The following is a 71,094-nucleotide window of genomic DNA, read 5'->3' on the forward strand; positions in this document are numbered from 1 at the left end:
GGGACAAGGCCCTGCTGTCGAATGTGGAGAAGCTCGAGACAATGCGATCCCTTTGGATGTCCACATGCTCGGTGAGCTTTGGGGCATGCAGGCTCCTGGGCCGGAAGATGCAGAGGCTTAACGTCGAGGTCATCGATGAGAGTGGGGACCGGCCCGAAACCAGGCCCGACAACTGCCTTGTTGAAAAGCTCTATGTCTATAGGTCCGTCGCTGGCCCTAGGCTTGACAAGCCCAACTATGTCTGGTCTATGGAGGAGGAAAGTCCCGAACTGATTCGATCCTAATATAAAGCAGGTACCATCATCATAGCTCTTTGTTCTCTCATCATAGCTCAGGTTATAGTATTGCTCTCAGATGGGAGCTGTGTCCATCACCTTAAGTGCAGGACGAGATTTGGGGTAACAATGTACTATCATCGATGGCATAATAAAAGATAGGGCGAAGTAATGTAGAAGACCGTGTTTCGGTTTTGTATGCTATATTTGAGTCATTTGATTTAGCCTCATGACTACTTCGAATTGTATACTATCTGCGGATCTCATAAGGTGGGTGGTTTTAATCTTAGAACCTCTGTTATTCTTTCGTATTAGCCATCTCGGATTATGTTATGTTTCTCAAATTCTCTTTTTGTGGATTCAATCAATGGCTTCCGCTGATCCAGTCTCGAGTTAAAACGGGCCGGATCAAGGATTACACATTATCCCAAAATCTATATTTCTTATCCTGTACTACTTAGACCGGATCAATTAACGGAAATGATCAATACGGGCTAGCTTATATCTCGGTACGGATTATACAGACCGTGTGGAGGTGTGATTTTTGTTCGGAGCGTAAGCATATATACGAGGGGTGTAATGATTAAGGGGAGCCTCTCAACCATCCTCGAGCACATCAAGCCCCATCGAATTCATTCCAAGGAAACTACATGATAATGATGACTGACCAATTACTTGCCATTTAAGCTCTCTAAAGAAAGAACACACAATGACTGCTAATTACGTTCACTTTGGGAATAAACAAATCAAGAACTTATTATATTACTAGCAAAAAAAAAAAAAAAAGGAACCACAGGTCCTCTGCTCTGCTCTGTTCCTATGGTAACTTTTGCTTTTCATCTGCTTTCCACAGTTTGCATGCAGAAGAGGGAGAGAGAGAGAGTAAGTCTTGAGTGATGTGCCCATAGAGAGAGAGAGATTGGATTGGATTTGGATTTGGATTTGGATTGGGATTGGCTTGTAGTCCACAACTTTTGCTATGGACTGTGTCTGCGTCTCTTTCTTTTTACTTAACCCCACCTGATGACCGGAGGAAGTCAGTCAGTCTCAGTCAGTCCATTCTTTTATACTTTACGCTCACTTTACTCTCTGCATACAAACCACAATATAAATACAGAATATTATATGTACATACAATTAAAAAATTAAATTAGTTTCGCGATTTTAAATCATAATGTTAACTCTCAACTCCTATCATTACGTGACAACTTGTGCGTCAAGTATATTTCTCGTTGCCATCAACAACTGACCGCGAGAGAGGAAAGCTCTATCACTCTCGGATTTGGGAGGACTGGCATGGGTGTAATCTTTGCGGCTCCCTCGCAAGCTACTCTAAGCCTGGTGTGGGAGCTCAAATGGTCTCCCAAAATGTGCTATACCATAACAAAAAAAATTTGCTGTTGGACTTTAGACAGATCGAGCCCATGGTCCAATCCAAAATTTTAAGCTTGGAGCTCGGTGGTTTAACCCGATTATATGCCGATAATTTTCTCATTAGTTTGGCGTGGGATCCTAATATAATTTTTTGGCTTCTCTTGAAGCCCAAACCTTATAATAGCTCAAACATGGCTCGTATATTACCTTACACGAATTCCATTTCCAAGAGTTTCTTCATATTTTCGTGCCAGATAAATCTGTCAGGAATTCCATATCTAACATGGAAAATATAAAGAAATCAATGAGTTTAGCATCTTATCAATTTGTGTTTTTAAAATGCATATGGGCCTAATCTCATGTAGGCTTATTAAATATTTGAACTGATACCATAACTAGGCCCAAAACCTCACGTCAACATGACATTTCGTTTCTACGCGCTCACATTATGCATCTCTCTACGCGTTCCTGCACTTCATAAAAGAGTTGGGTTCCTTATTCTATCAATTTGAAATTTTAGGTAAGTATGGACCCAACCTTTGTAGGACCATTGGGTATTTTAACAAAATCAATATCGCCATCCCTTTAAAGCTCTGATCTTCTTGTTGCTCAGTCACAGCTTTGAGCCACACCGGCCCTCCGAGGTGGGCCACGCCGCTGATAATCATCCAACCGTCTCGTCCATAATTAGTTTTTTGCTCCATCTATCGAACATCATGTTTTTCTAAGAAACAATCTGCCATATAATACCAATTTTGTTTATACATCATGTTCCTCTTTATTCTTATATATGTGTCTTGTTAATAAGATCTATCCTTAATATTATGGTTGCCTATACTACTGGACTAGACGTTGCGCATCCACAGCAGTTTTTACCTTTCCTCTTTTTGATTTGGCTTATGTTATGTTTGATGATAATCAATTATTTAGGACCCGAGTGGTTTGGAAATTGTTAGATTATAGGGACCGCAAAAATTACAAGGAAAATTTAACTAAGAAATCATTTTACATGGATTAAAAGTAAAAAGGATAAGATGTCGTGTATGTTAAATATATTGGATTATAAAGAATATGAGTGATAATATAATATATAATTTATTTTGACAGAGATAAGACGTGATCATGATTGAGATCGGAGAATATCAAGTGTATTGGCCGTAAACACTTTTTCAATTGCGGCTGTAAAATCTTAACCTAAAAAATAATTACAGAAATTTATTTTATGTCCAAACGACCTAAAACATATTGCAATCTTGGGATTTTTCAAGGAAAATCCGAAATTACATAGAATTACATAACCGCTTAGGGACCTGTTGATTTTTATATTCCTTGGAAAGTTAAGATTATGGGCAAAATTTAACTATGCAATCAATTTACTAGGTTATAGTTTTAAATTTGAGATTGTTATATTTGGTAAATATGTGTTGAGAACGTAAGTAGTAATATAATTTATTTTTTACTTTTACAGAGATGAGGACTGATATGGGATATATATAATTTTTTTCATAACTCGAGAATGGTCCAAACGCACTTAAAGCTCACGAATTTATCTTTTTGTATAGAAGTGACGTTCTTGACAGTTGACATTAAAAACTAGAGATATGGACGGCCCATGTAGATGGACATCACGTGCAACGCACGTGATCTTTTCAGTTAGTCTATAAAAAAGTATAGCTTATTAGCGCACATCTTCACTTGTCAATCACAAACTAGCGGGTTTTATTCTCATCGTGAGACTGTCCCTTCTCGTTTGATTTCCCAATTCAATTTTAATATTTTAACTATACTCACAACACAATAAAAGTCAACAACATAATTATTACTTTTTCATTTTTCTCTAATTTTTTTAATTATTTAATTTAATTTTTAATAATAAATTCTCTTAACTATTCATTATTTTTTTCACAATTCAACAATACAATCATTATTTTTTTAACTATTTATTATTTTTTCGCACTTTTTCTCACAATTCAACATCACAATCATTACAAACCAATTAAATTCAAAACTCAACTCAACTCAACTTTAAAACCAAACACACTAGCATGTCCTGTAATTAGCTATTAGAATTTATCGGTGCGTTTGGTTTCAGAGTTAAAGTAACTTTGATTTTGATTGTGGAAAAGGACAAATGAGATGATATTATAAATTTGACTTGAGAAACGTGTGTTTTTATTGTGTAGTGTGTTGAGTTAAAGTTAAAGTTAAAATTTTTTACTTGGAAAATATGTATTTTTATTGTATAGTGTGTTGAGTTAAAGTTAAAGTTAAAATTTTTGTGATTTTAACTCTGAAGCCAAACAGAGTATAATGTTTCATAGTAATATAGGCCCACGAGTCTCCCCGTCGGAAAAATCAATCACGAAATTGCAGGTTTGATTTTCACCGTAAGACTATCCATACCCTTTTAATTAACTATTAAAATTTATATTTCATTATAATATAGGTCTATGAGTCTCTCTTGTGGGGAAGGAAAAAAAAACCTTTTTTTCACGATAAATTTTCAAACACCAGCGAGTGAATTACGTTCCCTGAATTCACTTTCCTGTTGATTGGTTTTCCTCCCAAAAATCATTTACGCCAGCCAAAGACACAGAGCCTTACTCCTAGAATTTTCGATTGTACGTATATTAATGAATGAAGAAGTTGGTTTGCTCTTGCTTTTTTTTTTCTTGAGGATTAATATTTATTCTTTTTTGTTGAATCACGAGATATTTTTAGCATATAAATTTTTTAAAAAACTAGTCCGTTCTTATTTGAGTATCAAATAAAATATTTTAGGTAAAGTCTATTTACTTAAAGTACAGTTTGATGATTGTATTATAGATTCTAGTTGTTAGTGTGCTATTTTCAATCAAGAGTTTTGTTAGATCCTTGTAACAATTCTTCTAATTACCCTTCTAACTATTCACAATATGGTACATCAACTTCCAATGACAGTAATTAAATTAATTGTGAGTATCAGGAGAATAATTAGATATATATATTTTAGGACGATTTAGCATTTTCTTCAATCGGAGGTGTTTCACCTAGGGTGAATGAGGCAAGTAGGTATTTTGACCGATTATCCATACCAAGTCAAAAGACATTATTTTAAATAAACTAACAATTGACAAATATCTTTTTTTTTTCATCTGGAAATGAATCTATATATTTAATTTTTATTTATTTATTGAAAAAATCTAGAACTGGTCTGGTCCTAGGCCCATTGAGATCGAGAGTAAAATAGGTTTTCATGAGCGCATATTGCTTTTAATTCTATATTATACAACCGTTAGTTTAAATAATTACTGGAAAGAAGAAATGATAATTTATATCTATTATTTGTGTGAGCTTCATTTCTTTATTTCTTTGGTCCTATGTTCGAGTCTCTGCACGTTCAATCTTTTGATCTCAGCTCGCTCCTGGTGTGGGGATGTGGAGCCTTCCCGCCGGCCACCCCCCAAGCGTGGTCCGATCTATGAGGTTTCGACTGACGGATGCCTCATTGAATACGCTAATTGTGGCCATCCCATCCTTCCACTCCATTTTCTTATATGATGTCACTCTTGTAAGTTGGAATGGACATTTCATTATATTAGCCTTTTTCTTCAACTTGTTAGAATAAGCATTCCACTCCATTTTCTTATATAGTGCTATATGAACAATTTCTTTAATAAAGATAATAGTTTTAAAAATTAATTAAAAAATATGAAATTCTCTTTTTCTTTTAAAAGGTCCAAAACTCTTAGCTGTCAGGTTAACAAATTATGAAATATCCAACAATATGATAGATATGAAAGCAAAATAAAGTTCGTGATTTCATGGTGAAAAAATAATTCGTGATAGAGGTGAGAGATGTTTCAAAATTATTGATTTTCTGAGATTTTACCCTAGATATTAACAAATTAAAACACAAATGGGGTTAGAATAGCACCAACCAAATTAATGATGAAAAATAATAGTAGAAGTTAAAGAAAGTTTCTCTTAGGATCAGAAAATGATATACATAAAAAGTAGTAACCGTGATCTAACAAATTAACCAAAATGAAATGAAAAACCTTTATGAAAACACAAAAAAAAAGGTCACACTTGCCTACATATTTTTTTTTATAAGCTGTGGTTAAATTTCATTGAGCAAAAAATATGCACAAGAGTCCAATCATCTAAGATACAAACTCAAAACAGAAAAATTGAAAATTAAATTTTGACTTACGTATTGTTTTTGCTGTTTGTCATTTTTTTTTATCAGAAGGTTTCATATATATTTTTTAAATTTAACTTCTCTAATAAGACAAAATAAGTGATTTTTTTTCAAAATTTCATTATAAATTGACTAAGGATATAATATAATAAATTAAATTAATAAAAAATCTAAAACACATGCAATACTCTTTTGGGAACTTTTCGATTGGGTTCTTTTGGTATAGCTTTAGTTTCTGAAAATGCTCGTACTTATGATAATTCAATTTATAAGAGCCATTTAGATTAAGGACATGATTGTAAATCCAGTGAAATAATTACCCACTTTTTCCTACATTTTTCGCCCGGTCCCACTTCTCTCTTTCTCCCTCCTACAAATCCAACTCACGTGCAAATAGCCATTTTTCCTAAAATATATTTTAGTATTGTAATATCCTAATTTATTAAAATGCCAGTTAATTTTTATTATGAAAGTCAATTAAATTTAGTCACCCGCAGAGAAAATGGAATAAAGAATTATGATAATAACCTTATTAACGAAGTTTAAAAAGATATGTGCTTAGCGGGGCATTCATCTAGTATAAACTAGCCCTCACGCAACGTTGCTTTCGGGCTTGGGAGCAAATTCAATTTTTGGGGTTTAACAGACTAAATGAGAGCAGTATTATCTTTAGCATTCAAGTCCTTATACCCACCTTAACATTAATGCCTCAAAAATTTGCTATGTCGTGGCCTGCACAACATAACCATTTTTTTATAGAGACAAGCAAAAAAAAAAAAAGAAAAAGAAAACCAAAGTGTAGGACGCGGTGCCTAGCAAATTTTAAGGAATTAATGTTGAGGTGTGTATATATAGGCATTTGGAGCAGGGATGTGAAGCCGGCGATCGCCCTCAAGCTGGTGAGGCTTTGGCCGATAATGGGAAGACACACGTAACAAAATCGCTAAGTTAAGATTTAGATCATTTACTTCTCATTTATGATTATTTATGTGCTGAGATGTTTCTCCTCATTTGTATGATTTACATCCCATACGCCATGGATTCTCAGTGTGGTTCATACATGCCAACTATGTGCTTAGATGTAATTTGTTCACAAACTTGTTTTGCATTTGTAATTTGTTCAGGATTTGTACTTCAATCACCCTGACATGCATGACGATGATAAGAATATATTGCAATTATCGCTGATTCTGCTTTCTCTTTATTTGTCCATTATTGTCTCCCCTATGATAGATGGTGAACTTATTTTTTTAATTTTTAAATGTAAATTTTAGCTTAATTATAACTAAACTATATATTTATATATACTCACGTTATCATTTATGATATCAATATATTTATTTCATGGATCTTGCATGCATTAAATGGGTCGACTCTTGAATATAAAGCCTATAGTTTTATTCTTAAAAAGAGAAGCATAATAAAATTTGAAATTTTCCTACCAAAAAAAAATCGAAATTTTGCGAATAATATAGGATGATTTTAGCCTATAATGGATAAAACTTTTTTTTGGGTAAATAGAGGAGATAATATTAATCCAAATATCAAAGAGGTCTATAATTAATTTACCGAAAAAAAAAGAGGTCTATAATTAGCAAATTAATTACTTCTTGAGCAAAAAATAAAAGGACAAACTGATTCAAATCCTATTAGGCAATTATAGTTTATATATATTCGATGGTCTTAGATTTCTCCCAAATTTACTTGTCTATATATAGATGTGTTCTATGCCAAGTGGAAAAAGATTTGATCCCTCTAGTCCGCGCGCTGCTACTAATAATTGAAGGGAATAGTCAAAAAATCAAGAAAGGCGGCTGCCCGCTCCCAAACGACGCGCTGCGATTTTCAGTCATCTTCATCATCATATCATATAATATGATATGGTATCTACCTCCAATTTTATCAAGTTTCTCCCCGTCTGTCTTAGTTCTTCCATCAACGGCAACTATGGCCATACTGCTCGTTGGGAGCATTGTGGACTCCGTCACCGGACATCTTATTTCCCTCATCTCCCAGGAGATTGGACTAGCATGTTTTGTAAGAGGTGAGCTTCAGAAACTCCGTCAATGGATCAATGGAAAGAAGTTCTTACTTGTTTTAGATGATGTGTGGAATGATAACCGGTCTAAATGGTTGGAACTATAAGGATTTCTCATGAGCGGTGCCAAATGAAGTAAGATATTGGTGACCGCTTGCTATATTCGGGTGGCGAAAACTATGACTCGAAGATTTCATAAATTGAGTGGCTTACCTGACGATGATTCGCTCTCGATGCTGATGCGAATGGCAATGAAGGAAGAGCATGAGTGGAAAAATCAAAATCTACAAAAGATTGCGAGAGAAATTGTGAAGAAGGGCGAGGGAGTTCCCCTTACAGTTAAGACGATTGGACGACTGTTATTGTATTCTGAATATACGGAAGGAGATCGGTTGAACCTTGGAGTCTTTGCCTCTCCCTAATCCGCAGCCTAATTGAAGGGAATAGTAAAGAAAAAAAAAAAAAGAAGTCGTGAAAGTCAGGCTGGCTACCCACTTGCATTTCTACCCGTTAAAAGAATAGAAAATAAGAACCGCAATGTACCCGTTAGTTTGATTCGAATTCCTATTATGGATATTAGAGAATTCTATCTTTTTTTTTTTTTGTGAAAAAAATCACGTGTTACACATGGAAAAGCCATCCAATTTATAGTCTATATATTCGATGATCGATGTCCCTTCTAATTCGCCGTCTAATTACAGAGGTCTGGGTAATGCTCGCCGTTGATTTTTGTCAGATTAATTTACTTATACCAACTGGACAAAGATTCTTTGCCACCCACTAATCCGCTGCCAAATTGGAGGGAGTAGTAAAAAAAAAAAAAAAAAGAGGGGTCGTAAAAGCCAGGCTGGCTGCCCACTTTGCATTTCCTTCCGTACATGAAAAAGCGATCCAATTATTGTGGATGTAAATTCGAAGAGTGATCCCACAATTTCTTTCAAAGATTATTAGTTAGTCAAAATGTTATGAAAAGTCGCTACCAGCTGCCAGTCACTTGCATTTTTCAGAGTTCACTCAGTACTGAACATTACCTACATTATTAGTCCGTTGAACATTTCCTGCATTATTACTTGCATTTCTATCTGTTTCAAGTTTCTCCCTGTCAAACTCAATTCTTCCATTGATTATCAATCCGTCGCCTGCAACTATGGCCGAAGCGGTTGTCGGGGGCGTTGTGGAGTCCATCACCGGACATCTTGTTTCCCTCATCGCCCAGGAGATTGGACTAGCGTGCGGTGTCAAAGCTGAGCTCGAGAAACTTCAGACCACTGTCTTTATCATAGGTGGTGTGCTTCGCGAGGCTGACAAGAGACGAGTTGAGGCTGAGGATTGGAAGGCATGGCTCAAGAAGCTGAAAGAGTTGTTTTACGATGCGGATGACCTGTTGGATGACTACTCTACTGAAGCTTTGCGCCGTCGGAGAGGGACGGGAGGAGGTAAGCGGATCCTCAATCAGGTGAGTATCTTCTTCTCCTCTTCCAACCAGATCCTTTATGCCATTAAGATGGCTCATCGAGTCAAGGAGATCAGGAAGAGGATCTATGAGATTTCGGATGTCAGGGTTCGTCTTCTGCTCGATGGACATAGTAATCCTATTGGGAGTTCGGTGGAGAACCCAGATAGGCCGGAAACTTATCCGTCAGAATCTGAACTGTATCTGATGGGACGAGATGAGGACAAGAAGGAAGTTATCGCGTTCTTACGCGATCCTGATTTTGAGGAGAATGTTTCCGTCCTCCCAATAGTGGGTGTGGGAGGCCTAGGGAAAACGACATTAGCAAGACTTGTGTTCAACGATGACGAGGTGAAGAAATATTTCGAGATGAAGCTATGGGTTTGTGTGTCTATCAATTTCAATGTGGAGGATATTCTGAGGAAGATAGTACGAGAATGCACCTCTAACAAGGAACTAATTGCAAATCTCGACGGGAATGAGTTGCGAAAAGAGCTGGGAAAAGGGCTCAATGGAAAGAAGTTCTTACTTGTTTTAGATGATGTGTGGAATGACAATCGAGCTGAATGGGTGAAACTTCAAGGATATCTCATGAACAGTGCCAAAGGAAGTAAGATATTGGTAACCACTCGCAATACTGGGGTGGCGGAAACTATGACTCGAGAATTTCATGAATTGAGTGGCTTACCTGAGGATGAGGCGCTCTCGTTGCTGATGCGAATGGCAATGAAGGAAGAGCATGAGTGGAGAAATAAAAATCTAGAAAAGATTGCTAGAGAAATTGTGAAGAAGTGTGGGGGAGTTCCCCTTGCAATTAGGACGATTGGGCGATTGTTAGTGAATTCTAAATGTACGGAAGGAGATTGGTCGAATTTCAAGGATAATGATTTATCTTCGATAAATCAAGATGATGGTGACATTATGCCAACGCTTAAGTTGAGTTACGATTTTTTGCCATTGCATTTGAAACCGTGCTTTGCTTATTGCAGCTTATTTCCGCAAGATTATGAGCTAGAACCACGTGATCTTGTCTATCTTTGGATGGCACATGGATTTATTAATAAACCTCAAGGCAATAAGAAAACTCTTGAAGAAGTAAGTTATGATTATTTCAAGGAGCTGCTTTCCAGATGCTTTTTCCAAGACATACGAGAAAATGTGTACGGCGACATTATAAGCTGCAGAATGCATGATTTGATGCATGACCTCGCACGGTTTGTAGCAGGAGGGAATTGCATCACCATTGATAGCTCACATGAAGGGAGGTTCCAAGAAGGAGCTCGCCATGTAACTACCAATGATCTGAAGGTGTTGAATGTATTTGAGAGAGACAGAAGAATAAGGTCCCTGTTTCTTACGGCTGAAGAGAGTACTGATATATTTGGAAATGGGATTCATATTGCTGTTCTGGATGTTTCGTGTTTTAGAAGTCTACGGGCACTACGTCTTTGCGATGTCAACATAAAGGAGATTTCACGTTCCATTGGTAAACTCAAGCATTTGAGGAGCCTTGATCTCTCAGGCACTAGAGAGTTAAGGTATCTTCCGGATTCCATAAGCAGGTTGTGCAATTTGGAGAGCCTTAATCTCATAGAATGTCGGGATCTAGAAGGATTACCAAGCGGCATTACGAAGTTGGTCAATTTGAGGCAGCTCAGTGTGAGGGGATGTTATAAGTTGACAGGGTTGCCGAGGGGGATTGGAACGTTGACTAATTTGCAAATGTTAGATGAATTCACGGTAGGGAAGGAATCGGACCAAAATGCTGCAAAGCTGAATGAGCTGAGCGGGCTTACCGGGTTGAAGAAAGGACTGGCTATTTGGAGATTGGAAAGAGTGGGGAGTAGTAGTATTTCGAGCGAGGTGGATGCTTCCCTTCTCGATGGAGAAGTTAGCTGATCTTCAATGTTTGAAGCTATATTGGTTCACCCAAGACAAGGATACGAGCAATGACGAAGAAGTTTTTCCAAAACTTCAACCCCATCGACATCTAAAGAGATTGAGGTTAGATGGATGCGGTGGTGTCAGACTTCCATCGTGGGTCTCTCAACTGCATGGACTAGTTCAGATTGAGATTGAAAGATGTGATGGATGTAGGCAGCTACCACCTATAGATCAGCTCCCTTCCCTCAAAAGAATCTACTTATGTTTTTTGAGGAATTTGGAGAATATAGAATTATCGGAGGGTGGGACGATGCCACAGTCTAATAATTTCTTTCCATCCTTGGAAGAAATATATATGAGGAAATTGCCTAAATTCAAGGGATGGGAGTGGGAGTGGGAGAGGAGGGGCAATAGAATTGAAGAGGAGGATGGCGATTCTTCTTCTTCTTCTTCTTTGTTAATGCTCCCTTGCTTCTCCGACAAGGTCGACGTCCGGATAGATGAGTGCCCAAGATTATCTTACATGCTGCATGGTCAACAGCTATTTCTTCACCAACACGATCTACTATTTCTTCCCGTTGGCCCTCAACGATCGATGGCAGTGCTGGTGCCGACTGATCCATATCCATCTCCATCTCCATCGACCATATCCGATTCTGTATCTCTCACCGCACTGACATCCCTCTCCATCAGCAAAATTGAGGATGCAGAGCAGTTGCCCGTGGAGTTGTTTCAGTCCCTCCCGTCTCTCCAGTCTCTTGAAATCAATCGTTGCCCTCGCCTTAAAGCACTCCCTCTGGGGGCGATTCAGTCCCTCCCGTCTCTCCAGAATCTACGTATCAGTGATTGCCCACGATTGGGTGCGGAATTGCAGCTACCACAGCTCCCTTCCCTCAAAAGAATCTCCTTAAGTAAATTGGAGAATCTGGAGCATATAGAATTATCGGAGGGTGGGACGATGCCACAGTCTAATTTATTTCCATCCTTGGAAGAAATATCGCTGTGGTATTTGCCTAAATTCAAGGGATGGGAGTGGGAGAGAAGGGGCAATAGAATTGAAGAGGAGGATGGCGATTCTTCTTCTTCTTCTTCTTCTTTGTTAATGCTCCCCTGCTTCTCCGACAAGGTCAAGGTTGAAATATATGGGTGCCCAAGATTCTCTTACATGCATGGTCAACAGCAACTAGGACTAGTGGGATGGAGGATGAGGAATGTAACTGCACTCCTACTCCACCAACGCGATCCACTACTTCTTCCCCTTGGCCCCCAACGACCGATGGCAGTGCTGCTGCCGACTGATCCATCTCCATCGACTGATTCTCTATCTCTCACCGCACTGACATCCCTCTCCATCAGCGAAATTGAGGATGCAGAGCACTTGCCCGTGGAGTTGTTTCAGTCCCTCCCGTCTCTCCAGTCTCTTATAATCAAGGATTGCCCTCGCCTTAAAGCACTCCCTCTGGGGGCGATTCAGTCCCTCCCGTCTCTCCAGAATCTATGTATCAGTGATTGCCCACGATTTGGTGCGGAATTGCAGCTACCACAGCTCCCTTCCCTCAAAAGAATCATCTTGGAGCATTTGGAGAATTTGGAGCATATAGAATTATGGGAGGATGGCACGATGCCACAGTCTAATTTCTTTCCATCCTTGGAAGAAATAACGCTATGGGGATTGCCTAAATTCAAGGGATGGGAGTGGGAGAGGAGGGGCAATAGAATTGAAGAGGAGGATGGCGATTCTTCTTCTTCTTCTTCTTTGTTAATCGTCCTCTGCTTCTCCGACAAGGTCAAGGTTAACATATTTATGTGCCCAAGATTCTCTTACATGCTGCATGGTCAACAGCTATTTCTTCACCAACACGATCTACTATTTCTTCACCAACACGATCTACTATTTCTTCCCCTTGGCCCTCAACGATCGATGGCAGTGCTGGTGCCGACTGATCCATATCCATCTCCATCTCCATCGACCATATCCGATTCTCTATCTCTCACCGCACTGACATCCCTCACCATCAGCGAAATTGAGGATGCAGAGCACTTGCCCGTGGAGTTGTTTCAGTCCCTCCCGTCTCTCCAGTCTCTTATAATCAGTAATTGCCCTCGCCTTAAAGCACTCCCTCTGGGGGCAATCTTCCGATACATATCCACCCTTGAGACGCTGAAAATTTATGATTGCCCAGAGCTTGATTTATCCACCGAGAACGGTGACGACGACGATGGTGGTGGTAATGCTGAAGGCATGACCAATCTTTTGCAGCTACAGGGCCATCATAAACTTTGCCATCTAAGTATCTGTGGAGTTCATAAGATGGAGTGTTTGCCTGGGTGGTTCATAAACTTCGCCATCTCCAATCTCCAAAGTTTAACCATTAGAAATTGCAAGGGCTTGAAGTCTCTTCTGCCTGGAAGACTGATTCTTCCGCTTCTCACCACCCTCGACTCATTGGAGCTACACCGCTGTCCAGAACTTGACTTATCAATAGGGGAGTCAGAAGACATGCCGATGGCGGCTTATTCTCAGTTCACTAAACTCCGCAATTTGGCATTCGACAAGATAGAAAAAATGGAGACTCTCCCGTGGTGGATTCAGCACCTCACTAACCTTGAAAGTTTAAGCATCCGATTCTGCAAGAATCTGAAGGCTTTGCCTGAGTGGTTTCCCAATCTCACCTCACTCAAACATCTTCTAATTCTTTATTGCGGGGAGGAGCTGACAAGAAGGTGCCAAGGGGAAAACGGAGGAGGAGAGGACTGGCCTAAGATTTCTCACATCCCGCATGTAGAAGTAAGAAGATGACTGAAGTGTGATGGATCCTCCCCCACTCACTGCCTCCAATAAAGGTCATATACATATCTCAACTCATTCTCATCTGTATTTCTTGCTTGCTTAAGCATTTGTATGATATGATGAGTCAAAAAGGAGTGGACCATGCCTCCCTCATTCTCCATCCTTTTACGTGTGTTGCCTCTTGCACTTGAGAATAGTCATATACATTTTTCACAATAACTAAAAATAAAAGAAAAAAGTGAACGGATCGATAAGACTCGTTAGCGTCATGGCCTTCTCTTTTACCATTTCGGTCTGATTGCATTTGCAGGAGTCATCGGTGTTAGATCGATTGAATGTGGTGTTGACTCTATACGAGCTATAGCACTAGTAATCTGTGGCAGCTTTTCCATTCTCCTAATGAAGAGTTTTCTGTGCTAAATCTAATTTGAACATTGTTGCAGCTCGTGGTTGTTCGCGCTGACTTGAATGGGCACCTCAAGTCTCTATGAGACTATTCCCTTCTCTAGCAAAGGGAGATGTCTTCCAGGTGGGAGATGCTTAAATCATTTGGTTTTTCATCAAATTCTTTCTTTTATTTGTTGTCTGCAGGAGACCTTTTTGTCCCAATATAGAAATTTCATAGTTTACTTGTTTCTTGTACGTAGCTGATGCTCTTTGCTCGATTCAGTCTTCAAATGCTTTTAGTATTAGCTGATTGATACTTTAATCATGCTCTGGTTTGCTGATTCGCTTGCCACCTTGCCTGTCAACTGCTGTAGCTGATTGCTCCCCTTTCAGCTTGTGGATTGTTGTAACATGAAGTCCAAAATTCTAGTTGTGCTGTTATTGCACTTCGTATGACTGATATTAATTGTTGCTTGCTTGTTTGCTTAAACATTTGTATGTCATGGTGACTGAAGTGGATCCCATATATTTCTTACAATAATTAAGACTAATAAAGAAATACACAAACGAGAGGATCCATAAGACTCAACACTAGTTTGCATTGCGTTCATTGCTCTGTTGCTGAATTAAGTTTGCTTTATATATATATATATATATGTATATGTATGTATGTATGTATGTATATGTACATTTGTTTTGCTAAAAATCTGGCAAACGTCAATCTGCAGATGATATGAAGGGCCTATATCCATCATAGTTTCTCATTGCAGGCTGTCATTTATATAGACTTCCTTTGGGAGCGTGGCAACAAATTTACTCAACTTGCTCCCATGGTTCTCGATTGACAACACCCCCCCCCCCTCGCGGCAGTTCAAACTGTCAACAATGAGCTTCAAGAATACAAAAAGGCCTGGTATTCAAAGCTGTCACGCTCAGAGGCCGCTTGCGCGATTCGGTGCTCCTCAGATCAGCTCCACTGAATAAATGGTCTAACAGCTGATTTTTTTAAGATTGTGAATCTAGTTTAAGAAGATATATCAAGAAAAGGCCAAAACCTATTTTGGCTTGATTTATGTTCTCCTGAAATTAAGGTTCAATTAAATTTTGCCTTCTCTGGAAATAAAAATCTCTCCTTATTCTGTTGTTTCTTATTTGTAATCCTAATCCTCTCGATTAATCATTTTCTCAAATATAATGAAGGCTCCTCTGGCATGGGCATCGAGTCATGTACCACCAACTTGCATTGTGGATGGTTTATGGGATTTCACAAGACCGGCATGGAGAGTTCTTCATTTGAAGGTGGGAATATTGTACCTTAATTACAAAGATAGCATCAATACCAATAGTTTAACTTTTGGTTCATTAGGCTTTGGATTTAAATGTTCGAGTATTTCTCCATAGCGACATGCTAATTGCAATTTGGTGAAGGGAATAGAGCTGTTGTAGGATCATCTATGGCTTCTTTGAGGTCTAAGGCTTGAAGTAATGACCCAAGACTTCTTCGAGGTCTTCTTTACTATAGCCTGCTATAGGATCATCTGCTTCCCTCTTTTAATCATCCAATTCTTCCAAAGCATGAGATTGCTTTTGTATTTTTATTTTTTGTTAATTGATGCTCAGGTGCAATATAGGGACTTCCTAATGCATGGCAGCTTGTTTACATCTTCTCATGCTATTTTGTAGGATATGCTGCCTCAGTAAATATATATATGCGCGTCGCAGAATCAGTTTTATTTGCTGGTAAAGCTGTCAGGGTTCCCAACCCCTTCCTTTCGGTTTCAAGATTCTATATCTCATATGCAAATGTCCAAAGGCTCTCAAAAAGTTTAAGGGTTCACACGCCAGTTTCTTTTCCAGAAGGAGCCATTAGTAGACTTAAAGCTGAGCAGACTCCGAAGAAGATTTACTTCCACAGTCTGAGGCTGATAAGATTGAAGCAATGCTTCGGGACTGAAAGGTTTTATTTGCAATACCTGATGTCAAAAAGATAATTCTTTGTGTCCGATGCAAGGATGATTTTCTCTTGAATTTAGTATATGGCCGTCGCTTTTACCAATTCAGTCCGATTACACTTGCAGGAGTCCTTGGAGTTTCATAAGAGATCGTTTGAATGTGCTGTTGACTCTATACGAGCTATAGAAGCCAGTCATCTTTGGCAGGTGATGAAAGTGTAATCTTTTCCATTCTCCTAATGAAGAGTTTACTGTGCTAAATTTGTCTATAAACTAATTTACGATACATATTATATTGCTCTTCAGGCAGGAAGAGAGGTGTAGAGCACGGATCATCGCAGACAGATATCTCTAAAAAATTGGCTCGCTTGTCAACTGATGATATATCTATGACAGATTGGAACCTGGGATTTCATATATATATGGTAAGCTTTCTATACGTTTCCTCTTTTATTTTTAATTTTATATTTCGTAGTTCATATTTTCATTCTTTTCATGGTCTGATAAGTTTACAAGAGTGTTGGAAGTTTGCATTTATATGACCATTGCATTTATGTTTCTGAATTGAATGGGATGCAGAGCAACAACAATGATTTTCTATAAGCTATCATACTTAAGTACATATTGCATAAGGCATTTAATTTTGAGCAACTTCATTCGTATATAGGTTTGTCGTTTTGTTTTTCCAGGGCTTGATACAACTCAGAAATCATTAGTTTTTCATGGCTAAGTAGTGTTGGCTTGGTGATATGTACAACTATGTTGGCTATTATTCTATTGCCCGTTCTTTAGTTTCAACATTTGTCATTTCGACATCTAATTGCAATTTGGTAAAAGGAATAGAGCTACAGTTTTGGCTTCGGCTCCACTCTTGTGGGTCTCTAATGCTTGGCAGGTTGTCTACTTCTCGTTATGCTATCTTGTAGGATATGCTGCTTGAATACATACAAATGCATGCCGCAAAATCAGTTTTTGCTGGTAAAGCTGTCAGGGTTCTTTGTGATCCCAGCCTGTCATTTCGGTTTGAAGATTCTATATCTCATCTACAAATGCCCCAAGGCTCTCAAAAAGTTCAGGGGTGCACGGGCTGGTTTCTTTTCCAGAAGGAACCATTAGTAGACTGAAAGCTGACCGGAGATGATTTACTTCCACAGTCCAAGGCTAGTAAGATTGAAGCAATGCTTTCAGGACTTAAAGGTTTACTATCGCAATTTTTGTTGACATCATGACCTTAAAAGATCGTTCTTCGTATCAGGATGCAATAATAATTTTCTCGTTTATTTAGTATCATGGCCTTCTCTTTTACCAATTCGGTCCAATTGCATCTGCAGGAGTCATCGGAATTTTAGAAGAGATCATTTGAATGTGTTGTTCACTCTATACAAGTTATTGCAGCATGTCATCTTTGGCAGGTGATGAAAGTGTAAGCTTTTCCATACTCCTAGTCAAGAGTTTACTGCACTAAATTTGAACAATTTTGCAGGTTGTGGTTGTTGGTGCTGACTTAAATGGGCAGCTTAAGGCTCCAAAAGACTGTTTCCTTCTAGCAAAGGGACATTTCTTCCAGGTGGGACATGGTTATATTATTTGGTTTTTCATTGAATTCTTTCTTTTATTTGTTGTCGCCAGAACACAACTTTGTCCCAATATAGAAATTTCATATTTCACCTGGTTCTTGTAGTTTCTGAAAGCGGATGCTCTCTACTTGATTCAGTATTAGAATGTTTTTAATACCAACTGATTAATACTTTAATCATGCTCTGCAATGCCAGTGCTTTCTCGAGGAAAGTCGGCCACTGATGTGCTTGGCACCTCGTCGGTCAACTCCTGAAGCTGAAATTATGGTCCTCTTTCAGCTGGTGGGTTGTTGTAACATGAATTCCAAAATTATAGAGATGCTGTTATTGCACTTCGTATGTTGATTTTATTTCAGAGCATAAGAAACCAAATTGCATCTATGCCCCCTGCAGGCAGCAATAAAGACCATAAATGAGGAAGACAAATATTCATGAAGAGTATCCCTGCGGTTAGTTCCACTTGTTGATAGTTTTATTGATTGTTGTATTATAGCAATTGAACTTATTCTCTTTCATTTAAGTGATTGATATTTGGTCACTCTTTCATTAGAAGTTTCACGGGCAAATCTATCCGTGGTAGGTGATTTTAATCTTCACTTTCAGTAAAGTGATGAATCTTCGATCAATTTATCCTTGTAAGTTATACTGCATGTCAGCAAATACTTCCTCAGCGGCATCCCTTGATGGATGGGATGTTATATATCTGGATTATTCTGTTGATCGGCCCCTACGACTGTTCTTTACTCAAGAAGTGCTCTCCAAGTGAGATTCTCGTCACCATTTGGAACTTACTAACATCCAAGTTCTGCAGAAATACTTGATATTATTGACCTTTGATGTGACACTCAGAACATTCCAGGTATCAAAAGGTTTTCCAATATCTGCTGCAGCTTAAACGGATACAAATGGAATTAGATAAATCATGGGCCTCTGTGATGCATCAAGACCACTGAGGATTTGCCAAGCATAAAAGTGATAATACAAACTCAATGCCTCAGCAGCATAGGCAGCCGTTCGAACCTATGTGGCTTTTTAGGGAGCACAAGGCATTTCTGATCAGATATCTTCAGTTTGATTGTCAAAACATTTTCTGTAGGTTGATGTCATAGAATCCCAATGGAATGTTCTGCAAGGACGCATTCACGACTCTTATGACTTCACGGAACTTTTACGGTTCCATCAAGAGTAAGCAAGATTTGCTTCTTCTGTTCTTCACAAAGCGTTCTATGGGAAATCTATTGGTTGCTTAAAGCTTTTATTAAAAGATACTGATCATTAACACGAATAGGACTGATCGGGTTATATTGCATGTTAAACCTGTAGAATTTCATCATCTGCAGGTACTTGTCGGCTTTAATTTCAGAGTCATTCTTAGATATTGGTTGTGTCGAGGATACTGGACAGCATAATTAAACTATGCCCCCAGTTCTATTGGAACATTGAGAACCAAGAAAGCTTCAAGAATTCATCTGAACTGGAGCACATTACAGAGGTAAGAAGAGTGCTATGTTTCTTATATGTTCTATCTGCCTTTGTATGAGAGCAAGTATCACCAAACTCGGACACTGGCTAAGGATTTTGGGTTCACTGTGCTCTTCCTTTTGCTTGATTCTTGCATCAGCAGCCACTAGTGACCTAATTGATATTATATACAACTTTGAGCTGGTTCACTCTCCAAAAGATGTTACAAAACCATTTCTAGTTTTCTAAAAGCCCTTTGCTATTGTCTGCTAATATTCATTCAGGAATTTAACAAGAAATTGAACTCCTTGTACACCATTCTCTGTAGTAGCTGACTAGCTGGGAGTGAAAGGGCCCCACTCCTGAGACGTTTCCTTTTGCTTTTGGTTTTAGTCTTAATAATAATGTTATGATGAGACAACTAATCCCTTTCTGTTGTCAGGCAACTGCAAGAGATCTCAATGTTGTTAGACCTCGGCCTGCACTCCCTGTCCTCAATCCACAACAGAACATAAATTAGAACTATGACATCTACAGTTATGTTATCGTGCCCGGGCTCTCATATTCTTCTGTTGAGTGTGTCTCAAATTTTCAATGTTTTGCGGACAATTGGAGTTGTGGAGACTTGTTAGAACGAGTGTGGATTTGAAGAAGATTGAGGGAGAGGACAATTGAACTGCAAGGAATGCATCTGAGAGGAGGAAGCTGTGGCTATGACGGATCTGCACAAGATGCAGATTTTATCTGAGAGGATGAGGCCCAGGTTGTCCGCACGGAAGCCTAGACCGTCCTTACACTTTCTACTGGTTTGGACCGACCTAAAGCATGCTTTTTGACCCTAATCACTCTGTTAAGTCATTGATCTATTGGGGAGTGGTGGTGAGTTTGAGAGCTTTTGGATACGGGTTAGGGTTAATTTCACACTCAGTCGATTTTCCTCCACTTTGTACTCTTGATCATTGCTCATAATGAAAAAAATCGAAGCCTCCTTTACCCGTGGATGTTTCCCTCTTGATCACATTGATTGAGAGGGTTTTACCACGTAATTTTTTGTGTGTTGATCTTATCTTCCCTTGCTCTACTTCCTTGCTTATTTGAGTTGATTCCTAACATCTTCAGTCATCGATATCCATTTCCTCTATACTGTCCGACTGATGAGAGCGTCAAAGCTCGGAAGCCTATGTTGCTAGTTGAATGTAACTGCGATGGATGATTTGGTCAACTAGAAGTAAACTAGAAGTAAACTAGATCTATGCTGACATTTCAACGGGGATCCCGTTCAGGTTTCTTTCACGTGCATTGCTCCAGTGAACTTGGATTCGACTAGTTTATCTGATTACGCGGGTTTGACCTCGGGTCCACCCTTAAATCTCAGTTGGCTAGGGTGCATCACTCTCCATACATCGGGTCTTGTAGCTACTGAAAGTAGGTGCTCTCTACTTGATTAATGCTTTAATCATGCTTATGTCAGCATTTTCTCGAGGAAAGTAGGCAACTGATGCGCTTGCCACCTCGTCAGTCTAACTGCTGAAGCTGATCCTATGGTCCCCTTCTGTTATTGCACTTTGTATACTGATCTTATATTAGAGGTATAAGAAGCCAAATTGCCTCTATGTCCCTTGCAGGCAGCAATAAAGACCATAAATGAGGAAGACAAATATTTTTCAAGAGTATCTCTGCGGTTAGTTCCACTTGTTGACAGTTTTAATGGTTGTTATTAAGGATTGTCGTACCATAGCTGTTGAAAATTTAAACTTAATTCTCTTTCATTTAAGTGATCAATCTTTGATCACTCTTTCATGAAAAGTTTCTGTAAAGTGATGAATCTTCAATCAATTTATCCTTGTGAGTTATACTGCATGTTATTAACGATACTCTTATTCTGATTTTCTAGAATGCCTTCTTTTGGACTCCCCGTAAAATTGTCCCAATTAGACATATCAAAAGGAAAACCAAATGCTGGCGGAAACTCTGGTACCATGTCAACAAATACTTCCTCGGAAGTGTCCCTTGATGGATGGGATGGTATATCTCTGGATTATTCCATTGATTGGCCCCTAGGATTGTTCTTTACTCAAGAAGTGCTCTCCAAGTAAGATTCTCATCGCCGGAATTCGGAACTTATTAACACCCTAGTTGTAGTTCTGCAGAAATACTCGAAAATTGTTTACTTTCTTTGTTGTGACACTGAGAACGTTGTAGGTATCAAAAGGTTTTCCAGTATCTGTTGCTGCTTAAACGGATAGAAATGGAATTAGATAAATCATGGGCCTCTGTGATGCATCAAGACAACAGAGGATTTGCCAAGTATAAAAGTGATAATACAAACTCAACACCTCAGCGGCATAGGCAGCACTTCAAACCTATGTGGCGGGTAAGGGAGCCCATGGCTGTCCTGATCAGAACTCTTCAGTTTTATATCAAGGTTGTTAATGCCAGAGAAAGTTATCTGATATATCATTTTCTCATTCTCTGTCATCATGTTATGCAATTGAATCTCTATTAACTGGAGATTACCTAATATAATATTTTCTCACACTGGGTGCTATGTTAAAAGTTGGAAAACAGCTGATTGTGAGGCATGGAATTTATTTTCCTTTTGTTTTCCTTAAATAAATTTTCCCGAAACGTCATTAATAAGTATACATGGTTTGATTGCCAAAACGTGTTCTGCAGGTTGATGTCATAGAATCCCAAATGGAATGTTCTGCAACGACGCATTCAAGACTCTCATGACTTCACGGAACTTGTAGGCTTCCATCAATGTTCCATCACGAAGCGTCATATGGGAAAATTTAAGAAAGCTTATATGAAAAGATATAGATCGCCAACACGAATAAGACTGATTGGGCTATGTTACGCGATTTTCTAGTGTAACCAATAGTTAAAAATTTTTTGTTCCAATGTTCAACCTGTAGAATTTCTTCATTTGCAGGTACTTATCGGCTTTAATTTCAGTCTTAGATATTGGTTCTGTGTCGACGATACTAGACAGCATAATGAAACAATGCCTCCAGTTCTGCTGGAACATTGAGAACCAAGGAAGTTTCGTGAATTCATCTGAACTGGAGCACATTACGGAGGTAAGAAGCTCTATCAAGTCAGATTTAGGGTCGTAATCTGAAAATATCAAGTGTGTGTTTCGGACGTAATCACTTTACCGACCGCACATTAATAAAATTGGTATAACTTTTATTTAAGATCTATAATATTTAATTTGAGAGCCATAGGTTTTATTATAAGTATTTAATTAGTCCAGATGAGATTTTCATTTTGTTTAGATAAAATTTTGAAAATTTTTGCTCAATACGTATCATGAATTGATTACAGATGACATTGGATATTAACCAAGCCAACTTCAATTTATACTCATTTTCCGCACTTTGTCGAATAGATGAGTCAAGAAGTGTCATGAATCGATGATGCCTACGAAGTCCATTAGATTCGCTAAGTTTAATAGGAGAGATAATCCACACCTGAAAGCCAATGCATTGTCAAGTCCATAAGCTCACGGCAAAATCCGATTCGGCCCGCGGATGGAATGGGAAAGACGGCAAAAGCCTAGGTGGTGGTCCCGACTTAGCAACGAACGCACATGGAATGAAGAAGAGGGTAGATCCATGTTTAGTCAATTTTTGGGTGGATTTCCAAGTTATGGCTAATTCTTAGCATGGAAGACACTTCATTACCAAGTTCGCTAAGGAGTACATATGGGAACAAAAGAAGAGATCATGGCAATTTCAATTCAGCTGAGAATATGGACAAATTTAGCCGAGATGGATGTGGACGCGATGAAGGACATGGCTCTTGCGACTTAGATGTGGGCTTCCGTATTTGCTTAGATTTCATTGCTTTACTTCCGTATAAGCGGAAGAATATTTTCCAAAATTGTAGGGATTCTTTAGTAGTTTAGTTTCTTATTTTCATTAGAAATTTCCCGGTTACGATATTTTGAGCAATACTCTAGAGTTAGGCTTGTATATATCGAATCGGTCTACTGTTCTAAAGGTCCCGACCATCAATCAAGCTCGTACCCTTTACCTACATTTTCCTTTATCGCAATTTACATTCCGGTACATTTACTTTTCCTGCACCCTTACTTTTCCTTACACTTTTACTTTCCTTCTTGCATCTATCCCGCTTTCCGGAGCGAAACTCGATTAACCTTTCGGGTTGTTCGGTGCTGATTCGTCAGCCTCTATTTATCTTGGCTCCCAAACCAAGATAGTCTTCCCGAGTCTAAGGTTCGGCCCGGTTTCCCTCTTTTCGGCCATTAAGGCTGAGAACCACTCCTTGCACGACCTTACTAGCCGTGACTCATTGCTCTTGGAATCGGCTCCTGGGCTGTTTCGCTCATTAATTCAATAGGTCACATATGCTCGTTTAGGAAGAATTTAAGCGACCAAATCCTCGGGCAGCATAATCGTCTTATCCTTCACCCATACTATACGCTTCATCTCGAAATCCAACTGCCGACTAGACTTATGGACTTTCAAAACCGTGGTGCTATGCTGTGGCTCGATGAGGTCGGTTGGTGGTTTCGCCATAATCTCCTTAGGATTGCACCTTGGCACATCTGGCACCTAATACATAAGCTTGCGTTTGGTTTTCAAGGTGAATAGTGATCCAACTCAACTTGATTTTGTGAAATAATTGCAAGTGTTATAAATATTAATGTGTGAGAATATATATATGTATGTATATATAGATGTGAAAGTAGATGAGACATTTATTATTAAAAAATTAATTATAAAAATTGTTAGGAAAAAGAATGAGTAAGAAATTGTTAGTAAATGGAAAAAAAAGACAAAATAGTAATGATTGTATTATTGAATTTGGAGAAAAATAGAGTTGAGTTGGATATAGTTAGATTATTATTTGAAAACCAAACCGAGAGTGATCTGCCATGTGGAAGTCAGATAGGAGATTTGCGAAATTTAGGTGAATCATTAAGAAGATTGTCAAACTTGGGAGAGCTCGTGGAATGAAAGTGGGAATCATGGTAAAGAGGAGTGTGAGGGGGTTGGTCCTTGCTCGAGGTGCTGTGAAGAAACGGTAACAACAGACCAACAACCACGATCACAACAAATTGAATCGCATTTTCACTCGATTCCATTTAAAATTATGATTTTGTAATGTTTCAGCTCGCCAGCATTCTCGTAAAATTGTAGGTCATGGGAAAAATAAATCGTAAAACCGTACAATTTTATGATTAGAATCGCAATTTTAACATTGCAAGTTTAACTATACATTTCGTTCTTTAGGTTTGAGTGATTTTCTATTTTAGTCGTTTTTCTATTTTTCGTTTACTTCCTATAATTTTAAATACTTTTTTGTTTTAGTCCTTTCCCCTTTTTTTTTTAATTTATTTTTATCCAATTCCTTTACTTGCTTTTCTGTTTCATCATTTTATCAAATTTTTTTATTGTAGAACATTTTCATTTTGGTCGTTAGCCTTTTGTAACTACATTTTCTTATCCTAATTCTTTTTTTTAGTTCATCTTTTTTTAATATTAAACGTTTTGTTTCTTATAATTCTACTATTCATTTTTTATAAAAATGTTCACACGACATTCTAGAACTAAAATAATTTTCAATTATAAAAGTAAAAAATAAATTAAAATAATAAAAGGAAAAACAATGAACCTATTCTAGTTAATGAGATGGGGCGAGCGTTTAGGTTGTTGGCAATTTTGATAGGGGCACTGGCAGCTTGCGTTGGGAGCATCAGTATCCAAATTTGCATGTAGAGAAATATAAAAAAAATAGAGGCAATTGTAATTCGATAGACACTAATTATGTTTGTGATGCAAGGAATGATATCGTAAAGTGCAATAATTGTTGTGATTGCGAAGAGAGACGTTGATAGATCTGTAGGCGCAGGCATAAGGTGACCTCTCCTATGGTGGTTTTGCTCGGCGCTGTCCCCTACCATCGCTTCTCTCCTTCTCAAGTTACCATCCCCCTTTTAACAGTTAACACTATCCAAGTTGAGGTTACTTATGCCTCAAGTTTTGCGTAGATTCATACGCTTCATGTTACTATTTTATTATTAATTTTCTTGTAACTTAAAAAAAGCAATTTTTTCGGTGGATTGAAAAGAATAAAAGAGTATTTCTTATTTCAAGATATGTCATGCCAGTAAGAATTTTAACATCGAGGCAAAATTTAAGCTAGAAATGAGGACAAAAGGAATAGCAAAAAAAAGGTTTGATGACCGAAATTAAAATTTTTTCTTATAATTATTTTGATTAAAGGATCTAAACAAAAAAAAAATAATAAAAGGTATTGGACGATAAAAAAAGAAAAAAAAGACTAAAACAACAAAAAATCAGATTTAGAGGATCAAATTTATAGTACAAGGTACCAACGCACCCACTTTCAAATGAATGGTATTAGTGAGGACTACTTGCCAAAGTCCTATCGTTCTTACTATGTGGCCCTGGTTGTGTTGTTGATATGAAACTATTCTTAAGTCTCACAGGTAATGAACTTTTCCACTTCTCTGTCCTTGGATTGAGGCATTTGGAGGGAAAGAGGAGAACAACTCAGAAACATTATAATAGGGGATTGGGTTTTCATCTATTAGTATCAGTCGAACACGGGAGACCGATTTCCTTTTCTTCCCCTTCCTCCTCCTCCGCATCTTTCCCTTCCTCCCCATTGCTAATAGCGCCTGCCCTCGGTCGACTCTAGTGTCATGTTTTGCTAGAGCAGATGGTCAAGACTTATGCCCCTTATCTTTGGGGCAACAACCTGTTTTTACTGAGAAATTTAATTTCTTGCGGTTGACAGGTAATTCAGATGAAACATATATGGGATATGAGCGGTGGTTGCCGAGTCCACCTAAGGTGGACAAACCTCGATCGGTGTACAATGCAGCATCACTGGCATATATTGGCGATTGCATCTATGAGGTACTTGATCTCTTCTAATTAGTTTCTTCTTGGATTGTTGTGGTCTACGTCTGAAGTTTAACTCACTCATGCTACAACCAGTTTGTGAAATCTCGGCGACTAAGATAAGCAAATTCGTAACGGGACAGTCTGCAGGAAAAAGCAATGGGAGCCAATACACATTACCCGTAAAACTTGGTGATTGCCGTGCAACATATATGATTTTCTTTCCTATGAAAAAGTTTGGCCAGTCTGATTCGTCTGAAGTCATTTTTGGTAATTTAAATTTTGTGGGGAGTTTAAAGCTTGTGGCTTACCTTACTTCTGATATGTCTTAAAAACTTGCAGTTGTATGCCCGCAGGCATTTCTTGTTTCCTCCGCTCAACATAGACAATTCATTACCAAGTTCGCAAAGGAGTACATATGGGAACAAAGGAAGAGATCATGGCAATTTTGATTCATCTGAGAATATGGACGAATTTAGCCGAGATGGATGTGGACACGACGAAGGACATGGTTCGTGGGTAATCGACTAAGATGTGGGCTTCCATATTTGCTTAGGTTTCATTGCTTTATTTCAGGTTATTAGAATTGCTAAATAAGTGGAAGAATATTTTCCACAATCGTAGGGATTCTCTAGTAAGTTTAGTTTCTTATTTTCATTAGATATTTCTGGTTACGGTATTTTGAGCAATACTCTAGAGTTAGGCCTGTATATATCGAATCGGTCTACTATTATAAAGGTCTCGACCATCAATCAAACTTGTACACTTTACCTATATTTTCCTTTATCACAATTTATATTCCGGTACATTTACTTTTCCCGCACCTTTACCTTTCCTTACACTTTGACCGCTTTCAAAAGTGAAACCTGATTAACCTTCCGGGGTTGTTTGGTGCTGATCCATCAGCCTCTACTTATCTTGGCTCCCAAATTGCGACGGTCTTCCCGAGTCTAAGGTTTGGCCTAGAGTCCCTCTTTTCGGCCATTTAAGGCCGAAAAACAACTCCTTGCATGGCCTTGCTAGTCGTGATTCATTGCTCTTGGAATAAGCTCCTGGGCCGTTTCGCTCATTAATTCAATAGGTCACATGCGCTCGTTTATGAAGATTTAAGCGACCAAATCCTCGGGCTGCATAATTGTCTTATCGTTCACCCATACGATACGCTTTATCTCGAAATCCAATTGCTGACTAGATTTGTGGACTTTCGATACTGTGGAGCTATGCTCTGGCTCGGTGAGGTCGGCTGGTGGTTTGGTCATAACTTCCTTGGGATTGCACCTTGGTACACTTGACACCGAATACATAAGCTTGTGTTTGGTTTTCGAGTTGGATAGTGATCCAACTTAATTTGATTTTGTGCAATGATTATAAATATTGATAAATATATTGATGTGTATGAATATATATATATATGTGTATATGTATATGTGAAAATAGATGATGCATTATTAAAAAATTGATTATAAAAATTGTTAGGAAAAAGTATGAGTGAAAAATTATTGTTAAATGAAAGAAAAAGACAAAATAGTAATGATTATATTATTGAATTTGAAGAAGAGTAGAGTTGAGTTGAATATTGTTAGATTATTATTTGAAAACCAAACGGAGAGTGATTTGCCATGTGGAAGTCAAACAAGAGATTCGCGAAATTTAGTTAAATCACTAAGAAGATTGTGAAACTTGGGAGAGCTTGTGGAATGTAAGTGGGAATCATGGTAAGAGAGGAGTGTGAGGGGGTTGGCCCTTGCTTGAGGTGCTGTGAAGAAACGATAAAAACAGACCAAAAATCGCGATCACAACAAATTGAATCGCATTTTCACTCAATTCCATTTAAACTTTCGATTTTGTAATGTTTCATCTGGCCAACATTCTCGTAAAATCGTAGGTTATTCGAAAAAAAAAATCGTAAAACCGTACAATTTTATGGTTAGAATTGCAATTTTAACATTTCAAGTTTAATTATACATTTCGTCCTTTAGACTTGGGTGGTTTTTTATTTTAGTCATTTTTTATTTTTTTATTTTAGTCATTTTCATTTTTCTTAGTTTGTTTTCATCCAATTCCTTTATTTTCTTTTTTGTTCTCATCCTTTTATCAATTTTTTCTATTGGAGAACATTTTCATTTTGCTCCTAGGCCTTTTGTAACTATGTTTTCTTATCCTATTTCTTTTTTTTAGTTAATCTTTTCTTAATATTAAACATTTTACTTCTCATAATTGTACTATTCATTTCTCTATAAAAATGTTCACACGACATTCCAGAAATAAAATATTTTTCAATTATAAAAGTAAAAGATAAATTAAAATAATAAAAGGAAAATAGTGAACCTATTTCAGTTAGTGAGGAGCGAACATTTAGGTTGTTGTCAATTTTGACAAAGGCAGTGGGAGCTTGCTTTGGGAGCATCAGTATCCAAATTTGCAAGTAGAAATATAGAAAAAAAATAGAGGTAATTGTAGCTCGATAGTCACTAATCATGTTTATGATGCAAGGAATGACGTCGTGAAGTGCCATAATTGTTGTAATTACGAAGAGAGACGTTGATAGATCTATAGGCGCAAGCCTAAGGTGACCTCTCCTACGACGGTTGTGCTCGGTGTTGTCCCCTACCATTGCCTCTCTCTCATTCTCAAGTTGCCATCAACCTTTTTATCAGTTAACTCCACCCAAGTTGAGGTTACCTATACCTCAAGTTTTGTGTAGATTCATATGCTTGATGTTACTATTTTATTATTAATTTTCTAAAAACTTCAAAAGAGTATTTTTTTCGATGGATTAAAAAGAATAAAAGAGTATTTTTTGTTTCAAGATATGTCATGTCGGTAAAAAGTTTAACATTGAGGCAAAATTTAAGCAAGAAATTAGACAAAAGAAATAACAAAAAAAGGTGGATGACCAAAATTAAAATCTTTTCCTTGATAAAAAAGATCTAAACAGAAAGGTAATAACAAGTATTGGACGATGAAAAAAGAAAAAAAAGACTAAAAAAAAAAATCAGATTTGGAGGATTAAATTTATAGTTTGTCCTTTTTCGATAAAAGGAGAGAAGTTTGATTAAAAAAAAGAGAGAAAATCGAAATTCGAAAGGAGAGAAGAAAAAAATAAAAACGAAAACAAAAAGGAAAATCTTGTCGCAGCCTTTTTGCATTCTGTTCGACAGTCGTGTTGGTCGCCATCCTGCACCTTGCCGGCGAACCCGCCGTCCCGCAGTTTGTCGGCGGGGCGTCCTCTTCGGTCTTCTGTCCATCTCCCTTCCCCGCCTTACCCTAACCTGCCAAGAGCCTCCCTCGTCCTCGCTATTTCTGTCTCCGACCCACTTCACCGCACTTCTTGCGACTGCCCAGCTCCCTAATCTCGGAGCTAGCTAGCTTCATGGTTAGTCCCTTAAGCCTCTTCTCACCGTCTCTTGATTTCTATTGTTGGTTCCATTGATTGCAAATAGTTACAGCGGCTAAAATTGAAATTCGTATATGCGTGCTGATTATTTTTAAGTTGTTGCCGAAATCTGAGCTAGAAGTTGGTGAAAATTGCTTCATATATATGTGCAAATTTAGGCTGCAATTGCTATCATATTATTCGGTCTTTTCGAGCTTGATATTGTTAGGATTGAAATTGTTGTCGAAAATTTGAGCTGCAAATTGGTGATGTTTTTGCTATGATGTTAATACAGATGGAGACTCTGGCGCTATGGGCACCTCCTTGTTCATCTGCTCCTTCCGCGATGAGATTGAGAGCAGCTGCATGGGACACACAGCCGAGGCTTCCCTACAACCCCAATGCCCCCAGGAAGCCCCCCAAACTCCTCAATGTTGGATCCCCTAGTAAGGCGTCACCAGTAGTCACCTTAAATGTGTCACCCCCTCGTATGGAGACACCCGTATTGGAGCTCCTCAAGCGCCACCATCAGCAGTCAACAGGTAAAGCACAAGGTACCAACGCACCCACTTTCAAATGAATGGTATTAGTGAGGACTACTTGCCAAAGTCCTATCGTTCCGACTATGTGGCCCTGGTTGTGTTGTTGATATGAAACTATTCTTAAGTCTCACAAGTAATGAACTTTTCCACTTCTCTGTCCTTGGGTTGAGGCATTTGGAGGGAAAGAGGAGAATGACTCAAAAACATTATAATAGGGGATTGGGTTTTCCTCTATTGGTATCAGTCGAAACACAGGAGACCGATTTCCTTTTATTCCCCTTCATCCTTCTCCACATCTTTCCCTTCCTCCCAATTGCTAATAGCACCTGCTCTTAATCGACTCTTATATCATGTTTTGCTAGAGCAGATGGTCAAGAGTTATACCCCTTATCTTTGGGGCAACAACCTGTTTTTACTGAGAACTTTAATTTTTTGTGGTTGACAGGTAATTCAGATGAAACATATATGGGATATGAGCGGTGGTTGCCCAGTCCACCTAAGGTGGAGAAACCTCGATCGGTGTACAATGCGGCATCACTGGCATATATTGGTGATTGCATCTATGAGGTACTTGATCTCTTTACTTAGTTTCTTCTTGGATTGCTGTGGTCTACATCTGAAGTTTAGTTCACTCATGCTACTACCAGTTTGTGAAATCTCGGTGACTAAGATAAGCAAATTCGTAATGGGATAGTCTGCAGGCATAAGCAATGGGAGCCATTACACATTACCCTGCAAAACTTGGTCATTGCAGTGCAACATATTTGATTTTCTTTCCTATGAAAAAGTTTGGCCAGTCTGATTCATCTCAAATCATCTTTGGCAATTAAATTTTGTGGGGAATTTAAAGCTTGTGGCATACCTTACTTCTGATATGTCTTAAAAACTTGCAGTTGTATGCCCGCAGGCACTTCTTGTTTCCTCCGCTCAACATAGATGATTATAACGATCGCGTGATGTCAGTGGTACGTTGTGAGGCTCAGGTAAGATGCAAACTAGCCCCTTCATTTAAGGATCTCTTATACTTCATATAAGGCGGCTGGTTTTATATGTATTGCAAATCTCCTATATCTTCTTTAGATGCGAAGTGTTGCTAATCATACTTCTCATGAGCTAAAATTGTACTTATAATTAAGTTAGTAGATTTGTGAATTAGCAAAGAGTTAAATCTTGTCTCTGCTGCATTGTAGGATGAACTACTTCAGACACTGCTCGCTGACAATTACTTATCAGCTGAGGAGAGGTAAATAAGTCATGGTGCTCTCTTTATATGTTGGTATATATTTCTGAATTCATAGGTGTGAGCCTTTGTACAGAATAAAAGATTGAAAAATTTATTGAAGTCCAGAAAAATTAATGGATGGAACTTTTTAGACATTTCAATACTGATGGTAAGGGAGGACGGTCTGATGCTTGTTTATTTTACTGGAATAATATTATATATTTGATTTCTTTTTGCAACAGCTGTATCGGGAATTACATATGTTTCTTATAGGAAATTTATTTTTAAATTCTTTTTTTATCAGTTTTATTTTTTTTCAATGAATGTCCCTTAAGTGTTGGTATTCATAAGACACGTGATATTGGTTCTAGACTTTTAAGAGTAAATGAGATTCGCCATATCACGAAGGTGGTTGAGTCTTTCATGACCATAGAGTTATTGGTGGGTTCATTCAGCTGATTTCCTTTTCTTTTGCTTTTCCTGGCAGGGATATTCTGAAGTGGGGGAAGAATGTAACTACGTCGAAGTCACGAACCAAAAGGCGTGCTGGTGTTGCAGTTTATAACAGAGCATCGTCATTGGAAACTCTGGTCAGTGCCACTTCATGAGCTTAACATTTGACCCCCGAATATTTTATGCTGTATCATTACATATGACTGCATATCATATACTTCTGTGCCTTTACATCTCTATTGAGCGAAGGATAGTCAATTAATAATCATTTCGTTTTGTAGATTGGTTATTTGTACCTGAAAAATGTGAAACGCCTTGAAGATATCATGTTGAAGTTGGGATTTTCTAGTGGTGCTTCCATGGATTCAATTCTTAAAGATTCAAATGGTGAGCTGCCATTGTGCTTGCTAGTGCTATTTGAATTGGTTGTTTTAACTGTGATCGATTTCATTAGTTCAGTTGCTCATTTACGAGATGTAAGACGTGCCATATCCAATTACCCACTGAGAAAATTCTACTTCGTCTTCGCAGGTGGCCAAGCTGTTTAAAAAGCAGATGGTGTAGTAGTGGTGGTGTAGTAGTGATAATGATGCGGCAGGGGTAGCGGCAGATTGGTACTTGGAGAAAAATAGGTTATGATGACTATATTTCAAGGGAAACGGCATCCAGAGCAAAACTCACCGCTATGTCGTGATTTTTCGATATTTGAGGCAAATTCCATCGTTTAGGGTCTCAAACGAGCATTTTATCGTTATTTGGCTGTTTTTGCAATTTTAGGAAATTTTATTTCTTTTTTTGCAATTTAGGTTTTTTTTAATTCCTATTTAAGCTTTGTAAGCCCTAGGGTTAAAACAGTTGTCTTTCGATCAGTGAATAAAATTTAGAGCTTTCGTGCTATTTGCCCAATCTCTGAGTCGATTCAAGTTTGATACCTATTTCCTGGTATTCGTAGAATCAACAGGTAGTAGAAGGTTGTAGTTCTGGTATTTGTGCGCGAATCAACGGGTCTGTGACGGGTTATTTGCGTGTACGTTACGTCAGATAATCATCTTAGGGGAGAGTTACGTCAGATAATCATCTTAGGGGAGAGAAACCCAACTAGAGCTTCCATATTTTGCAGGTGAAGGACATTTTGCGATCTGATGCTTATCAATTTGTATATGAAGGTTATAGAATTGGAAGATGAATACAGAAGTGAAACAAGCGGAATTGTCCTCAATGTCACTGATCAATTTGTTTGGTCGGGTTAGATTCTCGAGTTATTACTTCCAGTTTATTGGAGAGAGGACACAAGGAGTCCCCATATCTGAAATAAGAGTTTACTTAAATTTTATTAGCTGATTGCTTATAGGAAAAGTAATTGTAGATATTAATGATGGGAGGTCGATGGATGTTCCATGCTGAACTGAGATGATCACAATACTTTCAAGCGAGGGCCTCATGAAATAATTGAAAGTACTTAATCAGATGGTGAAAAAGGTGTGTCGGACTGAGGAAATGCTACTCGAAAAAGATTACAATGAATGACTTGGGAGCGGTTAGCAAATGTTCTTGAAAAGTTAAAAAGCTGCATAAATGATGACAATGAAAATGATCGCAGAAGGTATTAAGAAGTGGGAGAAGTTTGATTATTTTAGAAGTCGGAGTATTATGGGATGAAATTAGTCAATCTCGATATTATGTGTTCGTAAAGGCAACATTGGCTGCACAGTGAATTGCTGCTTGGCGATTGCAGAATAATCGAGTGAGTTGAGAAATGTAACATGAGGGAAGAAAAAAGCTATGTAAGGCATAGCTCGATACTTTGCCTCCATGGATGAGCCAGAAACCGTGGTTTGCTTTTTCGTCTTCCACAGAGTAGGACAACCTTCTATTGTAATGAAGTAACCTGTAACGAAGCGGCAAGTAATTGGAATTTGGCCCGATCGAGTCAAAAGGGGTTGCCAAGTGCATAGGGTGAGGTCGTAGAAATATGCCATGTCTTGGATATTGCTTTAGATGGCGAAGCACGTGAGTCCTGCATGGACTGGGCTAGAAAATGAATTCTATTGGTTAAAGGAGAAGTTATATATTGTAATTTTATTTTTTTAAAGTATTTTTCATAAGAAGACTACTGAACCTTTTTATGAAATATATATTAATCTATTTGAAATATTAGCTTTTTAGAAGTCTTTAACATGAATAATGGTTGTAAATTTGTAATTCAATTTTGTTTCCTACTAATAAATGTATTCAATTGAATAAGCTTCTATTTTTTTAAATTTTTATTGTGTACTTTTATCAAATAAAATCGTATATTTGGTTTTTTAGATCTTTACAACTTTTTTTTTCGGAAATTAAATTGGTATATGAATTGGTCTATTTGGGTATGTTACACAAATGTTAGCTAATAACCTCTCAAACAATTACTTGTTTACGTGAATTTGATATTTACCATATTAAAATTTATATAGGATAATAATTTTGTATGGTATGTACATTTATAGCTATAAAATCCACACTAACAATGATTATTAAAAAAAAGTTTTTAAGTTATAAATTAATCGAATTTTCTATCATAAATTTTTCTTATAAAATCTGTGCAATGGACGAGCCTAAAAACTTAGTATATATATAAACTTGACAATGGATTAATAAATAGGATCATAAAGGTAAATTTTGTAATATGATAGAGATAAAAAGGTCAGTCTATATCTAATTGAAATTTGTATCAAATAGGTAGTATATCTTAATAATTAAGCATTATATTTTAATTAATTTGTCACGACCCCATTAATATATATTATATTTATATCTATATCTATATAATTGTGTCTAATAAATAAGGGTAGAATAGTAAATCTATATAGTATCCACCCTAATAAATAGGGGTAGAACATTAAATATCTTAATAAATTAATATGCAATATAGAAATTGAATAGTAATCCATATTATAAAAGTAAAATTGACTCCTATAACAATAAATTACCTATCATCATTAATGAAATAAATTATTAAAATAATTTAAAAAGGTTAAGAGAGTTGATTTAATCATATTAATTAAAACTGTTTTATAAAAATTCAATATCTTCTCGACCTATTAAAAAAAACCAAACTCCAAAAAATAAGTGACAAATATGTACTTATCTGCATGTTAACCTAATTTCTATTATAAAATTGTTATTATAGTATATGAACTTATAATAATTATAAAAATTTAAAAATTAATGATTAGAATATTTTGCAATATTAGGAAATAAACATGTGCTCAAAAAATTAGAATAATTGTTACAAGAATTTTTTTTATAAGTATGAAATATAAACGTGTTAAAGTAAACATATACAATTCAAAGGATATAAACTATAATGAAAATTTAATCGATCATATCATATAAAGACCTTACAAAAATTATGATACTGTAAAAGAAAAAAAATTATGATATAACACTATGAACTTAGTCTTACAAATAAAATAAAAGATAAAGCATAAATATATTATGCATATTAATTGTAAAAGAAAACAAAGTTTTAGCGTGATCACTAAATATTTGTGAAAAATCCAATTAATAATTAACTCTAATATATGATGCGTATTAATTGAAGCAATTAGTTTCAAATTATTATTATAATAATTAACTTACTCTTATTCGTAAAAAAAAGAATATTGAAGAATGTTATTTTAAAAATTCAACTTAATAATTGAATATATTATTATTCTTTATAAGAAAATTAGTGTTTAAAAATTAATAACTACAATAAAAGTGATATAGGGATTTATAACGATTTCGTGCAACGCATGTGATAGATTGACTAGTCATCTATCTATTTGTACATCATGTAAAACTAACTTGAGATCAATAGATGTTATCATTAATGATCACAATCCTATCTATTTATATATTAGCTGAAATGTGTAGTCTCGATCGAGAGGTGATAGGACTATTTAGATAGTTGAACAAATTCAGTCCAAAGTGAGAGTTTTGAAATTGGCCCAGGAGTCCAGTAATATTTCTTTGTGGGCTTACCTATGTGTTCCATTAGTTCAGTTCTTAACCTGCAAAATCGTATAGATGGAGGACTGTAATTTAATTTAACCTGAAAAGATCTCCTTTTATCCATATATGTTATATTAGTTAAATTAACTCTTATACTAATAAATGCTCTCTCATGAATAGAAGAAAATTATTAAAAAAATATAAGAAAAAAATTAAAAGAATTGATTTAATCGAGTGAACCCTAATTATGAAAATACAATATCTTCTCGGCTTAATAGAAGAGGCCTTTTTAAAAAAAATAAGTGGCAATTAGGTATACTAACAAATAAATATTTAATTAGATTTTAATATAATTTTATATTATTATTATAAGGGTAAAATTATTATAGTATATGAATTTATGAAATAAAAATTAAATATTTAAAATAAGAATGTCATACAATTATAAATTTGAAAATTGCATAGCAAATCTTATGTGAATATCTATAGAAAAACTTAGCTATTATACAGTGATAAGATAAATATATAATGCATCGAGACCATTAATTAAAAAATATTTATTGAATCATTCAAAATTAGTCAAATATTATTAATTGATTAATAATGAAACTTGAAATTAACATTGAGCATATTTTATTGTGTTAAAAAGCAAATTTATTTTTCAGAAATCATAATAATTGTCATAAGAAAGAATTATATGCGTGTTAAAGTGAACATATATATACAATACAAATGATGTAAACACTACAGAAAAGTAATCCATCATATATAGTATTTCTAAAAAGATCATGATCCTATAAGAGAAAAAAATTAGAATATAGCACTATTAATCGACATAAAATAAAATGTAAAATTAAGAATAAGGATGTTATGCGCAATGTTTTATGTAATCCATCTATGTTAACAATTAATTTAAAAATGTGAAGCATATTAATTGAAATAATTAGTTTGGAGTTATTATTGTAATTACTAGGTTACTCTAAGTTCTATTAAAAAATTATTATTTGAATATTAAAATTAATAATGAAAAATTATTATTCTTTTGTATAAGAAATTGATGTTTGAAACTGTAAGTAATTAAGATAAAAATCTATACTACATATAATACTATGAAAGATTTCTCCAATTTTGATTATACCAAAAATGACAATATACCCTAGTATATAGTAAAACACCAAATAATAAATGCATGTAATTAATGCAATTAATATTATAAAAATAAATATTATAATTAATAAAATAAATCGTTTATACAAAAACTTATCCGTTATATAGTGATTAGATAAATATATAATGCATTGAGACCATTAATTAAAAAATATTTATCGAATTATTCAAGATTAGTCAAATATTATTAATTGATTAATAATGAATTTTGAAATTGACATTGAGCATATTTTATTGTGTTAAAAAGCAAATATATTTTTCAGAAATCATAATAATTGTTATAAGAAATAATATATGCATGTTAAAGTGAACATACATATACAATACAAATGATGTAAATACTACAGAAAAGTAATCCATCATATATAATAGGGAAAATAGTCCCGTGTATCACAATTTTTACCTTATTTTCACTTCCTAGTACGTTTTTAAAAGTTGTTACGATTAAGCACGAATCACCATTTTATTCCCGGATCTAGCACACCGTTAAACTCAGTCTAAAAACCGTTAAATACCGTTAGACAGAGTTTAACGGTGTGCTAAATCCGGGAATAAAATGCTGATTCGTGCTAGATCGTGACAACTTTTAAAAACGCGCTAGGAAGTGCAAATAAGGTAAAAATTGTGCTATATGAGGCTATACTTCCTTTTATTTATTTGAAGATTCACCGCCCAGAAAAATCTAAAGGGATAAATATTTTTTATCTGAAGATTCACCATTCAGAAAAATCTGAAAATCTGTGTGGAGCTTTATAATAATATCAGGAACACGGGGTAAAAATTTCATCTCTTTTTGAGATTAGGCGATTCACAAAAACTATAAAAATTGAAACACTGAAAAGCCATGTAAATATATTTTATCTGAAGATTCATTGTCCAGAAAAATATGAAAATGTGTGAGGAACTTTATAATAATTTTAGGAGTATGGGGAAAAAGTTTCATCTCGTTTTGAGATCGGACGGTTCACAAAACTATCAAAATTAGAGTACCGAAAAGAATGGTAATTATTTTTTATTTGAAGATTCACAGCACAAAAAAATTTGAAATTTTGTACAGAGTTTTATAATAATATCAGGAACGTGAGGTAAAATTTTTACCTTGTTTTGAGATCAAACGATTCACAAAAGCTATCTAAATCACAACACCGAAAAAAATTTGAAAATGTGTGAGGAGCTTTATAATAATGTTAGGAACATGGGGAAACATTTTCATCTCGTTTTGAGATTGGACGGTTCACAAAAACTATCAAAATAAAAGCACCGAAAAGAATGGTAATTATTTTTATTTAAAGATTCACTGTTCAGAAAAAATTGAAATTTTGTGTGGAGCTTTATAATAATATTAGAAACGTGGGGTAAAAGTTTCACCTTGTTTTGAGATCGGACGATTCACAAAAACTATCTAAATCACAATACCAAAAAAAGAGGTAAATATTTTTTATTTGAAAATTCACCATCCAAAAAAATTTGAAAATTTGTGTGGAGCTTTATAATAACATCAGGAACATGGGGTAAAAGTTTTCCCTCGTTTTGAGATCGTACGGTTCACAAAAACTATTAAAATCAAAACACCGAAAAGAGTGGTAAATATTTTTTTAAGGGAAAATAGCCCAATGTAACACAATTTTACTTTATTTTCACTTTCTAGCACGTTTTTAAAAGTTATCACGATCTAGCACGAATCACAATTTTATTCCCGGATTTAGCACACCTTTAAACTCCGTCTAACGGTGTTTAACGGTTTTTAGACGGAGTTTAACGGTGTACTAGATCCGGGAATAAAATGGTGATTCGTGCTAGATTGTGACAACTTTTAAAAATGTGATAGGAAGTGAAAATAAGGTAAAAATTGTGCTATATGGGGCTATTTTCCCTATATAGTATTTCCAAAAAAAATCATGATCCTACAAAAGAAAAGATTTAGAACATAGTGCTGTTAACCGAAAAAAGATAAAATTTAAAATTTAGAATAAGAATGTTATGAACAATGTTTTATGTGATCCATCTATAATAACAATTAATTTAAAAATGTGACACATGTTAATTGAAATAATTAGTTTGGAGTTATTACTGTAATTACTAGCTTACTCTAAGTTCTATTAAAAATTATTATCTGAATATTAAAATTAATAATTAAAAATATTATTCTTTTGTATAAGAAAATTGATGTTCCAAACTGTAAGTAATTAAGATAAAAATCTATGCTATATATAAAAGTATGAAAGATTTCTTCAATTGTCATTATTCCAAAAATGCCCCTATACCCTGGTATATAGTAAAACAAATGACACCAAATAATAAATGCATGTAATTAATGCAATTAATATTATAATTAATAAAATAAATATTATAATTACTAAAAAAATTTCTAATTAATAAAGTAAATCTGTTTTTTATTTGCATAAAAAATAAATAAGTATATTTTATGAAAAATAGGTTCTCATATTATATATTTATAATAGGTCTTATAACTTCCCCTATAAAATTAAAATATAAATAATATAAAAGTTATGTTAAATAAAATAATTTTTGTAAAACGTATGTGCTTAATCTAATAAGGTTTATATTATAGTTGAACAAATATGCAACATATATTAAATGAAATAATAATGATCTATTCATAGGGTTTAAAGAAAACGTACAGACACTAATTCTATGAAATTAGGGTTACGTAAAAACTATAAATTTAATAAATAAAAGTAAGAACATAACAAAATATCATTTTTCAAAAAATATTTGCAAAATAATGTTTGTATACTAGCACTTAAGATCGGTACTGAATCTGCAAAATATTAACTATTAAATAGATATCCAATGCATTAATTTAAATAAGAGAATTAAAAGCAAAATCATCACTTAATCATAATAATTATTCAAAATATAGTTATTATGGAAGTTTCAAAAATTATGAATAATTATTATTGTAAATAACTGGTGCGATACATGGTTTAGAACACTAGTTTCTCAAGTAAAAGAAATAGCCAAACACCCCTATAAGTTACAATGTACTAACTAAGGGTAAATAATCGGCTTTATTCAAACTGGTGGAAAATTAAAAGCGAGTTTCTTTTGCTCGATGACCGACATTGCACTCTTTGTTAGCCACACGATCTTAACATGAACAACTACCCTTAAATTTAAGGCAACAGGACGGATGCTCAAGCCACTAAATATTCTCATGTTCAACATTGACAGCTTGATTTGCGACCGTGGAACAAGCCACACACTGTAGGTAATAGACCCCCTTTGAGCTCCCACACACACTTTTGTTAATCTTTGGTTGTTTTATGTGCATACATATTTATATGCATATAATAGGGAGGAAGTTTCAAATATAGTCTAATATTAACAGCGTCTACAATGGGAGGCACCCATTGTACAAAAAAATATTGGTTGAGTGTTACTTATTCACTTTACATGAGTAACAATCAGTTAAATACTTATAAATGAGAATCTGTAGTTCCTTTTTAGGGTAAGGTTCTCACTTTTAAGTTTTTCAATTGGGTATTATATAGCCAATTGACCGAGTAACACTTACCCAATATGTCTCATTGTAGTGTCATTTGGACATACTAGTTGCCACATCATCGCCTTATCAAAAAATAAGACACCTACTCCATAGAGGCACTTTTACCTCCAATGGAAGGCACCCACTTTGGGTGTTCATAGGGGCCCACATTCTATTTAAATTAAATAAATAAATGTATATATTACATAATATAAATAATTATAAGTTACTTGAATTAATTAAGGAAAAAAATTAATTTAATTAAAATAAATTACTTATAAAATAAAATTAAATAAATTACATTATAAAATAAAATTAAATAAAGTACATTATAAAATTAAATTAAATAAATTACATTATCAAATATAATTAAATTAATTACATTGCATTCATTGAAATGTTACATAATGAAGAAAATTAATTAAATATCTTTTAAAAATATTAATAGTTTAAAAAATTAATAAAGCCGACAGTAGCTGACACACGCCAGACGGCCATTCGCAATTTGTTGGGGCCTGGCTCGATTGAGTCCCTGTGCAAAGGGACCAATCCCAAGGCTAGGGCTTCCTCCAATGGGGCAAGGGCTGGGGCCTAAAAGTGCCACGTGGGTGGGGCACCTAAGAAGGCCCCTATAAAAGAACCAATAGGACCTACATGCATCGCCTTCTACTGGCGCTAGTGGGCCCTTAAGAGCATAGTAGACTGAATGTTCCTGATTTACTAATCAAAGTCCAAAATATTCAGAACCCGTGATTCAATTAGAGCCAATAATATTAACTGCTGGGTTTTGTGATGATCTCTCATCCAACTGGTGTTACAATACATACATAATGAAATTTGATATTCTAACAAGAAAGAAATATGCCGAGGCTGACATGGCAGGCTCAAACCAGTTCTTATGATCATAATCCTGGCTACTCTCATTATCACGTCGCGCATTGAAGTTTAAATACAAGCTGATCACACTTTTTTACCATGGATGGGAAATAGATGAAGTATAAAAAAGCGGATCACACTTTGTTATTCAGATTTGGTGACCCATGATCGGGCCCGCAACTTGGGACAACCGTCTCAGTTGGCTTGACAGGCTCCTTGATGCCGATACTGATGTTCACTTTCTTGCATTCTGTTATTGGTAGGGCAGCAATTGTACACCGACCAAAGCTTTCTGGCAAGATCATTCCTTTCGGATCTCTATATAACATGTACATCGTCATCTGAGCAATCCCGAATGCAAAGCCGAGCACGTTCGGTGTCTGGGAATATGTACATGATGCAACATAAGAATAACAATCTTGCAGCAAGAGGAATTTTGAGAAAATTATCGAACTTTTAGAGAGGAAAGTATCTGTTCGAAGTATTCAAACTATGTAATTGCAATTGTCTAAGTAACTTACAGCTACGTAATAATCTTTTATCAGAAGGCCGTAGAAGAACCACATCACTGCACAGAGAGTTAGAAAAAAGGATAGCCAGAATGGCATGAACTCGACGCTCTTCGTCCTTATTACTATCCCCTGGGTAGATATCACATGATATTTGTTAACAATAACATATCGAGCTATTCTTGGAAAGTAATGGAATAATTTTTTTCCCGGTAATTAGAAGGAGAAACAAGTTGTACCTAGAAAGTAAATAATTTGTTTAATTATATACTTACCATGATACTGAGAGGAGCAGCAAACACGATGACGGAAAAGAAGGCGCAGATCCACCCGACAACGGTGATTCTTTGGGGGCCCTCTGTAAGCAAATGTGTTAGAACAACAATCAACCCGTAAGCTCCAACGTTAAGCCCTAAGAGCAGCTTCCCTGATTGGATCTGACAAAATGAGAGGACGTTCAATTACTTGTATACGTGTATACATATATATGTATGTATGTATGTATATATAATATATATATTACGTGTGAACCCTGGTATTTGAAAGTCCAATTGGACCCCGACTAATCCAGTCAAGTCGGATTGGCCCACTAAGGGTTCGGTCCACTAACCCTAGTAGGTATATACATATATATGTATATACATAAATATATTTTTTCAAACAATTTATAGTATATTAGCTTTGAATTTTAATCATATTTAACATTTTTCCTTAATCAATTAGTTGAGAACCTGAGAAAGTATATTTTTATTCTTTGATATATATATATAAACCTTTACTAGCAACTATTTAATAATCCACAAGTAGAGGATGAGAGAATATTTGCAAATAAATCTAGCGCAATAGTCCTGCAGATTAACAAAGGCTTAAAGATGGATTGACTCGAGTATGACAACAATAAGGATAGTCAAGGAGTGAACCTTGGCCTTCTTGGAAGCATAGATCATGAAGATGAGGAGGTACACCGATTCTATGGCAAATCCAATGCAGTTGATAGTAACGAGCAAGAAGGCCCCCTTTACTTTGAGGAATGCATAGTACAACAATAACATCGCGCTGAAAAGAGCCATTGAATATGGTATTGAATGAAAACCTTCAGTCGATTTCCTCCTGAATATCCGATAGAACGTCGGCCTGTCATAGTGTTCATGCCAAAGATTAGTTGCTTCATCATTCAAACTCGGTTCTCTCTGTATGGAGCGTAGTCGTTCAACCTTTCATTGGAAAGAAAAGATGCCCGACTTTTTTCCGTTGAAAAGACATATTAGCGTAACCAATGCAGGTGACATGGTATCATGTATGTAAAACATGTTCATACATTCATCGCCTTAGAAGCCATAGGTGTTTACAATAAAAGCAGAAACTCTGGTGGAAGAATATTTGGAAATTCATGTGTAGAAACAGGACTAATGAATACGGTTTGAGTGGATAGATCTACTAGCACATACATCGGCGCGAGATAGACGAGAATTGAGAAGATATTACCTGTAACACAATGAAAAGAAGAAAGTATTATCCATCATTCGAAACATTATAGGGACAAATTTCCAGAAACAAATTATGTAAGACTTTCAAATTAATTTGATTTAAGAGATCGGTGATGTAGAAACATTTACCGAGAACTCCAAATACAATAGCCAAATTTTCGTTTGTAATGCCCGCCATATTAGTGTTACTACTGCTAGAATGATGATAACTAATAGATATAGGCGAAGTTGTGAAGCCCTTAACCTAAAGACGAATAGCCCTTGAACTGTATTAAGAGCTTCAACAAAATTTGGATGCACTATGGGAAGTAATACATAGGCTCGCATAAATATCTTTGGATATATATTTTTATGAGTTTGGGGTTATATATATGTATACATATATTATATATTTATAGGAATGAGATGATGGTGTAGGTAACTAATTTTTGGTACAGCTCGTTTTTGGCCGAATCGCTCAAATTCCTTGATGGATCAGCACACAATGTGTTGGTGTGGAAATTTTGATTTGGAGTGTACGGCATTCGCGCTTTCAGGGCTTCTCAGGGTCGAGAAAGATCGGTGTTAGGTATATTTCTATCACTTATAACAACGTTTAACATCGCCAGATATAATTAAAATAAATCAATCACGGTTGCGGTTCCGAGTCTCGCTGGAGACACTAGTCACCTCTCATAAGTAATTACCAAATGCATGCCGGAAATCAAATAGAGGGGGAAACGCCACATCGTAAATTGGTCGAGTGTTCTAATTCTTTTTTTTTTTCCCGGCCAAAGAATGTTCTGAGATATTCAAAGATTAATTTTTAGCCATATTTTACAATAAAGTATAGTTGACGCGCTCTGATCTAGATTTTTGTTTGAATTTTGCTTTGGCCGGGTGTATTATATATCTTCCATGGAATTGCTTAGTCATTATCTTTGACGCTTAAAATTAACAATTGATAAGCCTATTTAGTTGAACCATATAACCTCGATCCGAATCTGAGAGGTTTTGTATCCGAATCTTGATAGCAGGGAAGCTTCCCAGGCTCTTTACTATTCCTTCTCCTATGCTCTACTAAGTCCACAGGTATTCCTCATTAAAATAAAAGGTAAAATAAATTGTATGGTAAAGTAGAAATTCTAATAACTAATAAATGGATAGTGGTAGTTCCACAAAGTATCGAATCCAGAACTTTTTGATTGCTAGATGGAAGTATGCGCCACTGCATTACATCCTCTTTGATATGCATCAAAATATTTTGTGGAAATCTTCTTTTTCATGAACTATTTTTTTTTAGAAAAAAGTTCATGAAATATTTACATGAGACTAAACAATGTTGATGATCTTGAATTAAAGGAAATCTCTTTGGGTATTGTTTTGGAAAAAAAACATGTAATTAATCGGAAAAAAATGTGTAATTAACTAGCTACAAAAATGGGTGTAGCACAGTGACACACATTCTCCCCCAGTAAACAAGAGATTTCAAGTTCGATATCTAGTGAGACTACTCATATCGTTTTATTAATTATTATATTTTTTATTTTATTGTACTAGACTCACGTGACTTGTAACCGAAAAAAACCCAGCTACCAACTAAGTTGCTGAAATAAGGAAAAACAATTATGAAGTTCTGGATAAAAAAACAAAAGCCCGAAAAGTCTTGGCATATATATATTCATGTTTCAAAATATCGCATTCTCATGCTACCGAGAAGAAAAACATCACATTCTTTGCAGGCCTTAAATGTCATAAAATAGGCTTAATTACTTCTTCTACCACATCATCATGTGCACTTCTTTTTTCGGACGATTTTATCCTCTTATAGTAACTGCTTTGCCATTTCCCTTCTAGCTGAAGCTCACAAATCAAAGATGAAAATACCAAGTTATGACATGCAGTTAAACACAAAAATTCAATCATCGATCATTGACACACGATTGTCCTCTAGTTGCACTCTAATATTGGTCACAAGCAACCAAGCCAGCTCATGTGTTAATTTTCTAGGATGTGTGACCGTCCGTTTAATGCTTTGATCTTCATAACCTGGACCATGGGTAGTTACATAAATTTATAATTACCAACTTTTCACCGATTCATTATTGCAGGCGCTTGTCAACTATTAGACGGTGTAACCGTGTCATGTGATGCTTGATTTGATTTTTGGTATGGTTTAGATGCTAAGGATATTAGCGGAAGCGCCTGATAGTTTATTCAATGTATGGAAAGATTGGGCGTGCGAGAACTATGCACGTTTGATATCCAAAGGCATGCCCATGGGCTTGGAGCTTATGATGCTTACCTAATAATTAATAACATAAATGGCAATTCAATTGGGGGAAGCAATCAACAATATTGATCTCTCTCAACAGCAACCCAACCTTGAATAGACCGTACTTATATGCAAAGCACCTGATGAGGATTCTAGAGTTGGGTTCGGAACTTGACTCTCTCTATCATCATTACCTAAGCCTTGGCCTTGAAGTCGTCTCACCTCAGCTGGTTGTACATATATAGTAAGTTTAAGCCTAATACTTAAAGCATGACACAAATTCAGGGTGCGCGAGTCATGTATGGCACTAGTTACCGACGTAGAAGCTAGCTAATTTCTAGGACAATCATCATCTGTCCCCCTCCTCTTCATTTGTCTTTTCCCCCCCTTTTTTTTTAGGATGTAACCTGATATTCGGAAGCCCAATAGATCATGACTAATTCAGATCGAGCCGAGTCGGCTCACTAAGGAGGTAAAACTCTTTCAGCATAGATTTTATTCGTTCACATGAATCGAACTCGATACCTTATTTAAGGAGAACAAGTGTAACCACTTGAATTGATTCATGTTGATTCTTTTTCCTTTTTATTTTTCTTTTTTCCCTTTTAGTGTGCACCACCAAGTATTGAAAAGCTTAATACGTTCTGACTATCCCAATTTGTATAGAGTTTTTTCGATTACAAATGAGACTTATGGCGCAGTATGATTAAAGAGAATCTCGAATTTGAGACTTTATTCAAGAAAAATATGCGATAAATTACTTGAATAAACCAGAATTAGTTTCTTTCCTTTTTGATTTTTTTTCCGGTGGATAACAAGGCTGGAACCCTCCTTTCCGTCTTATAACCCCGTCCGTTTCCATAAACTTCTTTTTTTAATTCAAACAATCATACACGGAATAAAAAACTGGGTACGGGCTTGATGAGCTGAGGTCCTGTGTGCACAATGGTTGGGTGGTTAAATGTAGTGATGATGTGGTGGTTTCCTGTCAGGGAGAAGAGAGGAAGAGAAAAATCAAAGAGACTGTTTAGTACCAATAAAGTTGATTGTGTGAAAATCAGCTTTAATTATCGTAAGGAAGATAATATAAGTTTGAATTACGAGAAACGTACTTATTGAAAGGAAATATAACCTATAATATTTAATCTCCAAGAATTGTGAGAGAAATGTCTTTCACAATTTTTAATCAAAAGGGAATGTAGTGTAGTCACCCACATCCCCTCTTAGTAATAAAATATTCCAAAGTTCGATATTTAGTAGGCTTATCCATGTCTCTTTATTTGCTATTAGAATTTCTCTTTTATGCATTAGGTTCATATCATGAGAGCCTCTTGTAATGGGGGGGGGGGGGGGGGGGGGGGGGGGGGGGGGGGGGGACTTACTGGGAGATAGAGGTAGTTACTAAAGGGGCAAGTTGTATTTTCTTTTGTTTTTTCTCTGATAGTGGGCGGAATAGTGACAACCTAATCATTCCCTGTTACGCAACGTTTGAGCTCTCGTGTTCAACCATAAATATATCGGATGAATTGAATAACCAGTAGAAATTTTGTTCAATAAGGTACCAAAGTGGATGATTGACTTATTCCATACTGCAAGTACTTATTCCCCGGTTTTGGGCTTAAGGCCATGTAGTTTAGGGCGAGGCCAAGATGCTTATTTTGAGCCCAGTTCAATATCTCAAGCCCGGTGCATACCAGTTTTTGAGTTTGGATAGTGATGTCCGGGAAATTCGCAAATTAAAATTTTCAGTTGGATTTGCTTAATTAGTAATTAAGTTCGTACAAGAATCGTTACCGTGGACGATTTAGTTATAGTTTGACAGACTTGAAATTCACTAGAAGCATTTATAGACCAGCACATAACCAACACTCAAGCAGTATTTTATATCAACCGATTGGCCAAGAACACTTTCCGGTATCATCAAATAAAAAAATTAAACTTGCTAAATACATTATTTAGTTTTGCATAAAGGAACCCGATATTCCATGTAGAAAGTCTTAAGGAAACTACATCGCCTTTAACCATCAAAGACCCTTTATAACAAGTAGAAAAAGCCATGGAACTATCAACATTCCTCGTTTTGTATAAATAGAACGAGCGGAAAACCTTGATTTGCTTGAGCTCCTGGGGGAATCCGTGCTCTTGAGAGCTTTTCCGAATGCGTGAATTTTTTTTTGTTTTTTATTTAATATTTGATTAGAAGTTACTCATACCACTTTATGGCGGGACATTTGATGCAACGGATTATCTTCATTACAGTCATCTGAAGGAGCTTTCTGCGGAGGTTTTTTCTATATACCTAATCAATTGTGATCTAGAGATAGCTCTTGCAGTCGGATAGCTAATAAATATTGGTTGAGGTAAATGAGTAGGAGAAGATGAAAGAAACTTTCCAAGAGATAGCTGGAAAGTATGGGGAAATTAAAACGGCTACTAATAATCTATATCTATACCTACATCTAATTCAGATTAAATTTAATTTATAAAAATGAAAATCAGAAAAGAAACTTTACTTGAATTGATTTACTTTATTTTAATAGTGATTTTTCTAAAAGGAATATGCTTCAAACAAAATTAAAATTTATGATATGTTAAATTTAGTTTAAAAATATCAGAGTTAGAAAAGAAACTTGCATTAATTTTCTTTATTTCTATAGTGGAACTTTTTAAAAAAGATTCTGGTATTAATAAAATTAAAGTCTACACTATGTAATTTTTGGATATTGTTAACATTCTCTATAATTAATAGGATCAATTTGATAGATATACTATAATATACTTTACGCCGGAAAAAGAATCCTATAAATTAAGAATAATATATTTATTAAATTTAGTTTTAAAAAAAGAAAACCAAAACGAGAAATTTTACTTGAATCTATTTAATTTACTATTATAGTGGATCTTTGAATCTACTATAAACAAAATTAAAATCTATAATATGTAAAGCTACTTTTCGGTGGATACAATAAGTGAACTTTGGGCTTTTATAATAACTAGTGAATTTACATGTGTCTTGCATGTCAGACATTCTTTGATAAAGTTAAAATACATAATACTCGAATGATATAATATATAAGAACACTCTTTTAAGAAAAGAAATATATAAATTATAAGTAAATTAATAATATCTCATTTTGAATGGATTTGTGACTAATTCCAATCCAAAATTTGTTCTTACTTCAATTTATATAGAAATAAAATAAAATAAAATAAATAATATCTATAAATAGTGTTATTAGAACTGAACTGGATATTGAACCGGTCGAGGTATGGGTTCATGGGTTCCATGGGTCCAACCGGGATTGATGGGTCAGACCGCACGTTTAATTAAAAATTATATAATACATTATTATTATTATTATAAAATAGACCCCATTTTTTTTTAAAAATAAGCCCCCTTCCCCCACCCCACCCCCCCCCCTCCCCCCCCCTCCCCCCTTCGCTGCTTTGTGTCCCTCCCCCCCCTCCTTTTCAACTCCTTCACTGCTCTGTATCACCCACACCCAACCCCCTCCCCCTTTCGCTGCTTTGTATCCCCCCTTCTCTTGAACTCCCACTCTCTCATTCGCTACTCTGTACGTCCTCCCTTGATCCACCCTCAATCCAGTTCACGTACAAGGAGAGGACAAAGTTCAGACAAATCATTCCAGCACAAATGACATCATGATGATCTAAAGCCCCGCAAAAAGACCCGAGAAGCAAGATAGACCCAAAAATCCCCCAACAAAGCAAAACCCCTCCAGCACCACATATTTCTTGCAACCAGAGATGAACCCCATTCACAAGGAAATCCCCGTCCTCATCCACAACGGCAAACCCATCTTCGAGTCCCTCATCATCCTCCAGTACATCGATGATAACAAGAACAAAGCTCCAGCCTGCCTTCTCCCTTCCAATCCCTACGACAGAGGAAGCTCGAATCAAAGCTGTTGATTCTCGAAGGAGAAGAGGAAGCTCGAATCAAGGCTCCTCTGCAGTAGAGGCTCTGCTCAATCAATTCAAGTGCCCAATAGATTGATGCAGTAGGACTTGCGATGCTCGAATCGAAGGAGAAGAGGAATCTTGCTATATAGTTTCTTTAGTGATGATGAGCAATGATTGATGAAGATGAAGAACATAAGAAACTAGGGTTTCAAGATTCAATTTTGCTAATTTTCGATTCGGTTCAGATTTCTTTTAAAAATTCTAAACCCATGTAACCGACCGATTCGAATGGGTTCGATGGGTTTATCTAAAAACCGGCCAGTTTTTTGGGTTCACCGGTCTACTTATGCATTTTCGATTTTTAAGCTAACCGGATCGGACATACGTCCGGTTACCTATCCAACTGGTCGAGCTGGCCAGTCCGGTCAGGTTCTGATAACACTGTCTATAAAGATTGATGAACCAAAAAAACTAAAATTTTTACCTTTTTATTATTTCTAGCACGAAAATTTTTAATTGGAAAACTTACAAATCATGAGTTTCTTATAATGTCTAGAGTGTCATCACTTTCCTATCCATTTTAATGGATATTTCTAATATGGCATTAACATTGTAGACATGGTACATGGAAATCTATCAAGTACCTCATGGGTCCTTAAATATTAAATAAAAAATAAAAATTATTAAAGGAAACTAACAATATTCACGAAAAATATTTCATTTAATTTTATAATAAAATAAATAAATAATATTAAATTAAATGGAAACATATATATGTATATATATTAATAATAGTATTTACATATGTGTAACATAAAAAATTATATACAAATTTACATACTAATGACAAATTACTATATCTAAATATATGTATAAGTTTTGGTACAATTTAACGAAATTAACTCCGTTATTTTTTACTCTATTGAAGAAAAGTAAAATTGAAGGCGAGAATAAAACTACTCAAATTTTAAACTCATATATCTTATCTTGTTCCTCCATCAATGCACATGTGTTCATCTTCCACTCTTCTTTTTACTTATTTCTCTTCCACCCCCACTCCATCTCTATCTCAACCTAAGTTATTTTTCTTTTCTTTCACTAAATTTTTTTCACAATTTTCATTTCAATTTTTAATTTTTTTTAACAATTCTATAGAATTACAAACGGTATATAATGATGAAAATATAGAGGTAACATTTTAAACTATATTTTTCACACTGCGCGTAGCACTGGTGCATAATCTATTGTATGAATAATAAACTTTGATACGTATGATAAAATATTGGAAATGATTTTTAAAAAATAAAATTAATGCAATTTAAAAACAATATATTTCAAGAAAAATTTTATAGTTTATATATATTTTTGACTTGATCTTTTATTTCAATATAATATCCTAAAGAAAAGATAGAGAAATGAATTGAAGTTTTTAATAGAAGTTTACAAAATAATTAATAGAAATATTATTTTCACGAATAGTTTTGTAATGACATCCATAACCCGAAAATTCAAAAATGTCTGACCCAAAGCGATAGAAAAATTCCGAAAATTAAAGACCTTAAGAGTCGGGTTTAAAGTTTAAAGAGCGAAAATTGGAAGGAAATTGATCGTACCCAATTTTATGTATGTATAAATTTATTTTAGTAATTCATATTCTATATTATAATTTATACTTAACAAATAAAATAAGAAAATAAACAATACATATTAGATCCCACCTAAGGCACAAGAGTAAATTTAATTTCAATTGCAAACTGATAAGTTGTATTGATAATCGATATTAGATTTACATTGAAAGTAACTTATCCCTCCCTTTTACACATGAGCCCTCGAGGAACAAGAACAAAAATGTACCTAGAGCTCAAGAAGGTGGACATTGACAGCATGAAGACTTTAAATTTGTGCAACATTGTTAGCAGGTAATGGTGGCACGCACTGCAGTGGCAATGGATAAAACGGTAGTCAATGTTTGTGGACAGAAGAAAAGAAGAGAATAAGAATAGAGAGAGAAAAAGAAACTTGAGATAAGAGAAAATAAAATTAAATTAAAAAGAAATTAATGATATGGTATCTCTTTTATTTGAAACTCTTCTTCTCTTTTTTTTTTATTCTCCAAAATGCGTACTTTTGTATCCATAAAATCCTATAAAAAAATTGATTTGGACTTTCAAAGCAAATTACTAATGGCATAATGTCTACAATAATTTTTTAAATAAATTAATATAAATTTTGAAAAATTCATCAAAAATATAAATTTTTAATTACAGGATATATGACAGTAACTCATAAGAAAATATCCATCTATAAAATAAATTTTTAAAATTCTTAATTTAAAATTTGAAAATTTATCTATACAAATGTAAATAGAAAACATGAGAGATAAATCTCGAGTGTTGAATGAAGAGGTTATATCATATTTAAATTGTTTGTTAGAGTGAATAATTATGGGAAAGAACATGCTTGGTAGTTTTTATAGTAAAAAAGTATGAAATGGTGCTTTGAATTTGAATTGTCATGAGAAAGAATAGGCATAAGTTGGTTTTTGAAACTTGAAAAAAAAAGAGGATTATGGTCGAACAGGAGAATATGAGAATTTTTTTTTTCCGACGATTAGCAAAGTCAAAGAATAAGAATAATTAAAAGGAGAAGTAATTGAAAATCGAAAGAGAAAATAAAAAAGATACAAATGTAAATAGGAAAGGAGAGAGAGAGGAATCTTGACTGTTGAATGAAGAAGTTATTTCATATTTGATGCGTTGGTTAGAGTGAATAATTATGAGAAAGAACATGCTAGGTAATTTTTATAGTGAAGAAGTATGAAATGATATTTTGAAATCGAAAGGTCATGAGATAGAATACGTAAAAGTTAGTTTTTTTATTAAAACGAATGAAAGGATGTCATGTTATTAAAAAGATGTGATATTTAGTACTATTTGTATTATTCGAGTAAAGGGTAAAACAGTAATATTATTAATTAACCAAGGGTAAAAAGGAAAAAAGTGGTATAAACACTTTAGAAAGGGTCGTACTTTAGGAGAGATATACAAAGTTTAACTCGGCTAGGGCAATACATTATAAAGTATGTAAGGCAACAAATGTTAAGAATGATCGATGAATAGAAAGTTGAAAGTGTGTGAGAAAAAGTCATACTAACAAAGCACACCAAAAGCGTGAGAGTAAAATGTATTAACAAAAAGATATAAATTTACGAAGGATACGAATATTTTTTGGAGCAAAAATTGGAAAAATAACCACGTCATTCGGAGCGATGGGACAAAGAATGTGTGAATAAGTTGGGATAATAGACGCTGAAAACGAGTATACCATGCAACGAAATTTTGAAGTAATAAATCTTTGTTCAATAATAATAGAAGAAACATACCTGTAATGAAGGGCAGACTAGGTTGAGAGAGATGCGAGACAATAAAGTATCGAAAATGAACAATGAATAAAAAGACCTGTTTTATATATATAGTGAAAATGTACAATCAAAAGTCACGAGCCGAAAAAGTACAAGGAAAAGTCACGAGAGTATAAGGGCATTTTTGAAATATTAAAAATTTAAGAAACTTGTTATATTTTTATATATATAGTATAGATATAGATTTAGTGTACATCATAACGTCTACTCTGTAAAGCATTTAATTTATACTCATCTAAGAATAATAATAGTAACAGTTTTTCAAATTAATTTGCAATAAATTAGTTTGTGATCAGATTAATTGTTATAATTAATTGTATTTTGAAACACTTATATATATGCAGATTTAGAGAAGCTCAAATTGCCAAAGTCTTTTTGCTTTTATTTTGGTGTTAGGTGGATGTGGAGTTAACTAAAAAATAAGAAGAATGAAAACTTCTCATGTTAGAGCATGTACTATCCTTCTATCAAGTAATTTCACTATTTACGAGTAAAAAATGTTATTTTATGCTATTATTTGAGCGTATTTATTCATTGGTAGATTCTTTCATGCTATTATCTTTCAACTAATAAGGTGGATAGCCCACCAAAAAATAACTAATAAGGTGGATGGAGCCTAGCTCAAATAATTTAGATTACTTATAATTTGAATACGTTTTAATAAATTTATACTTTCAATTGATTCTTAACTTTCTTAAGATTTTGATAATAAAATAGAGCACTTATCTTTATAAGGTTGTTGCTGCAGCACCGAATTCCTACGCCATGGCATCGCTTATGCTGCCTCTAGAAGCCTGCCCAAAATTTCCTTTCATTGTCAAGATTTCTTGCTACCTTCTTTTTAAATAGTCTAATACTGAGTTTCCTACTTTAATTGGTTTCTTTCTTTAGTCGTATAGGTATCCTTAGGATTTTAGTTTCCTTTTATTAATCGTATTAGTTTTCTAGTTAAGCTTTTGTGTAGGCCTATAGCCATAGAAAAGACATTGAATAATATCTCTTTGGTAAGTGTTGACAAATATATTGATGTTGTGTTATGTAGTGAAAAATTTTGAAAGAAATTTTATGTGCGGTGAAGGTGATGGATTTTTATGCAAAGTTAATGACATGTGACATGAAACCATCTGCAGTTTGATTGACAAAACAACCAAGTAATGTAATTATCATAACGTAAATGATGAAATTGAATAAAAAACGAAAAGGATGAATTGAGTATTTGATCAAACGAAGAGGATCCAAAGTGTATTTTTTTTTTCAATTGGCGACACCATCGTATATTACCCATGAAGAAAAAAGATTACAGAATATTTATTTCATCAAATCTATACATATTTTGCAGGGGCACATTTTTTGTGCGATTCCTTTTACAAATATCTCCATCCAACCCAAAAAAAAAAAGAATCTAATACCCAAAATATATCTGGTATAAGAATACTTATATAAGATATAAGATTATATTAAATAGAGAAGTTCAATAACTTATGAGACGATTATAACATAAGAACATCTTTATGAGTCAATATTTTTTACAATAAATGCTATATATAGATGTAACATTATCTGACATTAACTGGAAATGTTTTTGTAGAAAAGAAACTCGAGAGAAAAACTATCATCGGATGAAAGATCCAGATCGGTCTCAATGTAGCTACGGGTAATGGGTGGACTAATTGTAGATGAGACTAACAATATTTAATGTGACGTGCCACTTCCGATCAAATGTTACCTAAAATGTAAGATGCAACAAGAGTAAGCATCGTGAACTCTAAAGGACATGTGTTAAAATCTGATCGGGATGCTAGTACCATAATGCATTAATCCCATCTAATATTTTCATGGTCCAGTTTCTAATTAATAATCAATTAAACACAAGGTAATTTCTAGGTTGGCTCAATTGGTTTGACCATTTTTTCTTTAAATAATTATGTCTTAGATTTGAGTCTCGTGAATATCACAAATTCACAATTGGGAAAGTTTTTTCCCCTTGATCTAAACCGACCGGCGACTGGCTTGAACATAAATTGTTAGGACCTGTTATTTTGAAATTCAAAACATCATGTAGATGCCCATTGGAAAAGAAAAAAACGAGGTAGTCCCAGATTTAATACAATAAATGGGGATTCAAATGAATTCAATAGGAGTTTAACATCAAAATAGTCGGAGATGCTTCAATTTTTACAATATTTACATGTAAATCGTCTCAAGTATTTATATGTTTCATTGGCCATAAATTACATGCAAAATTGAATTTTCAAATATATAAAAATGGAAAATTTTAAATAATTAATGTTCTATATATGGTTCATAAGTTTTTTGAAACTAAATAACCGACATTAATTTGGTGAATAAAATAAAAAAAATTGTAGAAGAGCTTAAAAATAAAAACATAGTGCATGTTTAAAAACAAAATTTAATAAAATATTAAATGAACTGTATAATGCTTGTGATAAATTTATATTGTAGTTTTGACTAATTAGCTTAATTTTGATTAAAATAATTTAATTAATTTGATTATGTTAATATTATTAATAAAATATATAACTGATTCTTTTTTGAATGAATAAAGTATTTTTTATTAAATAAAATACTTAATTTTGATTAAACTAAATATATTCATTTTATTAATTCATAAACTTGAATTAATGCTCTATATTATATAGGTGGTCAAAATTTTAAATTAGGTTCCACCATTTGTCCATAAAACTAAGTTCGTACCTCCTCATTTAACAAAATATAATAAATTTAGTTACAGTTATAGTAGATGCATTATAAATAAATAAATAAATATATATATTAATGTAAGGTTGGGGTACCAGTTAATACTTACGTATATAGATATAGATGCAAAATCAGATTCCACCGACACCACTCACTCAAATAAGAATATATATTGAGGTGGTTGCCGGCTCGCTTGAAAATAATGATAATTCATCCGTTAACTGATAATACAAGCTTAAGACGGGACGAATCTAAATTAGAAATAACTGATTAATCAATTAACCAAAGAGCGATAAATATATAATAAGATATAAAGCAACAGAAATTATAATTCCAAAGGAAGCTAACATATGAGCTATCTTAATATGCGGTGCTAATCACATAGTTGAGAATTACAAAAATGAAATCCACGCAAAAATCGCCGGCCGTACTTGACTAGTTTCCTCTTTCTTTTTAAGTATTTTCATGACAATTTTCATGGTAGATTGTCCTTTAATTTTTTTTCCAATTATAATTTGTTCCATTTATTGAAAATTTTAATTAGAATTTGTCTTTAACTTTTGCATTGATTCTCATTTATTTTTTTGTTACATATATTTAATTATGTTAGTTTGGTTTTTAATTTTCTTGTAAAGCTACACTTAAAGATTCATTTAATCACGTTTATTTCACTCAAATCAATTTTAATATATATAGTAATTTACTAATTCGAAAACTGAAATAAATTTCCCTTGAATTTTTCAACTGAATTAATTTAAGCACATTCAATGATAAAACTAACTTATATATATATATAGTAAAATTAATTCCTAAAAATCAAAATTAAATTCTTTTTATTATTTCAACTGAATTAACTTAAGCGCATTCTCACCCTTAAATAGATCCTATACTCCATCTAAATACCAATCCCAGATCATAAGCAAGAGCAAGGGGGGCCCTTGTTACACCAAGAGCGTCCTCGGATTCATTCTCGGGAGAGAGCAAACGAAAAGGCAGATCCGAAACCGACTGACAAACTGAAAAACCTTCGCAGAATGGCAGCAAGTAGGAAAAACATTATTGTCACGTTGTTTGCGCTGTTGCTTGGATCTGCGGTGATCCAGACATGTGAGGGCTTGGGTCCGATTCCCCATCGGAAGTACTACGTGAGGGTGGAGAACGGGCTGAAAGGCCGCCCCCTGCATGCCCATCGCAAGTCCAGGGATGACGACCTCGGGGAACGCGTCCTGCAACCTGGGGATCAGTTCGAGTGGGGCTTCCACATCAACCTAATCGGGACAACTCTCTTCTTCTGTAACATGTGGTACGATTTAGGGCAGAAGTCATTCGAAGTCTTCAATTGTTTACAGGATAAGTTCATCTATGAATTCTGCGGGTACAAGAGGTGCCATTGGAAGCCGATGGATGATGGGATTTACGTCTTCCATGCAAAGACCGGGGGATGGGACAAGAAGTATTCCTGGGACAAGAAGTGATGAAGGCTGATGAATAATTGATTAAAATGAGATATATTTGTTTTCTGAAGATATGCTAGTGGATTCACCCACCCCTTGTTGGGGTTGGTTAGTAATATTATTCTAAAAATATAACAATATAGGGAAAAAAAAGTTTAAAGGATATAAGATGGCCGTTGTTAACTTGTTAATGTCGTCGATTACCGCCACCAGTAAAGTCATAATTAATCATCAATCTCTTTTCATCCATGATTGCGCAAGCAAAGTTGGTGAAGTTTGCTCCGGGCTTCAACATATGTTGCTCATCACAACTACTCTTCTTCATCTTCCATATCTTTTCTGCTAACTTGGTTATAGAAAGAGGAAATAAAGGATGAAGAAGATAATGTTAAGTATGAGGTGCATTATATTTTTTCAAAAAAAAAAAACTTTTTCGAATTCTGAGTATAACCAAACAATTGTTAATTGAAGAATTTTAAAAGTTTTGAAATTTTCGAACATTATACATTCGGTTATAAAATTCATTTTTGTGCTTTTGCACTTCTATGAGATGACACCATTGATTTTTTTCCATCATTTGCCTGAGTTTTATTAGTGATTAATCGAAAGGTCACGCAATTAGAGGATGCGTTCATTCTACACGGCACCTTCCAAAGAATTGTGTCAAATTTTATATGTGTATATACATAGATATGCAATCCATATATATATATATATATATATACTGCCCGAAAGTAAATGCGGCTTGCAACCTGTTTCCGGCTCCAAGATTTGTAACTACGGGGAAAAATATGTCCTTGTAACTATCATTTCCTGTCTGTCAATAACCAATTACCTTTTCTTTTTGAAATCGACAATTACCTTTTCCTTTTGAATGGAATCAGAATCCATGGTCATATTTGATAATTTGCAGTCGAAATCTCTGAACTGAATGTCATTCCATACCAATATACGGAGATAATGTAGCCTTCTTTGTATAGCTTACTAATTTTGTCATGCACATCTTTACATTTTTATCGTGTACAGTACATTATTTCTCTTGACTTGTTACCTTAGATATAAATATGTTCACAAGCTCATAATAATACAGTGATTACACATATCACCTGATTATGTGATGAGGCTGAGAGAGGAATGGTTATGGCCGGAAGAGGCTGAGAAGGGCTCAGACCGGCCGACAGTAAACCAGTATTATGAAGAATAATGATTAATGCCCAAATTAACCTCTGATACCATAAAGGAGTGGGGAATTATGGACATAATTAGATGGTGTAATAATCTATATTTAGGGTTTTCCTATCCTATGCCCTTAAGGCATAAGATAAGCAACCAATGATTTCTAAAATGAAGCTATATCACATTCATACATGGATTCTCATTTTAGAATGCCTAATATAAAACCCATATTAAACCCACATCTCCTCTTACCAAGTTTAATCTCAAACATTTTAATTAGAAGATCTTGACTAGTTCTTAGTGATCATGGAAGAGCTGGAGAGGATGCTTTAGAACCTTTCTTGGTTAAAAAGCGAAATTTATTCAATGTCAAAACTATGCCGATAGGATTGGGTTTGCAATAAGGAGAGGTAGAAAGTAGGAAAAATGAAAAAAACTGGCGTCAAAATTTTGGCACAAAATGTTGCAAGGAATTTATTTTGCAGAAAAAAGAATAAAGAAAGGAATTTGAATTTTGTCATCTGCCAACTAATATATTCGGCAAAACCCCCACAAAAAAAAAATCAAGCTCTTTTAATTAAATTGTTGGGAATTAATATATAATATTTAATGCCTAGAATAGTTAACTAAGTTTCGCCACATGTAATCGTTGATCTCTCTAGCTTACGCTAGGTGTCGCCAAACGTTGCTATGTGTCCCAGTTCCCATGTGGATCTTGCCATGTGTCGTCATGTGCTCAAGTGTTTTAATTACATAATTATTATTTTAAAAAAAGCACATGCGAAAAAGAAAAATTACATATAATAATTGATTTAAAAATAAAAATTCATCTTCAAATTGCTGTTTAAAAATAATTATTGACCTTAATTACAAATATTGCTTACATAAAATAATTATTCTAAACAAATTATTCTCCTTAATTACAAAAATTTAACATTCGAATGGGTAGAATTATAGCGTTATACATTGGATAAATAAGTATAAAATTAACTAAACGAAAAAAAAAAATATTTCAATCAAATTTAAGAGTGAATTAGTATAATGACAACGCTATACATGAGAATACCAATACGAATATATTTGTATAGACTTAATTAAACGAAAAAAACTAATTTCACTGAATTTAGCATTCGAATAAATATATAATATAATAATGTCTAGAACAGTTAATTAGGTTCCGCCACGTGTAATCGTTGGCCTCTCCAGCTTCTGCCATGTGTTGCCGAACGTTGCTATGCTCCAAGTTGCCCTGTGGGTCTTGCCACAAGTCGCCATGTGTCAAGAGTCTTAATTAAATAGTTATTATTTAAAAAAAGCAAGTGCAAAAAGGAAAAATTACATTTAATAATTGATTTTAAAACAAAAATTCATCTTCAAATTGCTATTTAAAAATAATTATTGACTTTAATTTCAAATATTACTTACATAAAATAATTATTCTAAAAAAATTATTCCCTTAATTATGTAAACTTAACATTTGAATGGGTAGAATTATGGCGTTGTACATTGAAGAAATAAATATAAACTTAACTAAACGAAAAAAATTATTTCAATTGCATTTAAGAGTGGAATTAGTAGAATTACAACGTTGTACATGGGAATACCAATACAAATGTGTTTTTATAAACTTAATTAAACAAAAAAAAACTTTCACCGAATTTAGCATTCGAATCGTTATATAATATATAATCCCTTGAACATTTAACTGGGTTCTGCCATGTGTAATCGTTGGCCTCTCCAACTCCCACCATGTGTCGCCGAACGTTGCTTTGTTCTAAGTTCCCATATGGGTCTCGCCACGTGTCACCATGTGCTCAAGTGTCTTAATTACATAGTTATTATTTAAAGAAAAGCATGCCAAAAAGAAAAATTACATATAATAATTGATATAAAAATAAAAGTTTGTCTTCAAATTGCTATTTAGAAATAATTATTGACCTTAACTACGAATATTGCTTACATAAAATAATTATTATAAAAAAATTATTCACCTTAATTGCGTAAACTTAGCATTCAAATGGGTATAGCGTTGTATATAATAATTAAGTATAAACTTAACTAAATGAAGAAAACTATTTCAATCGAATTTAAGGGTGGAATTAGTATAATTACGATGCTGTACATGGGAATACAAAGACGAATATGTTTGTATAAACTTAATTAAATGAAAAACTACTCTATAAACTTAATTAAACGAAAAAACTACTCTAACCAAATTTAGCATCCAAATCAATATATAATATATAATGCCTAGAACAATTAACAAAGTTCCTCCACATGTAATCGTTGGTCTCTCCAGCTTCTGCCATATGTTGCTGAATGTTGCTATGTTCTAAGTTCCAATGTGGGTCTTGCTACGTGTCGCCATGTGCTCAAGTGTCTTAATTACATAGTTATTATTGAAAAAAACACATGCAAAAACGAAAAAAAATTACATATAATAATTGATATAAAAATAAAAATTCATCTTCAAATTGCTATTTAGAAATAATTACTGACCTTAACTACAAATATTGCTTACATAAAATAATTATCATAAAAAATTATTCTCCTTAATTACATAAAATTAACATTCGAATGGGTAGAATTATAGCTTTGTACATATAAAATAGTATAAACTTAACTAAATGAAAAAAACTATTTCAATCGAATTTAAGAATGGAATTAGTAGAAATACAACGTTGTACATGGGAATACTAATATTAATATGTTTGTATAAACTTAATTAAACGAAAAAACTACTTTAACCGAATTTAGCATTCGAATTGGTAGAATTTCACCATTGTAATTTTAATAACTAAACAAATTGGTTGAATTACATGAATATTACTAATTCGAATTACACAGATATTTATTATTTTAGATTTTTATTATTATACAATTATAACGCTGTACTTGGTAATACCAATTTTAATACGAATATGTTTATATAAACTTAATTAAACAAAAAAAAAACTGTTTTAACTATATTTACTATTCAAATTGGTAGAATTACAACATTTTAATTCTAATAATTAAACGAATAGGTTGAATTACGCAAATATTACCAATTCGAATTACACTAATTCTTATTATTATAGATTTTTATTATTATAGAATTACATCACTATACATGGGAATACCGATTTTAATACGAATATGTTTACATAAACTTAATTAAACGAGAAAACTACTTTAACATTTGAATTAGTTGAATTACAATGCTGTAATTCCAATTATTAAATGAATTGGTTGAATTACACAGATTTTACCAATATGAATTACAAGGATTATTATTATTATTATTATTATTATTATTGATTTTTATTATTATAGAATTACAGTGTTGTACATGGGAATACCAATTTTAATACGAATATGTTTATATAAACTTAATTAAACAAAAAAAATATGCTTTAACAAGACTTAACATCTGAATTGGTAGAATTACAACGCTGTAATTCTAACAATTAAATGAATTGGTTGAAATATGCGGATGTTACCAATTCGAATTACACGGATTTATATTATTATATTTTTTATTACTAAATAATTGTTGACCTTAATTAAAAATATTACTTACACAAAACTATTATTCTAAAAAAATTATTCACCTTAATTGCATAAACTTAACATTCGAATCGGTAGAATTACGCGTTGTGCATTGAATAAATAAGTATAAACATAACTAAATGAAAAAAAATTATTTCAATTGAATTTAACAGTCGAATCGGTAGAATTACAGTGTTGCACGTGGGAATATCAATTTTAATAGGAATATGTTTGTATAAACTTAATTGAACAAAAAAAACTACTTCAATCAAATTTAACATTCGAATTGGTAGGCTTATAGTGCTGTAATTTTAATAATTAAATGAAATTGGTGGAATCACACTGATATTACCAATTCTAATTACACAGATTTTTATTATTGTAAAATTACAGTGTTGTACATGAGAATACCTATTTTAATATGAATATGTTTGTATAAGCTTAATTAAACGAAAACTGCTACTTTGACTAGATTTAACATTCGAATTAGTAGAATTATAATACTGTAATTGAATAGAATAAAACCTGTGTATAGCACCGGTTATTAGGCTAGGTAGAAGAATATTACAAATCCAGGAGGGGGTTGGGAGCGGGGGACACCCGTGGGTTTGATTGGGGAGATAGGGGCATGAGGATTGGAAAAGAGCAATTAGAGTAACATGCGGAAAAGGCTACCTGCGTAGTCGGTCCCACTTTTCATCCGTTGGATCTTGGATGAGCAGATTCAACAGCTTGTGTCGGCATGATAAAGAGTTATGCTAGAAATTTCCTCTATACATATAGTAAAACAAACTATATGAAATAATAAATGCACGTAAAAATGCTATCAACATACTAAAAATAAGTATCTCATACAATAAAACTCTCATATCACCTATACAATTCCGAGAGATTATTCGATGATCCTATTTCGCCACACGACGTGAGGAAGCACTAATTCAATTGTGATAAACTAAATAATAAGTGCTAATTACTCGATTAATTATGATGATTTTTCTTAATTAAAGTAAACTTATTGATTTTTCCTTACTACATTATTATGAGGTAGGATTATATGAAATTTTCTCATACAATTCCACAGGGAAAAAGATATTTTTGGTCAATAAGTTTAGCATTCGGTCAATTTTGATCCTCTAAATTTTAAAAGTGTTGAATTAGTCCTATATGTTTACTTCGCAAGGCAATTTTTGTCTATTTGATGACTTATAGAAGAAAAATGTCTTTCTTTTTTAAAACTCATAGGACCACATTTTAATTAAAAGCCAGCTTATAAGATCAAAAATATCTTTTTCAAAACTTACAGGACCGAAGTTGTCTTCCAAAGCAAACGTATAGGATTGATTTAGTTGTTTTAAATCTTATATAACCAAAATTGACTGAATGCCAAACTTATAGGATCAAAAATATTTGTTTTCCCAATTCCACATATAGAATTGAAATATAAATTACCAAAAGTCAGTTACGTTTTATTAAAAAATTGTCAAAATATTTAAATTAAGCATTTCAAATGACAACGTTACAATATTCTATTATTTTAAAAACTATAAAAATGAGGTTTCTATTTTTGAACTAAATATAACAATGACTCGAATACTATACAAGTGATTAAATAAATATTTATAAAGCGAATTATATATGAGAACCGGCCACAGAAATGTTACCAAACTGTTTAAAATTAGTCTAATTAAAGTCTAGCATATTAATTATTGAAAGTTCTTACCGTTCATAGAAGTAATTTCATCTTTAAAGATTGTGACTAGTTACCATATGTAAATAACCCTTGCACTGCACGGGATTGAAACCTAGTTTAATTTGGTAAGAGGAGATGTGGGTTTAATGAAGGGATTTTATTTGGTAAGAGAGATTAAGGGCACATTAGGTATTAGAAAATGAGAATCCTTGTAGTAATGAAATATAGTTTCATTTTGGAAAGTGTTGTTTGCTTATTCCATGCCCTTAGGGCATAGGATAGAAAAAGCCTACATATATATAAACAATAAAAATGCATGTACATATTCTTCATTTTGTTCTTAAAATTTATTAAACTGACGGGTTATATATGTGTGTATATATATATATATAAAGTTCAAAATTAATGCGATAAGTAGGGCTATAAAGGCAAATATTTAAATAATATAAGGTTAAATTAAATGTATGTATATTGTTGTCACATATATATTTTTATGATAAAAAAATACTATTTGTAGGAAAAATTTTGATAGAACTTTCAAGGAAAATAAATAATAGGGGTTTTTACCTAAAATGGCCCATGGTTTGTCCGTTTTGTCAAATCTATCCTATGTTTTTTTTGTCAAATCTATCCCATAGTTTACTTTTTGCATCAAATCTATCCCGGCGTTATCTTTTCCGTCAACATCTAACGGCCGTGCTGACGTGGCACGTGGAAAGATAGTGGGCCACACTTGCCACGTAGGCGCCACGTCAGCACGGTTGTTAGATGTCGACGGAAAAGATAACGCCGGGATAGATTTGATGCAAAAAGTAAATCATGGGATAGATTTGACAAAAAAAACATATGATAGATTTGACAAAACGGGCAAACCATAGGCCATTTTAGGTAAATACCCCTAAATAATAAAACCATTAAAAATTCATTATGTATTCATCCATGTAAGGAATTTATTAAAATTTTGTATTTCTTTATTTATTTTATGTTACCGAAATATAACTTTTTTTTATTTAATATGATTATACACATACATATTTAGTATGATTATAATTATAACAAAAAGAGTCGTTGACTTTCATTGCTGTCATTAAACCATCAATTGATGTGGTTTTAATTTTTTTAACTCATTTTTGAATAGGAAGAGTTAAGGAGTCAAATGATGTCATTAACCCAATTGACTGAGATAAATAATGGTGTTTAGTAAGATAATAATGGTGATTAATAAGAGGAAATTAATAACCTCCCATGGAATTGTGCCCTATAAATAGCGGAATTGGGTACTCTCCTTTTCCTTAAGAGAACGGGCATAGTAGAGATTGAAAAACGATATGGATAGAGGGAATTCTCAGAGAGAGATCAGTTGGAATGCTTATGTTCATGATTGAAGTAATTCTAGCTATCTATATTTTTTTTTTCGAATTTGTACTTTTTTATTTTTTTCATAAATGCATTATTTCTTCTTTTCAATTTTCATATGTGCCACGAGTTGGAAGCTATTTTATTATCATTATTTTTCAGTTTTTCAAGTTAAAATTGTAAGAAGATTATGAAGTTCTTATGTTTCCTTTTTCTCTATACTAACATTGTAATTATATAATCGACACTAATTCTAGCGATCTATTTTTTATTTTCTAATCTGTAGTTTTGATTTTTTTTATTAAAAATGCGCTATTTCTTTTTTTCAATTTGATATGTGTCACGAGTTGGAAGGTGCTCTATTATAATTATTTTTCAGTTTTTGAAATTAAGAATTTGAAAAGATTACGAAGTTCTCATATTTCTCTTTCTCTATACTAACATTATAATTTTTATAAGTTAGTTTTAAACATAATATCCATATCTGTGTATAAATATAACCTAATAAATTAATATGGTCAAATTAGTAAAATATATAAATTTGGAGCTTATTTACAAAAATATTTAATAAATTCAAAAATAAAATTATGGCGACAGATTAAAAAGAAAACCTCTCTTGAAATCTATATGATAGTGGTATTCAGATTTTTGATATCTAATTACACAAAAAGTTCAATTGAGAAAAATAAATATATCAATTCAGACCAACATGGATTAGTTCAAGCGGTTCGACACTTGTTCCGCTTAAACAAAGTTTTAGGTTCGAATCCTTGTGAAATATAAAAACACATGATGAGAGAGCTTTGCCCCTTAGTAGGACGAACCGGTTCGATTGAATTAGTCGAAGTCCAATTAGAATTCTGAATACCGGGATTCGCACGGAAAAATATATAATTTAGAGTTCAATTTAAAAAGATTCATAAGATTTTTTTTTATGTTTTCAAAATGTTAAAAAATTATTCACACGAATCCATGTAAAAATTATGTCAATCAAATAATTTTTTATATTTTCAATTAAATTTTTATAGGTGTGAATATTAGTATTCGAAAGCCCAACTAGGGTTTTTGGATTTTAATTAAATTTTTAGTTATATAAGAATTGATGAAAGAAGATTTACGATAGATGCACATATCAATTCCCTTTTTCTTGGGTAGATAAATGGGGCTAATGCCCATAAGCCAGACTTTGTTTTGATCAGGTGAAATCCACATACATGTTACCTGATATATATATAGAACATTGCATATATATCTTCAAAACAGATATATCTTATTTGATCGATTGCTCATCAGCCCTCATCACTTGTCCCACTTATACTTGAGGTCCCATCCCCCTGTCTGCGCATGGAAGACGTAAATCCCGTCATCCATCGGCTTCCAATGGCACGTATTGTACCCGCAGAATTGGTAGATGAACTCATCTTGTAAACAGTTGAAAACTTCGAAAGACTTGTGCCCTAAGTCGTACCACATGCGACAGAAGAAGAGAGTTGTCCCGAACATGTTGATGTAGAAGCCCCACGAGAACTGCTCCCCCGGTTGCAGTTTGTGTTCCCCAAGGTCGTCCTCCCTGGACTTGCAATGTGCGTACAGGGGCCGGCCCTTCAGTCCGTTCTCCACCCTCACGTGGTACTTCCGATGGGGAACCGGACCTATGCCCTCGCACATCTGGATCACCGCAGATCCGAGCAACAACACAAACAGCATGATAAGAATGTTCTTCCTATTTGCGGCCATTCTGGGACGGTTTTTCTGTTTGTCAGTCGGGTTTCGTAACCTCCCTCTCTTTCTCTTTCTCTCACGAGATCGGATTCGAGGGCGCTCTTGGTCTAACAAGGGGCCCCCTTTGCTCTTGCTTATTATAAACGAGAATTGGTATTCAGAAGGATGTCAATGAGTAACAAGAGGAACAGAACATAGCGGGCTTTTATAGTGTGGCATTTTTTGTATTTTAGTAATTAATACCTATACAATATACATATACATTATTAATTAATATTTCATAGATCAAAGGGGTAGAGCAGTGCGCACTTTCTCGCCAACCAATCAAGAGGTTTCATGTTCGATACTCGTGATGGGATTATATGTTTCATTTTATTAACTCTTGAGATTTCTATTTCATTACACCAAATCCATAGGCCTCCCTTGTATATATATGTATATATATTTCATAGGTTTTTAAATCTAGTGCGAATAAATTCAGTAGCTGGAAAAAACGAAAACGAATATATATTAGCTTTCACTAAATACTTTCACGTGATCATTATCCATTCGTGAACTGACTTGCCTTAAACTGGATTAGACGGTGTCCATTAGGATTTCGAATACCAAGATATCACATTGAAAAAAAAAAGACTTCAATAAAAACTTTCACTTGATCGTTATCTATTAGATAAAAAACATAATAGGTATATGCTCTCGTATTGCGCGGCTGTGCAGAGAACTAAGTGAAATAATTCACTTCATATTTATCAAGAATAATGTGGAAGTACAATACTGCATATTTGTCGAATTTTCACAATTTATGAATCCAAAAGTCACTCAATAAGACCGTAAATTCGTCCTATGTGATATCTTTCTATCCGTTGTTTCGGCTCTTATATGCTATTAGAGTGACGTACCTGTGCTATGCATGATGACGAATATAAAAAGATCGATTTACATCTAATAATTAAGTGAATTTAAAATATTATTTGAAAAGAAAACTTAAGAATGAAAGAAAGGCACGGACATATAGTTAGAAGGGAAAGGTCCACAGAAGGAGAGAGCTCGCCAGTGGATGAATGAGGGAGGGAAGACAGGAAAAATTAGGTAGCTGTTTGACTAAAATTATGTAATATAAAAACATGTGAAAAACTGCTATTTATAGGAAACTAAGATTTTTTATTGTGTACTGTGATATGATGCCACGTAATATGTTTATTATACACAACTTTTTCACCTGAGAGAGCCTCTTCAATAGGAAGTAAATGAGCCAAGACATTTGCGAACGGTTCGGGCTCAACTCAATGAAAGCTCGAACTCGGCTCGCTCTTATAAAACTCAAACTCGCTAATTAAACGAGCAGAGCCGAGTTCAATGGTAAAGCTTAATGCTGGCCTGCTTTATATATATATATATATATATATATATATATATTCTTGTAAGTTATATATATCTTATAACTTATATATATATATATATTATGAGTTATTTACGGCAATTCAATATAAATTCATGCCCAATTCAAGTCCACGCGAGCTCGAGCTCATGAGCCTATACGAGTTTGAACTCACGAGCCTCATAGAATTGAGCTCTGCTTGCGTGGCGAGTCTATACGAGCTAAGTCAAACCTTCGCTAAATACAACGAGCCGACTCCAAACTCGAAGAGTTAGACTCGTGCAAGCCCGAGCTCGCGATCTAATAAACGAGCCAAGCTCGAGCCTGTATATTCGGGCTCGGCTCAGCTCGGCTCATTTACACCCTGTTCTACGATGTATTTTTTCCCCAAAAAATGCAACTGAAAGTTTGCAAATAAATGAATAATTAATTCATATATTAAATGAATAAAACAAAAGGGAAAATTAAGGATAGGGCAGAGCCGTCATGCATGGGACGGTTACCTTCTTGACCGACAGTCACGTTTACACACTCTTCACTGAATTCGAGGGGGCGGGGAGTTGCTTTTTGCTCTTAATTAAATCTGCATATATTGTTGTATTAAATATGGAATTAGCTCGCTTTTTTTCTTTAGGGAGGGGCGTCCATTTGATATTAAGAAATTCAAAATAGAAGGATTGATTAATTCAAATTTGAGCCGATTGTTAATCGGCCCGTGTCAAGAGGTGAAGTTTTTCCCATTATGAATTTGATAATCACAAAAAAAAAATTTGATATTCATAAAATTCAAACTCAAGACTTAATTTTTTATGAGAAAAAATGCGTCGAATCACTCGAATCAATATATATTAGTGATTACCTTGCATTTAATTGATTAATAATTGGAAGTCCAACAAAGAAAATATTCGACAAAATTGTTGTATTTGGTTTTAGAGTTGAGTAGAGTTACGTTTTTGTTTTAATTGGTTTGTAATGATTGTGTTGTTAAATTATGAGAAAAAGTGTGAAAAAGTAATGAATAGTTGAGATAATTTAGTATTAAAAATTGAATTAAATGATTAAAAAATTAAAAAAAAAAGAAAAAGTGATAATTGTGTTGTCAAATTAAAAATAAGAGGAGTTAAAGTAGAGTAGAGTGGAGTAGAATTAAAAAAATTTGTAAAATCAAACTGATTATGGTACCAATATTGTAATTCAAATCTAACATATTGTCCTATAGTACACGGCACTATTCATTTTGCATTTTACTTTTCTTGGTAACATTTGGTCAAAAAAGTTACACATGTCACCTTAAATATTGTTAGTCTCCTCTAATATTAGTCCACCCATTACTGTACCTTCATTGCAGTCGACCTGGATCTTTTATCCCCGATATGAACACTTTTCTCTCAAATTTCTTCTACAAAAAATTTCCCGGTAGTTTTCTGATGTTACGTGTGTAGCTTATTGTTGTAAAAAGATATTGACTCTTAGCGATGTTCATATAGAATAATCGGCGATCATATGTTATTGAACTTCTCTATTGAATAATATAATGGGGTATTTACTTAAAATGATCTATGATTTGTCCGTTTTGTCAAATCTATCATATGCTTTTTTTTTGTCAAATCTATCATATGGTTTACTTTTTGCATCAAATCTATCCCGGCGTTATCTTTTCCGTCGACATCTAACGGCCGTGCTGACATGGTGCCCACGTGGCAAGTGTCGCCCACTATCTCTCTACGTGCCACGTTAGCACAGCCGTTAGATGTGGACGGAAAAGATAATGTCGGGATAGATTTGATGCAAAAAGTAAACCATGGGATAGATTTGACAAAAAAAAACATAGGATAGATTTGACAAAACGGACAAATCATGGGCCATTTTAGATAAAAACCCATAATATAATCTTGTATAAGTATTTATTTATACCAGATCTGTTTTGGATGTAGATTCTCTTCTTTCTTTTTCAGGACATTGTTGGATGAAGATTATGTAAAGAAGTTATTATGGCTCCTCGATGCCAGCCGCCACCTTCTTAGACGGGGTCGTCGGCGCCCAAGCCACCACTATCCAGAACTCCCCCACTTTTTTTGTTCATGTGACCGGTACCGGGAAGCCACGCCCCCCTCCCTCTGAGCATGCATCGCCGCTGCTTCTTTTTATAATTTGTTTTATAATTTTTTATTATTATAAGGGAGACCTATAACTTAATAAAAGAATAAAAATAGCAAAAGTAAATAAAGGGACACGAAAATTCCATTGACAAGTATCGAGCCTGACACCTCATGGTTTCGGACTGTGACTTGTGCTACTACACCAAATCCCATTTCTCTCAAATTTATATAATTTTACTTATTTTAAACTTTACAATAAATAACATTTATTTCAAAAAAATTATTCACAATAAATATTATCTTACAATATTAATTTATTTTGCTAATTTTAGATTTTTATTTTATTTTTACAATAAAAAGAATCAACTTCATAATTTTATTATATATTACAAAAAATAACTTCATTCTAGATATTCTTTTACTTTACATATTTATTTGATTTTAAAAAAGAACAATTTTATAATTTACAATTATGTTAATTTTTACTAACAAATTTATGTTCAATTATTTTATTTTCAACTTCATCTTAGATAGTTATTTACATACGAGTTTTTAATAAAGAAAATAAATTATATAAAGAAACGAATGATACTAATATAACCGTACTAATTTATATAGAACAATTTAAGATATATTATTTTTCTAACTTGTTAGTTTGAGCTAATAACAATTTTAGATGTAACCAATTTTAAAACAAAAGAGCTTATCATGTGGTAATCATAACAGTGTGAACAGACATCCAATTAACGCATAATTACCGTACATAGTAATTAAATCAGTTTTATTTCAATTATTAGGACGCGCATATATCGACATAATTGTCCAAGAAAACAATGTTATTGTATAGCATGAACATTGTACACTAGTATTTAAAATATTTATTAGTATATCATGACAGGGATGACGCACATATTTAGATAAGTTGTTTCTAAATTACCTCGAGCTGCCGTCTGTGCAGATAATATTCTCCATAAATTAA

At 34.2% G+C, this 71,094-nt stretch overlaps 9 protein-coding genes across 29 annotated transcripts in view; 7 read left to right on the plus strand and 2 right to left on the minus strand.

The window, feature by feature from the left end:
- LOC116187763 (protein TRANSPORT INHIBITOR RESPONSE 1-like) overlaps positions 1-591 on the plus strand; it is a 4,035-nt gene extending 3,444 nt beyond the window's left edge. Inside the window, exon 3 of the mRNA XM_031516692.1 lies at positions 1-591. This exon is cut by the window's left edge and continues 520 nt beyond it. Within this exon, the coding sequence (XP_031372552.1) occupies positions 1-284 (284 nt within the window). The 3' untranslated portion in view covers positions 285-591.
- An 8,261-nt stretch (positions 592-8,852) lies between these two features.
- Positions 8,853-11,251, plus strand: LOC116189621 (putative disease resistance protein RGA3). Its single transcript, XM_031519371.1, has one exon. The coding sequence runs from the start codon at positions 9,018-9,020 to the stop codon at positions 11,220-11,222; it is 2,205 nt and encodes a 734-aa protein (XP_031375231.1). The 5' UTR covers positions 8,853-9,017; the 3' UTR covers positions 11,223-11,251.
- Positions 11,252-11,365: 114 nt separating this feature from the next.
- LOC116189619 lies at positions 11,366-20,436 on the plus strand. Of its 19 annotated transcripts, none has more exons than XM_031519363.1 (17): positions 11,367-14,051; positions 14,442-14,527; positions 15,114-15,476; positions 15,586-15,684; positions 16,069-16,125; positions 16,243-16,342; positions 16,464-16,544; positions 16,644-16,762; positions 17,264-17,534; positions 17,669-17,749; positions 17,821-17,904; positions 18,110-18,196; positions 18,308-18,676; positions 18,764-18,886; positions 19,011-19,099; positions 19,255-19,406; positions 19,818-20,436. In XM_031519363.1, exon 1 carries the CDS (start codon positions 11,518-11,520, stop codon positions 14,005-14,007), a length of 2,490 nt encoding a protein of 829 aa, XP_031375223.1. In that variant the 5' UTR covers positions 11,367-11,517; the 3' UTR covers positions 14,008-14,051; positions 14,442-14,527; positions 15,114-15,476; positions 15,586-15,684; positions 16,069-16,125; positions 16,243-16,342; positions 16,464-16,544; positions 16,644-16,762; positions 17,264-17,534; positions 17,669-17,749; positions 17,821-17,904; positions 18,110-18,196; positions 18,308-18,676; positions 18,764-18,886; positions 19,011-19,099; positions 19,255-19,406; positions 19,818-20,436. The 19 variants fall into 19 exon arrangements, with proteins under 19 accessions (XP_031375230.1, XP_031375223.1, XP_031375225.1 ...); XM_031519365.1 differs by having other exon boundaries at positions 18,774-18,886; XM_031519364.1 differs by having other exon boundaries at positions 18,308-18,363; positions 18,571-18,676; positions 18,764-19,099.
- Positions 20,437-20,979: 543 nt separating this feature from the next.
- Positions 20,980-22,508, plus strand: LOC116189622 (gamma-tubulin complex component 4-like). Its single transcript, XM_031519372.1, has 4 exons — positions 20,980-21,056; positions 21,270-21,467; positions 21,578-21,749; positions 22,052-22,508. The coding sequence occupies exons 2-4, from the start codon at positions 21,271-21,273 to the stop codon at positions 22,109-22,111; spliced, it is 429 nt and encodes a 142-aa protein (XP_031375232.1). The 5' UTR covers positions 20,980-21,056; position 21,270; the 3' UTR covers positions 22,112-22,508.
- Positions 22,509-25,744: 3,236 nt separating this feature from the next.
- LOC116187500 lies at positions 25,745-27,073 on the plus strand. Of its 2 annotated transcripts, none has more exons than XM_031516242.1 (3): positions 25,745-25,859; positions 26,171-26,292; positions 26,620-27,073. In XM_031516242.1, the coding sequence occupies exons 1-3, from the start codon at positions 25,835-25,837 to the stop codon at positions 26,806-26,808; spliced, it is 336 nt and encodes a 111-aa protein (XP_031372102.1). In that variant the 5' UTR covers positions 25,745-25,834; the 3' UTR covers positions 26,809-27,073. The 2 variants fall into 2 exon arrangements, with proteins under 2 accessions (XP_031372102.1, XP_031372103.1); XM_031516243.1 differs by having other exon boundaries at positions 26,634-27,073.
- Positions 27,074-29,335: 2,262 nt separating this feature from the next.
- LOC116215907 lies at positions 29,336-32,776 on the plus strand. Of its 2 annotated transcripts, none has more exons than XM_031551715.1 (8): positions 29,336-29,653; positions 29,949-30,207; positions 30,641-30,762; positions 31,089-31,178; positions 31,386-31,438; positions 31,905-32,007; positions 32,152-32,257; positions 32,402-32,776. In XM_031551715.1, the coding sequence occupies exons 1-8, from the start codon at positions 29,651-29,653 to the stop codon at positions 32,416-32,418; spliced, it is 753 nt and encodes a 250-aa protein (XP_031407575.1). In that variant the 5' UTR covers positions 29,336-29,650; the 3' UTR covers positions 32,419-32,776. The 2 variants fall into 2 exon arrangements, with proteins under 2 accessions (XP_031407575.1, XP_031407576.1); XM_031551716.1 differs by having other exon boundaries at positions 29,949-30,195.
- An 8,483-nt stretch (positions 32,777-41,259) lies between these two features.
- Positions 41,260-43,746, minus strand: LOC116187481 (bidirectional sugar transporter NEC1-like). The gene is made up of 6 exons (XM_031516217.1): positions 43,522-43,746; positions 43,354-43,390; positions 42,826-43,039; positions 42,181-42,342; positions 41,918-42,037; positions 41,260-41,776 (listed from the first exon to the last, which is right to left on the minus strand). The coding sequence occupies exons 1-6, from the start codon at positions 43,568-43,570 to the stop codon at positions 41,531-41,533; spliced, it is 828 nt and encodes a 275-aa protein (XP_031372077.1). The 5' UTR covers positions 43,571-43,746; the 3' UTR covers positions 41,260-41,530.
- A 12,997-nt stretch (positions 43,747-56,743) lies between these two features.
- LOC116188835 (S-protein homolog 1-like) lies at positions 56,744-57,184 on the plus strand. Its single transcript, XM_031518299.1, has one exon. It carries the CDS (start codon positions 56,744-56,746, stop codon positions 57,182-57,184), a length of 441 nt encoding a protein of 146 aa, XP_031374159.1.
- An 8,850-nt stretch (positions 57,185-66,034) lies between these two features.
- On the minus strand, positions 66,035-66,823 carry LOC116187524 (S-protein homolog 1-like). The gene has a single exon (XM_031516266.1). The coding sequence runs from the start codon at positions 66,651-66,653 to the stop codon at positions 66,216-66,218; it is 438 nt and encodes a 145-aa protein (XP_031372126.1). The 5' UTR covers positions 66,654-66,823; the 3' UTR covers positions 66,035-66,215.
- Between the last annotated feature and the right edge of the window lie 4,271 nt (positions 66,824-71,094).

Source organism: Punica granatum, chromosome 8 (genome assembly GCF_007655135.1).
Source record: "Punica granatum isolate Tunisia-2019 chromosome 8, ASM765513v2, whole genome shotgun sequence".
Taxonomy (NCBI): domain Eukaryota; kingdom Viridiplantae; phylum Streptophyta; class Magnoliopsida; order Myrtales; family Lythraceae; genus Punica; species Punica granatum.

Excerpts from the sequence above, each read along its gene's own strand:
- LOC116187481 (XM_031516217.1), bottom strand. The coding sequence starts at position 43,570 with ATGGCGGGCATTACAAACGAAAATTTGGCTATTGTATTTGGAGTTCTC. Across the intron at positions 43,391-43,521 it reads TATTGTATTTGGAGTTCTCG|GTAATATCTTCTCAATTCTC; the intron begins GTAAATGTTTCT and ends ATTGTGTTACAG. Across the intron at positions 41,777-41,917 it reads TAAAAGATTATTACGTAGCT|ACACCGAACGTGCTCGGCTT; the intron begins GTAAGTTACTTA and ends ACATATTCCCAG.
- LOC116189622 (XM_031519372.1), top strand. The coding sequence starts at position 21,271 with ATGCCTTCTTTTGGACTCCCCGTAAAATTGTCCCAATTAGACATATCA. Across the intron at positions 21,468-21,577 it reads ACTCAAGAAGTGCTCTCCAA|GTATCAAAAGGTTTTCCAGT; the intron begins GTAAGATTCTCA and ends AGAACGTTGTAG. Across the intron at positions 21,750-22,051 it reads ACTTCAAACCTATGTGGCGG|GTTGATGTCATAGAATCCCA; the intron begins GTAAGGGAGCCC and ends CGTGTTCTGCAG.
- LOC116215907 (XM_031551715.1), top strand. Across the intron at positions 30,208-30,640 it reads GTCAACAGGTAAAGCACAAG|GTAATTCAGATGAAACATAT; the intron begins GTACCAACGCAC and ends TGTGGTTGACAG. Across the intron at positions 30,763-31,088 it reads TTGGTGATTGCATCTATGAG|TTGTATGCCCGCAGGCACTT; the intron begins GTACTTGATCTC and ends AAAAACTTGCAG.
- LOC116189621 (XM_031519371.1), top strand. The coding sequence starts at position 9,018 with ATGGCCGAAGCGGTTGTCGGGGGCGTTGTGGAGTCCATCACCGGACAT.
- LOC116187524 (XM_031516266.1), bottom strand. The coding sequence starts at position 66,653 with ATGGCCGCAAATAGGAAGAACATTCTTATCATGCTGTTTGTGTTGTTG.
- LOC116188835 (XM_031518299.1), top strand. The coding sequence starts at position 56,744 with ATGGCAGCAAGTAGGAAAAACATTATTGTCACGTTGTTTGCGCTGTTG.
- LOC116187500 (XM_031516242.1), top strand. The coding sequence starts at position 25,835 with ATGAAACTATTCTTAAGTCTCACAG. Across the intron at positions 25,860-26,170 it reads ACTATTCTTAAGTCTCACAG|GTAATTCAGATGAAACATAT; the intron begins GTAATGAACTTT and ends TGCGGTTGACAG. Across the intron at positions 26,293-26,619 it reads TTGGCGATTGCATCTATGAG|TTGTATGCCCGCAGGCATTT; the intron begins GTACTTGATCTC and ends AAAAACTTGCAG.
- LOC116189619 (XM_031519370.1), top strand. The coding sequence starts at position 11,518 with ATGCCACAGTCTAATAATTTCTTTCCATCCTTGGAAGAAATATATATG.